Here is a 71379-nt window from a genome sequence, read left to right as displayed (position 1 = left end):
TCTACACTCCATACACCATACTGACAAAGCAAACACAGATTTGTCACAACTTCGTAAATTTATTAAAAATAAAAAACTGAAATAAGTACATTGCATAAGTATTCATACCCTTAACTAAATATTTAGCTGAAGCGCCTTTGCAGCCTCAAGTCTTCTTTTGTTTGATGCGACAAGCTTTGCTCATCATCATTTTGCAATTATCTGCCATTCTTCACCTCACCTGTTCACCTCTCAAGCTCTGTTAGGTTGGATGGGGCAGATGCACATTTTCAGGTTTCTCCAGAAATATTTGAAAGGGTTCAATCCCAGGCTGTGGCTGGGCCACTCAAGGACATACACAGAGTTGTCTATAAGCCACTCTTGCTGTGTGCTTAGGGTCATTGTCCTGTTGGAAGAATCTCAGATCTGTGGACTGTGGACACTTTAAAAAAGTTGCTAAAACCTACTTGTATAAATTTGCTTTTTAAATATATATATTTTTTTATTGTTCTCTTTAATCTTGGATGTAAAGCACTGTAACGGTTGCTCTAGAGAGGTGCTATAGAAATAAATGACTTATTTACGTACTTGTTGTGATAGCTCTGATGTCATAAGAATTTTACAATGGCTCTGCTGTTTGTCTTCGATGCTCCGTCTCCTTAAAGCTGATGACCCCGCAATGGCCAGATAGACTGCTTTAATCCAGAAAAACTCATGTATTTGATAGTTGGCCGCAGAGTAGGCTCTTGCTTTCCTAGAGAATGCAATTGTCTCCTAAGAATGGACTGGTCATATTCGCTGCTGTTAAGCTCCAAAGTTCACGTTGTTGAACAGTGGCTATTGTAGAAAGGTCACTGTGGCACACGCACACTCTCGCCAGACACTACAGCCTGACAAAAGCTTCTTTGATTGAGTTTTAGTGGCGAGCTAGGTAATCTTAAGAGGCTTCAGAACCTCTTTGAAGAGGTCAGGGTTTATCTTCTTTCGTGGAAGATCAAAAAAGAAAAATATTCTATTTAAGCTATTTTGAGGCTTAAGGAGGCATTGATGAGCTGTATGGTGTTTTTCTTGGAAAATCTAATCGAAATATGACAATTTACTCTGAATTTGGTTGGAATGAGATCATGAATAAATATAAAAGGGTATGTTCTGTTGTTAAGATATGGTTACTAATTGGCTGCCAGGATGTTAGTATTAGGGCATTGACATTACTAGGACTTACTGACCAAAGTGAAAAAATTCCCACCCCAAGTCTCTAATTCTTGTATATATATGTGGAGACTCACTGTTTTTTTCCACCTTTTTATGAAAATTGCAAGCTGGATTGCTTAGAAAAATCCTAGCTCACCTTTTCTAAAGAAACCATGTGATTTGTCATTGTTCATGCCGGTAATGCAAACAGTGCCAAAATGATGTAATATGACAGAATATACAGTACCTTGCGAAAGTATTCATACCCCTTCATTATGATTTTTTACATTTTGTTATGTTGCTGCCTTACGATAAACTTCTTTAAATTATTTTTTCCCCACATCAATCTACACTCCATACACCATACTGACAAAGCAAACACAGATTTGTCACAACTTCGTAAATTTATTAAAAATAAAAAACTGAAATAAGTACATTGCATAAGCATTCATACCCTTAACTAAATATTTAGCTGAAGCGCCTTTGCAGCCTCAAGTCTTCTTTTGTTTGATGCGACAAGCTTTGCTCATCATCATTTTGCAATTATCTGCCATTCTTCACCTCACCTGTTCACCTCTCAAGCTCTGTTAGGTTGGATGGGGCAGATGCACATTTTCAGGTTTCTCCAGAAATATTTGAAAGGGTTCAATCCCAGGCTGTGGCTGGGCCACTCAAGGACATACACAGAGTTGTCTATAAGCCACTCTTGCTGTGTGCTTAGGGTCATTGTCCTGTTGGAAGGTGAACCTTCTGCCCAGTCTGAGGTTCTGAATGCTCTGGACTAGGTTTTTATTAAGGCTATCTCTATATTTTGCTGCACTGAGCGTTTCTTCTACTCTTAACGAGTCCCTGAGTCCCTGCTGCTGAAAAACAGCCCCACAGCATGAGGCTGCTACCAGAACACTTTACTTTTGGGATGGTACTCTGCAGGTGATGAGCAGAGCTGGTATCCTTCAAACATGATGCTTAGAATTGAGGTTCATCAGACCAGAGAATCTTGTTTTACAACACCATAAAGACTGGATCGGTGGAGTGTTGCAGCGATGTTTGTCCTTTTGTAGATTTCTCCTATCTCCACATATGATCAAGTAGAGTGACCATCAGGTTCTTGGTCACCACACTAACCAAAGTCCTTCTCCATCAATTGCTCAGTTTGGCCAGCTCTAGGAAGAGTCCTGGTTGTTTCAAACTTCTTCCATTAAGAGTAACAGAGACTACATGCTTCTGTGACCCTTCAATAGAATGATGTGTGGCTTGATGCAAACCTGTTTCTGAGCTCTATAGGCAGTTCTTTTGACCTCAGGGCTTGGTGTTTGCTCTGATATGCATTATCAGCTGTTAGACCTTTTATTAAGACGTGTGTGCCTTTCAAAAATTAAGTTTTAATATATTTACGGTAGGAAATTTACAAAATATCTTCATGGAACATGATCTTTACTTAATATCCTAATGATTTTGGGCATAAAAGAAAAATCTATAATTTTGACCTATGCAATGTATTTTTGGCTATTGCTACGAATATACCCCGCGACTTAAGACTGGTTTTGTGGCCCAGGGTCACATATATATATATAACTATTATTTTTTTTTTTTTTATTGGTCTAAAGCTTAAATAAACTGTTCCAATTAAATACATGGACTTTTCAGACTATTGTTTCATATGTCCGGCTTTACAGGGTTAAACTGGCTGCTGATACATATCTCACCAGATAAGTTGATGTTGAACACATTTTGTGTCTCTCCAGCACTGTAGCTTTGATTCTTCATGGAACATGATCTTTACTTAATATCCTAATGATTTTGGGCATAAAAGAAAAATCTATAATTTTGACCTATGCAATGTATTTTTGGCTATTGCTACGAATATACCCCGCGACTTAAGACTGGTTTTGTGGCCCAGGGTCACATATATATATATAACTATTATTTTATTTTTTTTATTGGTCTAAAGCTTAAATAAACTGTTCCAATTAAATACATGGACTTTTCAGACTATTGTTTCATATGTCAGGCTTTACAGGGTTAAACTGGCTGCTGATACATATCTCACCAGATAAGTTGATGTTGAACACATTTTGTGTCTCTCCAGCACTGTAGCTTTGACTCTGTAGCAGCGGCTCCTCGCTTTCTGCAGCTTCACAGTTAAGATCTGACACTCTACTGCCACCTAGAGGCTCTTTCTGAAGCACTCCAAGCTGCACAGAGGATAAACATCATCAAAGTCAGTCATAAATGCAGAGGCTCTGCACAGCATCAGACCATATGGCCAAGACATGTGCAATCTAAACTGATGACTCATGAAACAAACAATGTACCTGCTGGGAAAGGGCCTTTGCCTGACTAGGGGTAAGATGTAAGCCAACATATGATTCCTGTAACAAAAAAAGTGTTTATTATTATGATTATAATCATTAAGTCTGGCTTACATACTCGAATGCAAACAGAGCTCACCTTGTTTAGTTCAAAACCTTTATCCTGTAAACCTGGATTTTCTACAGTTACTTCACTTTCCCTATAATGAGGGACCTTCAGTCCCTTTCCTTGACTCTCATGGATAGCAACCTTAGATAGTGGTTTTGGTTCTTCTGTAGTCTGCATAGAGTGTCTACGTTTCATTTGAGCATGTTGCAAGCCATGTGGGCCTGTTATATGTTTCCAGTTTTTCTCTTGACCTGGAGAGGTGAAAGTTATAGGTTGATGTAGCTGTTGATTTTGGTACTGGCCCTCTTGGCATGGCATCTGCCACTGGTCCGGACACTGGTACTGCTCCTCGGGTATCTGATGAGGCTGGAACTGTGTGTACAGTTGATGCTGTTGTTGCTGCTGTTGGGTAAGCGCTTGCAGCGAGATGTGTGGTTGGTGAGTCTGGCAATGATACAGTAATTGCTGATGATATTTAGAGTGTGGTTGTGAATGATGCTGCAGGGGCCGACTGTGTTTGTGAATATGGTGTTGTTGTGTCTGACTGTGTGTTTGTTGATGTTGTGACTGGTGTTCATCTTGACTCCATTGTTCTATCTCAGGGATTGACTGATGCTGTGCCTCTGGCTGGAAATACTGCCGCATTGACTGATGGGACAGTGGAGGAGCGGATCTGAGATGCTGAGTGCAGGGATACGCTGGTGGCTTTGTCTCCTTCAGAACTTTGTTGAGGAGAGCACCCTGTGTGAAATATTCAGTGCACATTAGAACCTGAATAATATTGAAAAAGTAATAAAATAAAATCTTTGGTCTTTCTGAAAGTTCTCAGTTGATTCGGGGTATCTGCATGTTTGATGGAATGAAATGCATGACCTTATGAAGCCAATCAAAAATCTTATTGACAGACTGCAGGGTTTAAAGCAGGGTACTAAATCATATTTAGTCATTTAAATAAGGCTAAATTAAAATAAAATATTAGATAAATAAAATCTGAGAAAATTAGAAATGTTGCCTTGGTAACTAACTGAATTAGTACTAAGTTACTAAGACTGAAATAAAAATAAATGAATGATAAATAGAAATATAAAAAAAAACATAACTAAAACTGAAATAAAATTAAAATAAAAAATAAAAGCTAATTCAAATATATATAATAATTATTTATACATTTTATATTTTTTCTGCCTTGGTTTGTGTCATGACTCATTATATATAGTAAATTATTTTATACTAAAACTTTCGAAGGCCTTTAATTAAATTAGTAAGTGAATTTATGAAATTAAAACTTTTGATGAACCTGCAGAAACCCTGTGATTATCAAAAATTTTCATATCTTGCCTGGGATACAGAAGACATGGTTGGAGACACTGTGGGTGAGAACTGCTTTGGATGCTGCCAGCGGGACTCTCCTCCACTGGGCACAATGAGTGGGCTGAGCTGGGCTCTCTTTCGTGATGTGGCGGCATGGGTGTGGCCAGTTACATGTGGAGAACCAGAGAGAGAAGAAGAGGAGCAAGAGCGAGATCCGCCCATTCCACTGCTGCTGTGGCTGCAACGGCTGGCAGATGATTGGATGGACTGGTTACTCAGTGAAGAGCTACTAAGTGAGGACTGCAGGGACTGGTTGCTGAGTGATGACTGCAGGGAAGAGTTGCTAAGTGACAGGCGCAAAGAAGTGGAGCTGAGAGAGCTGGGCAGGGAGTGGCTACTCAGACAGGTCTGGATGTTGGGATTGCTGAGTGAAGACTGGAGCAAAGGATTACTTAAAGATGCCTGAAGAGATGAGGACAGACCTAAAAAGACAAAATTGTGTGGAAACTTTAATATTTCTAATTTATTTGCACCATAATGTCTTTTAAAACGCTAAAACTTATTTCCAAGTTTAAATTATATTTTGAATTCCAGATTTTCAATGTGGTCTCAGACATTTGTAGTACACTAATAATACAAACTTGGCGAATTTAAATTAAACACTAGTTTTACACAAACTACTCAAATAATTATAATAATTATAAAAAATAATTTACTCAAAATCACAAATATTGGCTGATTTATTGGTCTGGTCCATATATCAGTCATTTACCAATTTGTAAGCATTTTGCATTAATGCAGGAGTTTTCAAACTGGGGTCCAGGGCAGTGTTATTTTAGTATTTTTAATATACTATTATATAATATTTATTAACTTTTTGAATGAACTTTTACCTTTATATTTTACGTTTTAATTCTTTAATTTGCTTTAGTAATTTTGTTATGTGCATTTGTCATTTTTTTTGTTTTTTTTATTTCTATTTAGATTTAATTCCTGTTTCATTTTCATTTCAGTTTTTAAGTTTAAGCTTTTATGTAATAATTATATTTTAATTGAATTTATTTCATTTTAATTTATTTTATATTAAATTTACAAAAAATAAATTGTTTTAGTAAACAATAACACTGATCCAGAGACTGCAAAAGTTCATGTTAAAATTTGCATCCAAATTGTGTAAAAAATATTACACGCATTATTACATGTGTGATGTATTATATTATATTAAAACCTTACATTATAAACTAAAATATTATTTTATTATTTGCAAATAAAAATGTTTCAATCCAACAAGATTTTTAATACAATGTAAATATTTTTCAATTAATATTTACATTTCTTTGGCTTTAGTACAAAGAAATTTTATTTTTTTTACAGTACAAATAAATCTTTATACATGAAAATACACAGCAGCTTTTATATTTTAGGATGGAAAGTCCACTGGAAAGTGATTATCATATTTGGGGGTACTAAGCATCAAAAAGAGAAAGCCTTCTGCATTAATGTAATTCAAACAATGCTGGATCCTGAAACACACCTGGTAAGTTAAAGCCAGCCATAACGTCAGGGTACGTGGATGCATTGCTCAATTGTTCCGCACCACTGTGGGGCTCAGAATCCTGGCCTACATGAAGAGGAGAAGGCAGGTGGAGGCTGGATAGATCTGGAAGAGAGCCACTCGTACTGAGGGCTGACGGGACAGAGAGGGATGATATCTGCTGATCAGGCAATGGGAAGTTGCTGGAGAGACAGCAAACAAAGATTGTTTAAAGAAGAAAAACTGAGATAGCTCAATGACTAGGACTGAAAAGGAACTTACTGAACAACAGGTGTTTCATATCCTGATGATGCTATTGAGGATAACTACGAAAGAAGGCACAGATGAGATAATGAGCCTTGCTTTCTCAAATAAATTGTTTAACAACAATTTATCAGTGTTATATGGATGAGGCAGAATAAATACCTTCTTTAGTTTGGGAGATTGTGTCTCCTCTTGAATATTTTCTTCAATTAGTGGTGCTGGATGTGCAAACCCTTAAAGAATCAGTTTAATTTAAAATAAGCATGTAATTTAAGACAAAATACTAATATTTTCATGTTATGTTAAAATATGAAACAATCTTTACATTAACTGTTTGCCTGCACTTATACTACCGTTCAAAAGTTTGGGGTCAGTAAGATTTTGTAAATGTTTTTCAAAGAAGTCTCTTATGCTCACCGAGGCACTGATTTAATCAAAAATACTGTAAAAACAGTAATATTGGGAAATATTGTTACAATTTTAATTAACTGTTTTCTTTTTTAACATATTTGAAAATGCGATTTATACCTATTTATTAAAATTCAGCATCGAAACTGAAACATTGTTTATTAAAACTCAGAATCAACTCACCACGGTGTCTAGATATATGGTTCAGATTTTGGACAGATTTCGGGTGGCCATGCAACTGGGTGTTTCGCACACTGGTATGGAGGGCTGAGTCAGAGTTGGTTCTGTGAGGATGGACAGAATTAGAAATGGGTGAAAACAGGGTGACTCTAAATCTTCCAGAATAAGAATGTTCCTCCCCAATTAGGGAGATCAATTGGCTCGATAAATAAAATGATTGAATATGCACAAGAGCTGATCTCGGATCAGCAGTCTGAATACTCATGAGTTCTGTGTTTACCTATTAAGAGCTGTCAGAGGAAGACAGACCATCTGGCTCTTCTCAGTGGCAGAACAACTGGACCAGTTTCTGCTTGGACACAAGCAACACTTAATTAAAGTACTGGCACAAACAAAAGCTCAGGGAGTTCATCATTACATCTGACAGTGACTTCATTATGAAAATGACATGATTGTTTAGCACCTAAATGTAATGTGGTGATTGCGGTAGATTTGAGAACACTTTATTTATAATCGTACCTTCTCCAGGTAGAACCTCGAGGAGGAGAGAGGTGGGTAGAGAGATAGGGAGCACTATCAAACTGTAAAATGAAGTTAAGGCTTAAGTTAAGCATTTTGGCTTCAACCAACAAATTTTCATGAATTCTACAACTGTTCATAATTACGGTGTAAGCATTTTAAAAGTCATTTATTCGATTATTGATTATTAGATTTGAAAGGTTTAGGGTTAGTAAGAATATGTTTTTTTCTTTTTTTGGAAAGACATCTTTAATGCTCACCATAGTTGGATAAAATTTTTTGGAAAACATAGTAAGAACAGTAATATTGTGAAATATTATTACAATTACTACAAATAACTGTTTTCTATTTTAATATCTTTAAAATGTCATTTATTCCTGAGATGGAAAGCTGAATTTTCAACAGCCATTACTCCAGTCTTCAGTGTCTGGGGTTCAAGAAACATTTCTTATTATTATCAACATTGATCAGTATCAAACGTTGTGCTGCTTAATACTTTTGTGGAAACTGAGACTTTTTTTTTTAGGATTCTTTGATGAATAGAAAGTTCAAAAGAACAGGATTTATTTGAAGGTTAATTAAAGGTCTTTACAGATCAATTAAATGTGTCCTTGCTGAATAAAAGTATTAATTTCTTTATAAAAAAAAAATCATACTAACCACGAACAATTGATCAGTAGCGTACTTACTACTGTAATGCTTCCAAAAAAAGATTATAATCAAGTTAAATGCAAAGCATACCAAGAAAAAAACTTTTCCTGCCCTGCAAATCATCAAATCATACTTTTTTTTAATGGCAAAACTTTTCATTATTAAACATAACTGTTCTTTATATACAATCATTGTTTGTGCACACATTTATTAACCAACGCCAGTTACAAGTACAAAACAAGACTAAAGCACCACGATTATAAAGATTAGAGTTGTGGAGTTGCAATATTCCTTTCATACTACTATGAACATGAATCTGTAAGACTATCAGCCATTTTTAAAGTGAGGATACATGTCTCCTGTGCAGTCTGCCAAGGGGACTGGGCTGGACGTCTCTGTACTCTTCATCTGCCTCTAGGAGCTGCTGGGTGAGATAACTTGGGTGCTGTAAATATAAGAAAAGCAAATCAAATTAAATTAATTCAAATAAAAAGACCTGACATTTAAAAAAAAAACATATTTTTAGTTTTCTCCTATATTTAAAAGGATAGGATAATAATACTGAAAATACAATCAAAATCCCACACCTGGGTCTCTGTGGAGCATCTTGAAATCTGATTGACATTTGGCAGCGATCCTCCATAGTACGGGACCAAGCCTCTGGTTTGCTGGATTCTCTCAGCCTGAACCTGAGGAGGGAATGCAACCTCAATAATAGTAACAATAAAAGCCATCCAACACTGAGTTAAACGCAAATCTTGTCCCACTCTCTCCCAGACTGCTTTACCCTCAGGGGAACAAATGCCTGTTTCAATATTATTTAAAACAGACATTGTACCTGAGATTTACAGACCCCTCCGTCTGCAAAACTGATGAGAAACAGACCCTAGATGAGTGACTGGCAAAGCTATTTATGCGCATTGACATAATCCACGTTGACCTGCTGAATCACAAGTCCATATACAGATGGTAAAATACTTCCTAAATCCATTCAATCCAATTTAATCCCAACACATCTGTCATGTACTTCTGATTTTGAAGGGTCTAAAAAATGTATATGGAAGTTCATACTGTCTTATTTTCATGTGAACATCTTTTTAAACAGCTGTTGTAAACAGTTACATGGCCAGAACTGTTTAATTCAGATGTCTGTGTCCAAGCTCCATAAAACATAATAATTCAGTTACAACTACCATATTTAGTACATAAAATATGTCAAGGGTCTGTTGTTATGTATTATGAAGATTTCTGTCTCATACAAGTCATGATCACATGTAAACAGAGCCCTATTTTTAATAAGTAACTAATTGATTCACATTATACAATTGCAGAGTAAAAGTACAAAAATATATGCATTTAAATATGGATTATTATTTATTTTCCCCCACAACTGCCTGATGTAATTGTTATTTTATTGTTTGCAACTTTGTTGAATCGTATGGACCAAGTGAGTAGTTGGTCATCCAGTTAAAATTCAGTCCAGTAATAAAATACACAATTTTATTGCTATTAATATTTTTAAAAAGGTAAGCACGTGTGAATACATATGCTCATTTAACTGGGGAAAACAATGTTAATGGGGACAAAGAGAGTGCTTACAGTTGTTGTTGGTGTTTTTTTTTTTTTTTTACAGTTTTTGTTGTTTTGTTTTTTTACTTTCTAATTGTTTTTTTGTTTCTGAAAACGCACTCCCAAGAAAAGCAAATAACTGTACCTAAAGCTGTCCAGTTAGGAATGAATAAAACAGACATTAATAACGCACATAACATTTGAAAGTTTAAGCACTCCCTTCCGCTGCAAACACTTTATAACAGAATAATCCAGATATATGACAACTGTCGTAAATGAGCCTGACATGTCCTGTATTGAGTTAGACTCACCCTGATGGAAGTAACGTCCGTCATAACCTCTCGGAAAGCGGCTGTGTCTTCAGCCTGTCGCTGATTGTGCAGGGCGATTTTCTCGCTGAATTTACGCGGATTGCAGCTTCCAGGCGCTGGTCCTGCTCCGGGCCCCTGCCCGTGCCCTATTTCCGCGAGGCCTGCGCCTGAAAAATGCATTATTCCGTCAAATAAGTGAAAGTACGCAGGCTGACACGGCCAGAGTTCGATAAGTGACCCAAGAGAGCAAGACTTTTGACAACGGTGAGCAGTGCATTGTGGGTAATGCAGTCCTGAAGACTGTAGTAAACACCGTTGCCAAGCTCATTTGTTATCTGTAAAGCGCACACGCCCAACTACTGTCGAGAAGGACAAAAACAACTCTGGTATTTTGGGAAACGTAGTTTATGTCAATTTAACGATTACTATGCGGACAGTTTGCATTTTTGTCGCCTGATTTTGTCACATAAAAAAAAAAGCAAATTAAAATGACTTTTGAAAACTAGAAATACTTTCATACAATTGTAATAATTTTAACAGTTTATAAAAGAAAGGATAAATCAAGCTTTTTATTAAGTTATGTTGCATTAAAATGTTAAAATATGAACAATATGACATTATATTCCTTATTTTAATTTAATGTTATTTTTATTGAACAATATATATATATATATATATTACAATACAATTAAATATATATATAACATTTTATTATATAATTTAATATTCAGTTATTTTAACTGATGCTCTCTGCATAACAGCAGTTGACTTTTACTAATAAACGAAATATAAAAAATGAGTCACATAAACATATTGTCACTTTTTCTCTGATTTTCTCTGATGAAAAAGTATTTTATTCACGATTTAAAACTGCTTTATGAAATATTGATGAAAACTACAATTCTCGAAGGACTACAAACGATTCGTCATAAAACTACAATTCCCATGTGACCGTCGTCCAGTGACGTCTCTGTCAAAGCCTTTTAGGTTTACTTCCGTTACGTTTAAGCGGCTGCTAACAGAACATGTCTGAAAAAAACATGGAAGAGAAAGTTGAGCACGCTACAAACAGTAAAAATGTGTCTCTGCCTATGTCGAGGGTGCGATTAATCATGAAAAGTTCTCCCGATGTGTCCTGTATTAACCAGGACGCTCTTTTCTTGACAACTAAAGCAACGGTAATTTGATGTGCTATTAATCATGGTCAGTTGCCAGGTTATCTGCTTTAGTTGAAAAGGTGTTTTGGTTTTAGTCACTAGAAATATCTGTGATATCAGTTCGCTTTTAGTTTAAAAACACATTCCCAAAAGTAATAGCAAAACGAATGTTCATAGTTCTATTTATTTAAAAAAAATGCACTGGAGTACAAGAGAACGGCTCCGACAGTATATTTCATTGTATATCATTGCCTTATGTTTATATTAATGTGACATTTTCACAATTTCCTCACAGGAGCTTTTCGTCCAGCACTTGGCTCTGTCCTCATATAAAAATGGTTCGGGTAAAGAGACGAACACACTGTCATACAGTGATCTGGCCAATGCAGCAGAGGAGAAGGAAACATTTCAGTTTTTAACTGGTGAGTCCTGGCCATTTGTTAATATTCACACTATGCAAACTAAATCAACTGGTGTGTAAACAGTTTTGTCTCTTCTACTTTTAGATATCCTTCCTAAGAAAATCTTGGCCAGAGATTATCTAAAGTCACTGGAAGAAATGAAAAAAGATGATGACAACCTGTAGTGATGTATAGCAAGTCGGAGGAAATCACTGAACTGGTCCTGACCACTTCCTCACTAAAACAGTGGATAAAATCATAGGACATTGTCTTACACATCAGGACATTTCACCCAAAGAGTTGTACTTTTACACCTTACTTTGTAGTCTGCATGTTTTAGCACCCACTTACACTATGCTGTGTGTCAAAATGTCTGTAGCCACTGCAGATTCACAACTGAACCACTGTGAATACTGGAAACCAGGATATATGGTGCTTTGTCATGCATCATTGTTCTTTTATTACTGCTTGACACCATGATTTGTATGTTTCGGAAAGATCCAAACATCTATACAGTCCATTCCATTCAATGTGAAATCAGACCTTGCTCATATGTCTAAAAATTGAAAATGTTTTTCTCAGGGTTTAAAATGTATTTTAGAGGTATATTTCATGGCCATGCTTTAACATTTTAATCACTGAGGATAAAAAATGCATTTGATTCATACTTGACTTTGGACTGCAGCTGAAGATTTATATAGTGTACTCCTGTATAGTTTTTAAATGCTTGAACAGTTTGGTTTTTGTATTTGAATAAATACATTTGCTGATTATGTGTTCACTATAATCTTATTTTTAATATGGCAATCAGTCAGAATCTATAGCCCCTTTCACACATACAGTCTTTACTGGTAAATTACTGTTAAAAGATCATGTGTGAACAGGACCTTTTGAAAAACACCAGTAATTTCATTCTGGCAATTTACCGGTATGAGAAGTTGTAATATTATCAGTAAATTATCGGTGGTAAAGTGCTCTGTGTGAATGCAGAACGAGATTACTACTCTGGGCCAATCATAACATTCTGACGCAGATGAAGCATTTACTCCACGCTGTTTACTGATGTCAAAGAAATGTCTTAAGTCGTCTAATACGATGTGTCTGGGGCAAAAGCAGCTACAGGAATGTGAACGTCTGACACAAAAATGAAAACCAACAAAAACACTCCCATGTTTACAAAAAGACCAGGAGGTGCAGCCGTTTAGAGGTCGTTTCCAGTTCATATTTATTCACAATATTTACCGGTATTTTGAAACTAATGTGTGAATGGTGCTTTACCGGTAAAAAGACGGAATATTGTTGCCTGTGCAAACAAAATTTTTTCGTATATACGGTAAAGTCGTTTCTGTAATTTTACGGCAATTTACTGTGCAAAAGGGGCTTATGACATGCAAAACATTTGAAAGTGAACTATTGCTGTAGTTTTATTATCACACACACATCCAATGTAATATAATTGTACCTTACATTTTTAGGGAACAGTCTATAGTCTGGAGGTATAAAAATATATTTTATTGCCAGTACCTAATATTTATCCCATTTACTTGGAAAAACAAGAGGAAAATATGTACCAAAAGAGAAATACAGGGTGCTGTTGGCATGCAGTATATGGGGATACAAGTCTTATTTGTTTGATAAAATGTAATAATAAACATGCATTATATTATTTTCCACATGTGTAGGTTGTGTTGCTCAAATTAAATTACTGGGGTAGTAGTTTGGCCAGTCGAAGTTGCATAGTGTTCAAAGACCTTTCCAGATTGGCAAGATGTTTCTCTAGAAGTGCTGCTACTTGTTCCTTTTTAGCAATGAAGTCTTTCGTGTTTTCAATGGGCTCCTTCAGACTGAGAGAGAGAGAGAAAAATGTGGCATGTGTTTAAAAAATAATTCATATTCTGAATTTTGATTCCGAAGAAAGTAACCCGTGTTGACATTTTGTAATCATGTGCTGCCTTTCCACTATCTCTGCAACAGTCAGATTCTTGGAAGTAAAGTACTTTTTCTCAACAGAGAAATTGATTTTTAATGATAACTTGTAAACCTTTAAAGACAGACATTCTGTGAGCTGCGAGGTTGTTAACTGATGATGGTTTATGATTTTGTTGAAGCCGGCAGCCTGCATTATTTCAACTTATTTTTTAAACAATCATGTTTAACAGTTGAACTCTTGGTGGAAATTCTACATTACCCATGATTCTGTAAAAAAATCTTCACAACTCCAAAAATCATGTTAGGCAAATTCAGCCAAAATAACTCTTTAGTGCCTTACTCCCAATAAGTCAATTGAATTGAAGTTCTTTAAAGAAATGAATTGCATAGTCTTGTTTCTTTTTCTGATTTCCAAACACTTTTTTTCTTTAAATCAAAGATTGTAGTGTTAATAACTCATAGCTGGTTGGCTTATAACTCTTTAACAAAGTTTTTTTTTTTTTAAATGCTTGGGGAAAATGAATGGGAAAAATACTTTTGAAAACAAGACCACTGAAAAAGTGAGTAGGCATATGAAACTTTCAATTTAGTCATGAATCAGCTGTTACTCTCCTCTTATTCACCATGGTAAAATGAATAATGAATATATAAATATATCCACACAAAACAAAAGACCACCAATACGTTTAAATTATTCATAACTGCCCATTTTACAGAAATAGTGTTTAAAGATTAACGTTCTAATGTAAACATATTTGTAATTCTCACCTTGCACTCATAATTTTAAGTAGACAATACATCACATCCTGTCAGGCGGTCATATACAGTCTAGTCACAAAAGTTCAAATATTTCAATGCACTCGAAGCTCAAATGGGTCTGAAAATTCCGTATAAATGTTGAGAAGTGCACGCAGCTCCCATACTATTCGGCATCAGAAGTGAAAGACAGTCGTTTGTTGGAGATAGTGAAAAGGCGACTTTATAGTAAAATTAAGTAGAAAATACATAATACATATAATAAATACATATAAAATATATACAAATATATCTTCCATGATAGCATTCAAAATTACTCAATTACCTTGAGAAGGTATAATGCTCTTCCCCCTCCTTCCTCTTCTCATCCAAATCTGTGAACACCTTCTGCATTGTATCGGTGGTCTGGGCCACAGCGAGATGGTCAGCCCGGACGCCCTGCACATTCTCCCTGGCCTGTTGATCATAGGACGCACCCCCCTCCTCGAGACCACTAGATGTGGATACAGCCTGTAGTGCTGCCCTGTTCTGCAGCACGAGAAGGCGTGATTTCTCAAACTCCTCTGGACCCGCTATATCATCCCAGCACACAGGGGAGGATGGAGGAAGCCAGAAGCGCTGAGTGCAGTTGGCCGGCTTGCCGGGCGTCTCTCTGACAAATGGACTATCAGCTGGAAAGCTGTTTAGGAGTTCGTGTAATCCAGAACCCCAGTCCCGGTCCGAATCCTCCAGCTCAAGCGCCGTCACTATGCTGCGTGCTGGGTACCAGACAAACAGCAGGAAAAGGCACCAGGACAAACAAGTGCTTCTCATTGTGTCCTGGAGCATCAGCATACTGGTGATATTGGACAAACAGTAAACAGTATTGAAAGAATGAGATTTTAGTTAACTGTCCTTGCACCATGTGAGCTTAGTGTATTAAACCCATATTCCTGACTTTGTAAACATATGATGCATATAAAAGGTTCTCAATACAATGCTTAATAAAGACAGGATGACTTTGAAAAACATAATAAACTACAATTTTGGGTCACACTATATCCTTGAGGTTATTTTATATATTTTTCTAGCATGCTGCACTATGAGGAGTCTGCACATTTATGGGGGAAAAAAACAGCATTTTCACCTATTAAAAAGTATGAAATTTGTTAGTTTACGAAACAGTCTTAAATTATTTGTATGTATAGAGTAAGCAGTTCTCAACCAAGTGGCCTCAGCAAACTGTCCCAAAAAGTCTTACAATTATTAATTTAGTTATTTGAACAATCTTAATTCAAAGAAAAACAAAAAATACAACATAAATTCCTATTAGATTACATAGGACAGCCTGCAAATGCAGTCTATTTCATATGTTGAGAACCACTGCTATAGAGAATATTAATGGTGTCATATTTTTTATTTATTGCTTTTATTTGATACATTATATATTTATGATTATGGCAAACAGCAGGTGGTGTAAAATCTATTAGAATAATATTGTAGTACAAGGAGTTTAACTGTGTTCTTGATGTTTTAGTATTCTGACATCTGCTAAATGTACTGTATAAATTTTCCACCAAGAAAAAGACCCAAAAATGACCCCATGAATAGTTATTTATAATGTTTTTGATTATAGTAATTAATTGCAAAATAATGATTGCTTTCAAAAACATTTCTTCAACATTCCTCCAGTTGGTCAGACAAAGAGGCAGGTCGAACCATTTCTATTATGTTGAGCTGGTGGGGATGCTCAAACAAAGTCATTTTGATAGTGCCACAGAATGTACACTTTTCTAGGGAATCGGACAAAACTGCTGTAACGCCGGGACAGTAGAAAGTAACATCGAAACAAACGTGTTTACATGCGTCGTTTTATTAGTTTACTGTTTCAAGACCGACCTAAAGTTAGTGTTAGTGAAGGAAACAAACAAACAAAAATAAACCCACCTCACACGGAGGAAATTCTAAAACAAACTAGTTTTCAATTTATGAATTTAAAAAAGCAACTGTTGACTAAATACTTCGTAGAATTCTGTCGCCGTCTGCGTTGAAACGTTTTATGAGGAAAATTCCTTTAAAACCGCGTTTTTGCTTTTGATCTTACAAATAACAAATGAAGCAAAATCATTTGACACATTAGAATGTTACAACTATTCAAAGTTTCAGATAAACTTACCTTACAGAGTCAGACTACTGTAGATCAGCAGACAGAAAAGGAGCTCGCGTGCTTCTCATAAATGAGCTATTGGAAAATCTGACTCGCTCTTCACAGCTTGACTCAGTCAGAGCCGCTTACCACTCACTTGTCTAGTTACGCTAAGAAAAGCCTTTTATTTTCACAAACACAATAATACACTAAATAAACAATGGACGTTGTTCATGAAAAGTGTCAGAGTGGAGTAAAACAAAAACGTCGGAGATGTGCTTTTCCAGTTCCAGAGTTTTGATCAGCTGGAAGAGTGTCCGGGTCTCAATACCCAGTGAGCTGCCTATCTAGACAGCATTTTAGACATCATTTGGATAACATACTCTCTGTAACACTGTGCAGACATGCACTAGGTTTTGAGACGCGACCGTCGTAAACCTTCTTAAAGGGGGGGTGCAATGCTGTTTCATGCATTCAGAGTTGTTTACACTGTTAAAGAGTTGGATTCTCATGCTAAGCATGGACAAAGTTTCAAAAAACAATTTGGACGTATGACTGAGTATTTCTGTGCCAAAAATCGTACTTCCGGGTTCGTACAAGTTTCAGAGTTTTTTCGATCCTGGCTCTTCGTGACGCAGACGAGGGTGGAACTCCTTATATGGGCATGTCTCCTGGAAGAGCGCGCCCGCGTACGCATCGACCAGAGTGAGAGCTAGATCGCGCCCATCAAGGCGCTTCATCCGGCGGCAGCGCTGCTCGGGAAGAATGTCTCCAATCCAAAGAAGTGTGTTTTTGGTTGTAAGGGAAAGATAACTTTGCTCAGCTTCCTAAAGAACCCAGCGTTATGTGAACAGTGGATACAGTCAGTGTCGTGCGCTTTGCTTGGCCATTGGTTGTGATAAACAGGAAAGTGTGTCCAGCTGAATTCAATTTGAGTTTTGTTTAATGAATTTAAAAAGAAGCTTAGTTCACAGCGGAAGCGGTCGTGTGAAGACGGATGAGTGTAAAGACCATCGACTCTACCGTGCGACTCCACCGGGCAGGGACACCGGCAAAGGACATAAGTATCGCTTTTTATCTCTCCTCTTTCCTACTACTTGTTTAACTTCTGTTTCAGTTTTTTTTAACCATTTCTTACTATGTGTCAGTAAGTTGTTATTATTTTAGCATGTGTGTTTGGCTCAGTGTTATGTTTTTTAGGATTACTGATAAACTAATGTAGTTTGATTTGTATTAGTTATCTATTTTTGTTTTAGTTACAGTTGTAGTAATGTTGTCATTTTATTCGTTTTTTATTATGTCTATATAGTTTTTTTTTAAATTAAGTTTTAGTTTTATTTAATTTTTTATTTAAAATCTGTTTTGTTGGCATTCGGCGCTCAAGTGCTCGTCACTCTTTAGCTCCACCCACGGCGCGCCTCCAGGAGCTCGGCTTTTTCCGGAGAGAATCGTAAAGCTGTATCTTTCTTTTATAAATATGATCAAACTAAAGACTTTTTGGAGATATGAAGGATGCAGTACTACTCCATAGGTACTCAAGATTAACATGAAACTGTGTGTGTTATGCCCCCTTTAAGGAGGGTTTCCCTGTCTGTAAACGTGACATTTTTCCCCTTTCGATGCTCTTGGAGGAAGGACAGACAGAGCTGGAGTCACGGCATTTATAAACGTCTGAGGCAGTCAATTTATTTTTTAAGAGTTGTACAAGGATTGTCCTTAAAAAAAAAAAAAAAAATACCTAACCCTTACTTATTTGAGCTAAACTGTACATTATAAAGCTTAGTTTGGCACTGTAGTGCGAGAAGAGAGTAAACACCAATTTTGGCCTCAGGCAACATTGTTTTGGGGTTTGCAAGAATCCACACAATCTGCGATTACTTACCAGATGGTTGTTTGGCGATCTAGAAAAACATACGTGTTGAGGGATTTTAGGCCAATATGATCTCAGCAAACAGGAATGGAAAAAAAGCTGGCAAAAGCAGCAGGCAGAACCAGACAATAGCAGAGGCCATAAAAACAATACATGACAGTTAGAGGAAATTGTTTATTAAATGATGCAATACAGAGTCAAGCGAAATGAGCTATATTAAATGATACATTTTCACATTATGTCTTAGCAGGGTTTACAGCATATCTTGGTTTGTAATTTAATAAGTTTAAAAAAAAAAAAAGCTCACACTTTACATTATCAAGAAACAACAACAAGGAGCTTAGCAGTGAATGCAAACATGAATCAGAAATTAAAGACTTCATGACAGGAATGACAGCTAACTTAATTTGGCATGATATAAAGGAGCAAACACAAGGTTAAATGAAAGATAAATTGCTGATGTGAGAGGGAGGTTTGACACCACAACTCGGTACAAGAAAGCCTTTGAATTGAAACTTTGGTCGCTTGGCTTTTCCATCACTAGCATGGACATGGTTTTAAAAGAAATAATACAAATAATAATAAAAACATTTTAAAAATCAACTATAGTGTCCTGGAATTTCAACTGTTTGTAATTTACTTCGGGGGGAAAATGGAAAAAGAAAAGAAAAAGATGATTGTCAATTTACACAGTACAAGTTTGAGTTGGAGGCCAAAAAGAAAAAAGCCATCTGTCAGTTCCAGGATACTCCTACATTCTCAGGAGGTAGTTTTATGGCACAAATGTATGGCCTGATTTGTAGTGACTTAAATAGTGCATCTTTTAAGGCCAGGTAGTCTTTATTATGTTCCATCCATAAATGCAGTTCTAAGGCTACATTAAGACACAGGTGAGGGGATTGAGGACGAGAGGCAATAGCAGATACAGCCCTTAATGGCAATACCTGAGTCAACTGTAACTTTTGACTGCAAGACGTCACTACATATCTAATGGTCGTGATCAACAGAGCAATGCTAAAGCTAGAGGCTCAGTAATATTGTATCATGTCAGTGAATATGACTGCAAATCTATCAAATTGCATTTGATGTGCATCACTAGTAATCTTTTAAATAGCGGCTCTGGTCAATCACATAATTCTGAAGGTCCTTGTACAGCTTGTGGGCATCAAACCTCCCCTATAGGGGAAAATGTTTGAAATGAGGTTCACAAAAGAACAATAAATGAAGTTTATGCAGCATTTATCAGGCTTATGAGGTACTTCACATCTATACACTATTTTCGAAAAGACCAACAAGTCATATTGTTCCTTAGAATTCCTATTGTAGCAGAAAATACCTCGTCTTAAATAGTCTTAGTCTGTGCGCCCAGTTACAACAGGGCATCCTTTTAAAACTGCTTAGAAAGTGCAAAATACAAATACTGATCATTCTATGCAGCATTCACTCAAGGTTGCATGATAAATGTACAAATTATTCAATGTGGTGCTGAGTAACAAATTAAAAGGATAGTCCCTTGATCAGGGGTGGGAGAGATTTTAAAAAGGCACACATACACGACAAATACACGCTGGACGTTTTTAAGCTCACAGATGAAAAACAAGAATCTGAATGATTTCCATACAACCTTTTTGTACCTTAATATTTCTCTCTCAAGAAACTCAAATGCCAGTGTATTCGGATGTTTATACATCCTCAATCAGAGTCTGAGAGACATCAGATCCAAATTGAATTCCCTTCATAAAATGTAGCAAGGTAAATACACGTCAATTGCAATGAATAGCACTCCGAAGTCATACATGACAACGTTCAAATACAAATAGCTTATCGCAGACTTGTCATGGAACTTTCATCAAACAGATCAGGATCTAATGAGTGAGAAAACATCTTTATTGCAATACTGGATATAAATCAAGTAGAAGAATCAAGTAGAGTGCTAGCACTCCAAAGACAGTAAAGCTCAATGATGATTAAATTGCCATTTGAAACGGGTTGACAAGCTGCTTCATAAGAAAATGTTGTCAGTTTCCCCGAACATTCATTAAACACAGAGCAGTGGTCATTGGACATTTTTATGTCCAGTATGTTATCCATAATATGGCACAATGCTAGTGATGGACATGAGGATGACACTGCCACAGAACAGATGAACTCAACTCAGTCCAGGTCCAGAAAAGGACTACACCAACTCCAAAACCATGTTTTGGCAATTATCTTGGCCTGAACTCTGATTTGTTCTCCATAGCTACAACCAGAGGATCTGAGACCAGCTCCATTTCCACTCACAAGCTACAGTGGAAAATTATTTTAATGAACCTCTAAAAGCTGATGAGTATTTATCACTACATTTTAAAAAGGGAAACTTTCAAATCATATTTATTTTGGTCCCCTGCAATTTTGTTACATGCTGAAACATCCCTCACGTTGATCCACCATACACATTTTTTAAATCGCTTAAAAAAACAAAACAAAAACAAAAAAACAAAAGAGAGAGTGAAAGACAACTAAACACGTAATACACCGTATAGGCTTGTGTTGTTTGGTCACAATTATTGTTTTTTTGTCATGACCACATATACATATATGTATAAGGGATATTTTAATGTTAGCACCTGACACTATTGAGGTAGTTTTTCAAAGTTGGTTTAAAAAGCCAGGTTATGACGAAGCTCGCAATTATTCCAATAAATCAGTCTCAAGACCCCATTTTCATCTTACATGCATGCTCATATTTGAATAAATAACATGCTAGCATGTAATGAACTAACGGAACTGTGCTCTTTTTTAACAATACTTTGCAATATTTTTATCCCTCACAACAAGCTTCAATTTTGGTCATTTCAGACTAGTTTTAAAACTAGTTTAGGACTTAGAAGGGGGGGGGGGAATCCTAAAAGTGTTTTGAAACACTTGTATGCCATCATACCCCAATAAAACAACTAGCTGAATGGCAACTGACCTGATGAAACTGAGTAGAGGTTTAGTTTGTGCACACAATGAACTGAGGCTCAGCAAGTACCACTGTCATGATTATGGGACCACCACAGAGTGTTTGCTGGTAAAGCAAAAGGGCTTCAATGAAAGTCAATTTGGCTTATTGGGTTGATATATGAACATGGGTGTAGCTCAAAAACCCTTTGTATGAAACTCGAGTTGAAAATTCCGGCAAAAATACAAGCAGTACATGGCAAAAAAACACGAAACACCAAAACATTGCCTTATGTACACTTTTTACAGTACAGCACCACAAACGTCAGCGATACAAAGATCTTTGTGCCAGTGTGTATTCTGAATAAGCTGCCCATATCTGATAATTTAGTACATCACAACCATGAATGGTGAGATACAGTTTGAAATATGCATGGATATAAGCCCAATGATTCAATGCTGCTTTAAACGTGCATGCATAAAACAAAGTGGAGCAAACAGATGAAAATAATGTGGATGTTCTTAACCAGTATGCAGGTGTATGAAGTACATTCAAACTGTTCGTTTTTATCCTCATGGTTTTAGCAGGTCATAAGGTAGCATCTTTGAAACTTGCCACCTTAGGAATTAAAAAGCATTAAGTACAGTAACAAAACTACCATGGTATGTAGGCTTACATTTCGGTTTCAGAACACTATAGTGCAAAAGTTCTAATGCAAATACATTAGTAATATATCTAGTTAAAAGACCACCTCTGATCACCAAGCTAGGGGCAAAATTCTTTTGATGAGACTGGCATTTTTGTCTGGCTTGAATAAAAAAAAAAAGTTTCTGAAAATAAAATCTCAAAGTAATCGGGGCACCAGCAAAGAATCTAACCTAAATTGACTAGTTTTATTCAAACTATAAGGTGTAAAGCGAAGAGGACACTGTAACCCCACACAGAGCTGGAAAGATACTTCGCCAAGCAATATACAAGCAGCAAAAGACAATGGTCTAGAAATGATGACGCAAGAGACAAAGTTAATGGCATAACATTGATAAATAATTCAAGGGAAATTGAGGCACCATTTCAATTTTCAGTTAACACTATATGTGCCTCTTAAGAATTGAAACAGAGATGCTGCAGCATAGATTATAACGTGACAATCTCAACAAAACCAGCACTGTACTTAATCCTTGGCCTCCATTACATTTGCATTCACGGATATTTGAATAGACTTATTTTAATCAAACATTTGCATCAGATTCCTTATGCCCTTATTAAAAACAACAGCTGATATTGTGGAAAGAGAGAATGGGAAAACACACAAGTGGGACTTCCGTTCACTCAAGTCTCTAATTCAATTTGGTATGCATGACATTTCACAGACAAAATCTGACAATCTGACCCCTATATACAAACAGAGAGACGGCTCTGAATGGAAATGAGTTTTTGCATAGTGTAAGAACTCAAGACCTTCTTACATCTGTCAATTTCTAATATATTAGTGCCAATATGATGGTATATGAAGAAAAAAACAATGCCAAGACTATACTAATATTGATAGTTCTTCTCTATAATCTCTCTATAACAATCTGTCCACCAGTATGCAAATTAGTAACACCTCTTCTGATATAGTGCAAAAACATCTCATATTTCATACTTGAGAAATTGCATATGTTGTAGACCTTTGCCTAAGGTGCTGATTTCAAACAGGTTAAAATACTAAAAACTCAGTAACTTCTAAAAATCATCTAACTAAAGCAGGTCATGAGGATGAAAATATGGTTAAAAAGTAAAAAAATTAAGATTGTTCCAGAGAATATCCAAGTAGCAGTTTGAGCAATGATTTCACCTCATGTTGCTGATGTTAAATCATAAATACTATTATTCTAACCTAATGTTAAGAAAAAGAGGAAAACTACGTAACACATTCAAACAAGTATATGGCTAAAGCGACAATGTGCTGCAATTTAAAAAGGAGAGAAAATAATAAAACTGGAATTCACTATACATTTATGAACATTTTTATAGCTTGCGGTGCACATTTAAAGCATAAAGCCACTTATTCACGGAAAGCATTTAATAATCTTTTGGATTCATGTCGGACTTATGAAACATCAAATGTTTGACATCTGAAACTTGCAGAACTCAATTGTAGCTTTCAATACATAGCTTAAAACTACCATAATAAAACAACAGCAATGCTAAATCATCCAGGCTAAATGGCAGCAGGTATGGCCTCTTAACAAATATCAATTATAGATGCCATTTTGGAGCAAGTGTTCAAGATTTTCTGTGACATCAACCACTTTCACTTTCAGAGGGACGAAAAGATGACGTTTCCTATTAGTGCAATTATGAGGAAATGACCAGTGCGGTAATGTTACCATAATACAAGTAACAGGTAACAAGAGGTAGGACATCTAGTCATTTCCACACAACTGCACCCAGATAACATACTCATGATCCAGATGAGCACTTGCTCTTCAAAGTGCATCTACTGTCACGAGTTACACGATCAGCGCCAAATAACAACATAACTCTAGTCAAGTATTTGAAGATAAATTAAAATGCCCCTTATACACAGTCTGTTGGGTTTAGAAAATGAGGGTCAGGGTTTCAGGGTCCAAAGTCATAGATTTCACCAGATCAAAAACCAAACATTCTCATTAAGCTCTCTGACCAGTCTGTGATTCTTGTTTAAAAGCTGAAGTTAAACAAGATATTAAAAGAAATGGTAGTCTCAAGAATAAACTCTAGCACCTACAATTATAATGTCCTATTGTTCTTCAGTTATGGTAGGATATTAACTACAAGTACATAATCTTGTTCAGCTAACAGGAATAATTGAGAGCCATATAAAGAACATCCAATTGTTGATAATAAAAATAGAGTATTTTGTAAGCTAATACTGCTACAGTGGGTACAGGGTTTGCACTATTTACACTACTAAAAGTACCCAGCATGAAAATGACTACATTACAAATGTTCTATATTTATAATTCATATACACAAACATACCACTAAAATCTCTTGGTTAAGAATGCATAGTTAGAAAAAGATGGTTAAAAATTCCCGTTTTTTCCAAATTTCAAGTTAAAATTGAAGAATTATTTGGGGAAGCGATCTTACAGTTAATTAACTAACAAGACTCAATCAATCGCTACACATCCTGATATGCTTTAGAAGGGATAAGACTGTTTACATGAAAACAGTTTACCAACACATATACAATGTATTGCCCTTCAATTTGAAATAAGTTTGGATTCAAACTAAATAAAATTTTCTATTTTGTTAAGCAATAAAAAGCTAACAACCACTCACCTAATGGCCCAACCCTGTGACTCTACAAAAGGTCTCTAAAAGAAAAACTGGATTTCACAAGATTTTAGGTTTAAATATCTAAACAAAAATGGATCTTGAGTGTTCAAAAAGGGATTTGTAATATTCTCATGGAAATCTCTATGTCATAAACAAGATTCCTGGTAAAAAAAACAAACAAACAAAAAAAAAACTAATGTGCATTTGAATTTTCACTCTGATTTTGTTTCAATGCAATTGTATGTGTATTATTCTTTACAAAAAAAGTCGTGCTTGCCTGTATGCCAGCATGGTACAGTCAAACTTCACTGTTGGAAACAGCGCACAGAACCAAGCAAATCACAGAGCTTCAGATTCCCCAATATTCAGCACAAAACTGGCTTTGTGTTTCAATGTGGGGAAGATTTTTGACAACATCAAAATGAAAATTTCAGAACAGGTGCTTAAAGTGAAAAGTGATGGTATTTTTTTCTTCAAGGGAGTTTTTGAAATTTAACTCATAAACCCAACCCACTGAAACCTTAGGTTACAATCACAGCGAACAAAAAAAAGAGAAATGCTCATGGAATTTAGAATTTAAAGTACGCACAAGATCATCTCATCATCTAAATGCTTAGAGCCCCAAGATATTAGTACTTTTCAAGACAATTATCCATATTACAGAGCTGTTTCCGCACCGAGAACTCTGGCACAGGTAAATGGAGGGAGTCACTGATGAGAACCAGTCTCATATGAGCGGCAGAAAACTGATTGTCAGAACAATTCCTATATTCTCACTTCCAAATGCATTCTTGATTCTGCACATACTGTGTTCAAATTTCATGATATAAGCACATGATAGTGTGTGGTCGGTCATGTAATTGGCGGACTGGTACAGTAGGATGACTGAGCCATGGACTGAACAGTAAATGACACCACGATAAAAAAATTCATATTAGCACAAATAAACAAAACAAAACAAAACAGGATAAGTACTTTTGTCCTGAAGTCCCCATCTGGTCAGTGCACTTGCTTTTGCTGATAAATAATTTAGCTGTGGAAACTGCATCCCTACAACCCCTAAACCTGATCAGTGTTGTCCTAAACTAACCCGAACCCATTGGTTTGATGAATTTGTAAAAACTACTGTTCAACAGTCTCCATCACCAGCCTTGATGACAGTATTGGATCAAGCAAATGTAACCTTTCAGTGTAAAAATTGTTTGAATTTTTGGATTGACTATGTAAACATGTTAACCTCTAATCTGACATGCACATGTACAACAGAGACACATAACCATGCCCACTAAACCAAACCGAAAAAAAAAAATTCACATATTACAGTTCTAAAAATCATGGATATTTAGTATGTTTGGAAATTGACTACATGGGCAATTGGAAACCTAACAGCATGGCGATTCTTGTTTCTTTTCCCCCGTTTGAAGGTTCTCATTTATACAATTGAGGCAAACATACAAAAATACACAGACACACACACACCGTGCTGTTTTCAGGATGTGGGGCTTGTTTCTGGCAATGTTCAGGCGAAGTACATGGTGCGCAGTGTGTCCTGGTGGATCTGCACAGCTTTGGCCAGGGCTTGATGGTCTCTGCCATAACCAGTCTCATATGAGCGGCAGAAAACTGATTGTCAGAACAATTCCTATATTCTCACTTCCAAATGCATTCTTGATTCTGCACATACTGTGTTCAAATTTCATGATATAAGCACATGATAGTGTGTGGTCGGTCATGTAATTGGCGGACTGGTACAGTAGGATGACTGAGCCATGGACTGAACAGTAAATGACACCACGATAAAAAAATTCATATTAGCACAAATAAACAAAACAAAACAAAACAGGATAAGTACTTTTGTCCTGAAGTCCCCATCTGGTCAGTGCACTTGCTTTTGCTGATAAATAATTTAGCTGTGGAAACTGCATCCCTACAACCCCTAAACCTGATCAGTGTTGTCCTAAACTAACCCGAACCCATTGGTTTGATGAATTTGTAAAAACTACTGTTCAACAGTCTCCATCACCAGCCTTGATGACAGTATTGGATCAAGCAAATGTAACCTTTCAGTGTAAAAATTGTTTGAATTTTTGGATTGACTATGTAAAGATGTTAACCTCTAATCTGACATGCACATGTACAACAGAGACACATAACCATGCCCACTAAACCAAACCGAAAAAAAAAATTTCACATATTACAGTTCTAAAAATCATGGATATTTAGTATGTTTGGAAATTGACTACATGGGCAATTGGAAACCTAACAGCATGGCGATTCTTGTTTCTTTTCCCCCGTTTGAAGGTTCTCATTTATACAATTGAGGCAAACATACAAAAATACACAGACACACACACACCGTGCTGTTTTCAGGATGTGGGGCTTGTTTCTGGCAATGTTCAGGCGAAGTACATGGTGCGCAGTGTGTCCTGGTGGATCTGCACAGCTTTGGCCAGGGCTTGATGGTCTCTGCCATTACTCTGACCTGATGTGTGACTGCCCTCAGCACTGCCAGCAAAAAATTACAACACACACATAAATCAGATCTATTGGGATAATAACAATGAATAAGGTCTCGCATTATAAAAAAAAAAAAAGTCACATCCAGCTGTGTAAGGAAATAAATGTGAATAAACTGAGTTGTAAGCATTGAGGACTTATTTTAGCATACTGTATAGAGCAGAGACAGGATGTTGCAGCCCAAAGAAAATGTATACTAAACAGGGCTATATAGCCTTCTCTACATGTTATAATGTTTCTTGTTCAATATAATAACAGCTTGGACAATCTAGGTTCACAAAATATAAAACAAAAACAAAAATAGGATAATTTTTACTCTGTAATAAAATCATGTAATTTACTCCGTCCAAGTTAGTAAGACCCTGTTACCTGTCATGTTCTTTGTCAACCAAGTGGTATCGAGCACGGAATGCCACCAGGTGGGCATAATAGGCTGGTGCAGGAATGGAGACCGAGCGAGTGCAGCGCACGTAGGTGTGGCACAGCTGGTAGGTGAGGACCTGCAGCTCATCAGAGGTGAAATGGTTGTCGTCCCACAGCACGTGGTAGTGGGACGGCCTGCTGGTACCCTGTGGAGATTCAGCAATTATGAAGAACCGAAATGACACTCTAGACAAGCATAATTATCATCAACACTAAAGCCAATTGACCTCCATTCTTTTAGGTACCTGATAACTAGGAATAAAGCATTCATATGCACTCACTTTATATAATAAGTCTATGAATTCTTTATAGATCTTTCATTGGTATTCTATTTGAAATATTCAATGGTACCTGAATTCCGGCATGACTGCAAAGATAAAAGTCAAACTCGGATGGATGAGTAATTTTGGTGTCAACTGTGGTGCCAGCAGGGATGTTGCCACTCTTTCCAACCTTGAAGAATATAAACAGCAAATTTGAAAGGCAAATTTAAAAGACATTTAAAAAAACCGACAGAAAAGGACATAATTTAACAAACATTATTTCCTCAAGGACATGTGCTTGTAACTAAATTCTAGAAAAATTATTCTTTACCAATGAAAAGAGCGAAGGCTTTTCTGATTCACAAGATGTTTGCAATAACCACATTTCTCACTGGTATACTTCCCATGCAGGAAGTTCTCTTAAAACATACTAAGCACGGTTTACAATCATACAAACTTTGTGTACTCCTTGCTTTTTATTTTCCTTTGAGGGACTCCTGTATCCACCTTATTTTTCCCGTAAGAGTGTGCGCGGCCATTTGTAAATTTTATGTCTGGCTTCCGGTCTCACCCGCTTCCAGCTATTTTTAGCTGTACAAAACAGCTTGTTTTGCTGTTTGATATTGCAAACTAGTGTACCTTATTATTTTAATGTATTATCTTAATTATGAACACACTGGTTTGTAGTGCATACAATTTTACCATTTACTGCACGTTATTCTTCTCGTTATTTCCCTAAAGCGGCTAATGAATCGGAAGTCTCGCACATTCACAGAAAACGACTTACTTCCGCATTGAAAAACAAGGTGGATAGAGATAAAATCCTGTGCATTAACCAACCCGCTCATTCCGGTCCATGCAGAAGAGCCTGGTGTGGTGTCTCTTCTGCACTACTACGAAGGTGATGCCTGGTTGATAATCTTTCTCCAGCTTGATGCAGGCCTCACGAATAGCCAGCAGTTCATGCTGTAGAACCTGCATAGACAAAACAGGAGACTGAAAATTAAATTAAATGAGTTAGCACCAGTCAGCAAGCGTTGGCAAAAAAAAAAAAAGTGCATGCCTGCAAACTACCTGGTTGAACTGGCCCTCTGAAATGCCGTCTCTGTAGTAGATGATGCGCGTTGGTTTAAAGCGTGTGGATTTGTAGAACTGGATCAGCAGCTCTCTCACCATGGTGGCCAGATCCTGAATGATGTCCTGACGGTGCTGCTGCACCCGCACCGTAGCACAGTATCGGCTTGGGTGGGCATCCATACTGCCAACAACCTAAATATTATATATAAAAAAACAATTAGCTTTTTTATCATCAAGTCAAGTCAAGTGAGCTTTATTATCACTCTGCCATATGTGGAGACATACAGATGGATGAAATGTCATCATGCCTCACAGGTCCACGGTGCTACTCAGGTAAACATATGAACAAACATGGGCATGTACACAAAACATAAAAAGGTATCTAAACATATATCCTATACAGATCTACATATATCTATATATGATATAACCTATATAAGCAAAACATATCTATAGCTTTACAACCTATATAAAATAAATATTATTATCTAGAGGGCCCCCTAGCTCTGAGATGTTAAAAGCCTTATTAAAGACTTTTGAGATTATATGATATGGCTTAAAATTGTGTACAAGTAGTAGACTGGTCACACTTGTGGTATTAATGCTACTTGGCACTATGCAATTAACATAATCAGCCTTAAAATATCAGAGGCTTGTCAGGCTTACAGCAGCAATTGAAGGTTTCTTGCCATCTCCAGCTGGTGGATGAGTCACATCTGCACCCAGAAAGATGACTGGTTGCTGAAACACTAAGGGCCTAAAGACAAAAACAATAGCTGTACTTTCCGGTCAAATTTCATGGGAAAGCAGCCCAGGCATTAACAAACCTGAATCAGAAAAGTGCCTTAAGCTTTCTGCACGTCAAAGGCTTTCAAAAAAGGTGCCCTTACCTGCCCTGTGGAAGAAGAATGTTGTTGACTCCACCCAGTTTGACATTAATCTTGAGGCAAAGGTTGGAAAGGGTCTGAGGTGTGGTCTTCTGTACATTCTTCACCTGGACACACTGCGTGGCCATGCCAAGAACAGTGTCTCCAACACGCTTCACCTCAGCTATGAGAATTGACAGCGTTTAGAATGTTACAACTTTACAAACTAGCGATACCACTTTTTCCAGTACTCGCCCGATACATTTTTTAAATATTGGGTACAGAAACAAAAAGAGTATGTTTAATGTTAGTTGGTTAACTTAATTTATCAAATAGATAGTCAAACAAAAATTTATTCAGACACCTACAACATCTCTCACATTATCACAGTTTATTTACTATAGTTTAGAAAATGGTAATAAAATATGATAAGAACTCAGAGTTAAACTGTGCCAGAACAAATTCAGCTTGATTATGTCAGATAACTTTGATAGAAAGGTATGTAATGGATTACAATAAACCAAAAATTATTCATACAGCTGTCAATATTTATATAACTATCAATACTTTGTCGGGTGACCCTTAGCCTTAATGACATCATATAGTCTCCTGGGCATGCTGTCATCAGGGTTCATGCAAACGCTCTTTCTCTCTCTCTCCCTCCCTACCAACCATTAAGTAATTTGTGCATTGTTTTATTTTTGGCCGCAGCATTGGGGGAATTGGTGATCCTCTGCCCATCTTGACTTCTGAGAGACACTGCCACTCTGAGAGGCTCTTTTTATACCCAATCATGTTGCCAATTGACCTAATAAGTTGCAAATTGGTCCTCCAGCTGTTCCTTATATGTACATTTAACTTTTCCGGCCTCTTATTGCTACCTGTCCCAACTTTTTTGGAATGTGTAGCTCTCATGAAATCCAAAATGAGCCAATATTTGGCATGACATTTCAAAATGTCTCACTTTCAACATTTGATATGCTATCTATATTCTATTGTGAATAAAATATATGTTTATGAGATTTGTAAATTATTCCATTCCTTTTTTACTCACAATTTGTACAGTGTCCCAACTTTTTTGGAATTGGGTTTGTACTTTTTGACATATCCGACCGAACTACAAACTTGCCAGTGATGTCTGTGAGAAAGGGATATTCAATGGACAAGCTTGCGCATCTGCGCCGCCGCGCGCTCAATCCACTCAGCGTGATTTGCTTATGAGCTGGCACAAATCAGCTATAAAGGCATTAATACTGAATGTTTTATTTATTGCATACATATACTTCGTAGACATCTTTAATCTCTAATAACTCCATTCTGCTGTCTGTTGTCGGTGTTTCTTTGTCTGAATATGGCACTTATCACATGCTGTGTGGTATCGGTGTTTGGTATCGGGGCATTTTAACGAGTACGAGTACAGGAGCTCAGTATCGGGCCTGATACCGGTGCATCCCTATTACAAACACACTGCAAACAAAAACACTAAAGAAACCAAGAGAAGGTAAATTACCATAAACAGGGGTCTTCCCAGGTAGGATGACAACCACCAGCTGTAAGCCTTGGTAAGTGTACTTGAGGTGTTTGAACATGGGCTCCACACTGTCTGCTCCCTGGGCATATTTGCAAAAGCACGGCTGGCCCTGAATGGGCATGCCAGCATCACGTGATATCTTACGAAGCTGGTCAGTAAACGCCCTGGAGAAAACAAACAAAGGATTCAACCAAGCAAGGGTCTGAATTTTTTTTTTTAATTCCACCAAATACAAATACTTCTCCAGATCCAGGTCAAAGCTGACTTACTTCAGAAGAAGTTCTGTACACTGCCTCTGCGGGGCAAAGCAGGCAATAGCCCACACTTTGATCTCAATCCCTGTGTGGAACTGCTTGTTCCTCATGTCCCACACACCCTGGACTGGGGTTGCTATTGCTTTGTTCTGAAAAAAGCCAGAGAGACAGGACCAAATTAGGAAGACACATCCAGATTGGAATTCAATGACAAGGTTGGCAAGATAAACGTCAAGTTGATCAGGACAGGTTCCTACCCTTCCACCATATAGAATTGAAGGTGCCTGAAGGACCCGACCATTGACCTCAGTCATCTCGTCTCTTACCATAACTCCAAACTCACGCACATAAGGATCGGTGTTGAAGTTGGCACTTCTCATCTGTCACAACCAAATGAAATCCATCATGAGGTGTGGATGAGATTTAGAAGACTGAAAAAGGATAAGAGAGCTGCACATACCAGTTTGCTGATCTCATCCTGACGGTCAGGCGCAGACCTGGCTGTGGCACGTATCATAGTGGAGGTCTGATTGTCTGTCAGTTTCTTGATGCATCTCTGTCCGGCTACTATGTTACAGACCTGCATTTAAAAAAAAAAAAAAAAAAGGAAACCGACATTCAGAGAAAGAAATGAGAGAAAGATGGGTGGAAAAAAGTAAGCCTAGGATGTGGTCTTGACCAACCTCCAGCGGAAGGTAGGTGTGTTTCTGCTCCTGACCAACTTGTAAACATGGGAGATGTGGATATCGCAGCACCAGTTTGTACTTATCCTTGAAGTACTGGGCAACAGTGCATTCAATGGTCTGACCATTCTCTTGCTGCAAAGGAAACCTGGAGACAAGCAAAATACATTTTTAAAGCATTGACCTTTAACGCTGCGTCATCCAAATGAGGAATATAAAATGCATTGGCATTCATACAGAAAGAGCTCCAGCCATTTAAAACATCTTACGTTTGATGGCTGGCTGGTCTCCTAGTCACATTACAAACCCTGTATTTTCTCTTCATCTGTCCACAGTGAGTGATTTCAACCTTCAGACCTGATAGGTAAAAAAAGAAATCAGTGTTCAAAAATTAAGTCCATAAAAATAATTAGGGATGGCATTAATTACTGTAATGAATCACCTTTGATTTCCTTGGTAAACTTCACTCTCTGGGAATCTGTTAAGGGCTTCTGTTGCTCTTCGATGCTTTTAAAATCCAAAACCTCACACATGAACTCAATCACAGGTTGAGCTTTATAGAATGCAGTGGCAGACACTAAATATAAATATTACAAAACAAAGATTTGTATAAGAAAGTTTCAAGAAACATTTATTAATGCAAATGATGTCAGTGCACACTGACCATCAATGTTGAGCATCATCTTCCAGAGGGATGGTCGCACAGACTGATGGAAGCCAAACCAAACTTCTCTTCCTCCACCGAGGGGGTTGGAGCAGCCCTCAGAGGGAGTGAAGAAAGAACGTCCGACTGGAGTGTACCTGCAGACACAACAATAACGTGTTAAAACAGCACAGTGTGCAGAAGGATGAAGTATGAGGCCCCCTAACAGTGATATGGAAAACAGTGTCAACAAAACACAGCCATTAACCTCATAGAGGGCAAATGTCTCATGACAACGTCCAGAGCCTGAATAGTCTCAAAGGGGATGTTTGGTAGCCGTCCAGTCAGTGCTTCATGTAGAGCTTGCAGACTCACACAGGACACCCATTTTATAGCTACTTTAAAGCTCCTGTCTTTTCCCTCCCCTGGAATTGTGACCTCCAGCTCTACCTAAAAGAACAGTTTGAGACATCAGTATGATGTGACACTCCATAAAATGTAAAAAGACTTCAATAAAGCATTTTGAGTAGGTACAGAGTAAAACATATTTCAGTGACTGCTCTATCAAATGTGAACATCACAAAGCCAACACAGATTTATTATTACTTTACTAGTGCATACTTTGTCTCTTCCAATGGGTAAAGGCATGGCAGTGTAGAGATTCTTCCTTCCATCATACACAGGCTTTCGATCTCCAAAGATCTGCGTCTTAAAGTGCTGGACCATGTGCTCAACGATTTCACTACAAAAAAAAAGTAAGTATATATTTCTTCCCAATCAAACAGTTGAAATTTCAAGTTTCAGTCAAAAGATGTTACCGGTTAACTCTCCGTGGGCATTTCTCAGGCTTGATGTCTATGTCGTAATGGTACACCTCCAACTTGGGTATTTCCATTTCAAAGAAGTTAGCCTGAAGTTTGATTGTCCTACCCATTGTGCCAAAGTCTGGCCGTTGAGGTGGTTTGAAGACATACTCTTGTGCTGGAGGAGACAGGGGAGCTATGGGACACACACAAACAATTTTACATTTTTTTTTTTTTTATACATAAATTAGAAACATTACCTTTTTTGGACCATGTCCATTATTTTAAGCTAGAAATGTCCATTTTTAGTTCAGTGGACCTCTGAGCAACTTAAACCTATTAATTAGGCACACACAAACATTTAGGTAAGACTATTAGAGCTCTGCTGTGCCACAAACTCAAACACCCCACCTTACATAACATCTTCATTTTCCTATATAGAAACTAACTGGTCAGCTTTAGTTTGAAAAGTTACTTACTTGCTATCAACTTCATTTTTGCTTAACTATCGAAAAGCAATATCTCACATTGTTGTACTGAATATTAATAATTTATAGTAATTTTCTGCCAGGACATCATCCATTAATTTTTACAAACATTTCTGTTAACCCTAAAACACAACGCACTTAAGTGCAAAATTTTAAATACAGCTTAAACACCTGTAAACAAAAAAATACATACGGAAATTTCCTTAAAGTCCCCCTGTAGTGAAAATCTGATTTTTTTATGTTGGTTATTTGTCTGTGTTGTTTTTAAAATGCTTTTAGACAAACCATGTGCCAATCCATTTATCAACACCACTGCGGAGTATTTTCTCCTTAAAACGGTAGTTTCCCAAAGGCAGTCACAGAAACGCGGTTTGAAACAGCCTTTGTTTTGCTACGTCACAAAATTCAATAACCAATCGCGTCAAGGGATCCTATCCTTAGCATATCATTAACTGTGCTGCAAAGCAGAGGGTCTAGTGAGAAGGCAGCAAGGTTAATCCGGTAACAGTTATATTTTTTTCTGTAGGTGTTTTGCCAATTGTTAATATTTCCCCCTATTTTCACGATGTCATGTGCCGTTAGCGCTTATTTATTTGTATTTAGATACAATTTTTTTGTATTTAGGGGCTAATTTGCGTATTCATAGTGCCTGGTATAGTAAATGAGGAGTGAATAATTTAAGGGGGTCTGAATACTTTCCGTACCCACTGTAATACAACAAACTCATCACTTTATGAAACCTAAGTGGTAACACTTTACAAAAAGTTCCCATTCTTTAAAATTTGCTAACATAAATTAACAACTATAAGTATTTTTTTACAGCATCCCTTAATATTTGTTAATAAAACAACAGTACAATAACTAATGTTAACAAATTCAACTTCAATTTTAAAACTATATTAGGAGGACGTTAAAATGAACATCGACTAAGAATAATAAATGCTGTAGAAGCAGTGTTCATTTTAAGTTCATGTTTACTAATGCAGAAAACTAATGTTAACAAAAGGTCCCTTCATGTAAGTTTATGACTTGAACAAGTTCTGTAGTTTTACGGTTTTTCTTAAAATGTTTGAACTGCGTTTTTAAAAGTTTCAATACTTTTCTGAAATGTAATGAGGATACATAACACACTAAAATGACCTCTCATAAACTCGAACACTAACAACAACAATGTTGCATTCATAATTTGGGTAGACAGTCAACTTTAGCTGAACATCGCGACTGTGCTTAGTTGATTACAAATGTCTAGCATACAATAAAACTGGGACACACAGGGTTGTTGATTTGGGGAAAAAACAGGTCAAGTTAATGCAATAGTGTTAAATGTGTGAAAAACATTCAATGTACAAGAAGGCTGTGGGTATCTGAAGTATTTTACTGACAGATTCCATGAACTGTCTCACCCCATTGTATCAACCCTAAAAACACGGCAGCAAGATACTAGGGACATGAACCCATCCCACTGGGCAACAGGCCTTTTACCTCCTTATCACCAACACCACACAAGCAACTCAACAACCTGCCAAACTCTCCCACACACTCAAGTACCAGGATGTCTTTTCTTTGAACTACAGCAACTGCTTTTCTTTATATCACCATTTCAGATGCCTCACACATATCAACAAGACATAATACAACAAACTCATCACTTTATGAAACCTAAGTGGTAACACTTTACAATAAGTTCCCATTCTTTAAAATTTGCTAACATAAATTAACAACTATAAGTATTTTTTTTACAGCATCCCTTAATATTTGTTAATAAAACAACAGTACGATAACTAATGTTAACAAATTCAACTTGATTTTAAAACTATATTAGGAGGACGTTAAAATGAACATCGACTAAGAATAATAAATGCTGTAGAAGCAGTGTTCATTTTAAGTTCATGTTTACTAATGCAGAAAACTAATGTTAACAATAGGTCCCTTCATGTAAGTTTATGACTTGAACAAGTTCTGTAGTTTTACGGTTTTTCTTAAAATGTTTGAACTGCGTTTTTAAAAGTTTCAATACTTTTCTGAAATGTAATGAGGATACATAACACACCTCTCATAAACTCGAACACTAACAACAACAATGTTGCATTCATAATTTGGGTAGACAGTCAACTTTAGCTGAACATCGCGACTGTGCAAATATATAACAGTGTAAATATATAACAGTGTTACAAATCGACAGAAACCATTTGCAAAATTTGGAAGCAGAATAATTAACTTATTAACTAGAACTTTAGTTAGTAACTTTCAGTACCTGGCTAGCTGGAGAAAGTCAAACTGGTGCCAAACTACCAACGTTAGAACGTCTAAAACTCACATAAAACAATTAGACCGAAACCTCTAAACTGCGCCAGTATCTCCAAACCTAAAATAGTTAGAAAGTACGTGCTGTTAACGTTTTTAAGATTGACGCGCATAGGAGTTTAACAAGCGGCTGTAAATTCAAAAGCCAGCAGGTCAATAAGCTTAGCTAGCAAGCTAACAACAACAATGGGCCTACAAAACAAACCATCGACAGAGATGGAAAATAAGACTAAAGTACTATAAGCTAAAAATAAATATTTGAACACTGGTGTCATGGGCAACCGAACAATATTAAACTACATTTTTATCTTTAACAAAAACCCCACACTTATTCAGCTTGCATCTCGTCGCTAGCACGCTCGCTGATCACAATACTCACCACCAGCTGCTCCAACGGGATACATTTTAAACGCTCTCTGCACCACAGTTCAGTCGCAGATCGATACCTTTTGCTTTTCTGATGCCACGTAACACATGCGGTAACGGGAAAGATGAATTTTATTTTAAAACAGCATCGATATAAAGGAGAAAAGTGAGAATAATGAGCGCGCTGAATTAGGGGAGAACGAGAGCTCGGAGTGGCCCCATCCCATCCCCCCTCACCACACGAGCGCCTATTTACCCGACACTCACACTCTCTCACTGCTTCAAAGCGAAAGCACATAGACGCATTTATGTGAGGTATCTCCCGCGTCGCCTTATGTTTTATTTAATGTATTTATTCAAATGTACCAAAAGCAGTATCACAACATTCGTTACATTTAATTGAACAACGTCTAAATAAGACTGGTGGTCATGGTACGTCATTTCCGGCTTTGTTTAGAGAATATTTAAAAAAAAATATTTCAGAATCAGAATGAGCTTTATTGCCAGGTATGTTTACACACACGAGGAATTTGTTTTCGTTACAGAAGCTTCCACAGTGTAACAGAATGACAGTGACAGAACAAAAAATACAGATAATAAAAATTTCAGTCCGGACTACCCTCTGTAGTCTTCTGAGGTCAGATTTGGTAGCTGAGCTGAACCAGACAGTTATTGAAGTGCAGAGGACAGATTCAATGATGCCGGAGTAGAACTGTTTCAGCAGCTCCTGTGCTGTGGCATATATGAATGTGAAAGGTTTTGTAAATTTGCAAAAACAAATTTATTTTGTTATATTTATTATATATGTTTTTTTTTGTTTTGTTATTTCTCGCAGTTGTGTTATTCTGTTGTATCACACAATGTAGCCTATTTTGTGGATTTATTAACTTATCATCTTTTATTAATAAGGCTGGGCAGTGTCAGAAACACATTTTAAATAGGGGAAATTTGTTTCACAAAACAATGACACAAAATTTGTCATTTTTTTCTGACCCCGAGGGTGGGTTATCATTTGATTAAGCATTCAAATATTAGGATATTTTAAATATTCTTATACATAAAATATACTTAAAATATACTTAATTAACTATGGAGACCAAACTATTGACATAACATTTGCTTTACACCAATGAATTTTTAATGTGTAAATTGGATTTATTTACTTTTTTTTTTGGTTGTACCAAACTCCTCCAAACTGTTTTTGTTCATACATGTTTTGGTCAAACATAATTCATTAGATTGTACAGAATCATTAGGCCTTTTGTTTAATCGTATGATCAGACAAGGGGATTAAACCTTAAACCACTAACCACTGATTTCTTACTAGACTGTCAGTTTGTCAGGTTAGACATTTTTCCTCATCATTTAGGCCTATGGCTAGTCAACACCTGCATTAATGCACTGTTACAGTGGCCATTGTCTTGTTTGAAGATGGATAACAGATGTGAAGAAACTCGGACTACCATGAGTTTATTGATTTATCTCCACTTGGTGGCACCATTTCACCACTATTGCTGACTACCTCACTGAATGCTTGCTAGACAATGATTTTCATTAACATTTAAGGAACAATAATAGTACAAACTAGCAAAATTTTGAGTCGTTAAATTATATTGCACAGATTTGTGTCATTATCATGAAATCAGGCACACTCATTGCTATAAGTAGGCCTTTTCATGTATTGCTGCCATAAATAATTCTCAAGCACCCGCTGCTGACACAGATGGACATATAGATCAAATCATATGATTTGATTTAGTGTTTAATGGTAAATTATTGTCATCTGAAAATAAGAGCATATTCTGGTTACAAATATGCAAATTGATATGTAGATTAACAGACGAATATCCTATACAAACACACACAAAACTGTTTAATCCGTAGAACGTAGAGGATATAACTAAACAAAACAATATATGTAGGCTATATGTAATTATATCGGCCTTTAAAGTACTGTGTTCCAAACATATTTAAGGAATCAGACATTTTTGCTACATGCGAGGAAGATTTACATGGAATAGATCAGCAGCCGTCTTTTTTTCGTCCAGTGAAGGATTTATATCAAATAATAATCCATTTCCCTTTCAATTTTTTTGTAAACATACCATAAATACCTCTATTAAGTTTTTTGTTCTTCTGAAACTGGTTGAACGAGTTGGGGAGTAACTGCCGTCTGCTGCGCTCTTTGGCCAATGGCACTAGATCCTCCCTGCAGTGCGTAACAGCGCAATTTAGGATTTAACCAAGTCTTTGCTGCGGGGCTTAAAGCAGTCTTCAAGAGAGACGCTTGCACACACGATGTTAGTGTAGACTCTGTGGACCCCTATAGAGTTAGGCTGCCTTTTTACGTTGTCTTATCCAAACTATGACTGGAGTATTCGACAGAAGGATTCCGAGTATTAAACCTGCAGATTTTCTAAACCCTTTTCAGCTCTCCACGATGCATCATCCATCTCAGGAATCTCCAACCCTGCCGGAGTCGACAGCCACGGATTCTGGCTATTACAGCCCTGCTGGAGGAGTTCATCATGGCTATTGTTCACCGAACGCGGGCACGTATGGAAAACCTCTTAATGCCTATCAGTACCAATACCACGGAGTCAATGGATCTTCTGGAAATTACCCTGCAAAATCCTACCCTGATTACGGCTCATACTCTGCAGCATATCACCAATATGCCGGAACATATAATAGGGTGCAGTCACAACCGAGCCCGCAAGGTTAGTTATTGTATATTTTTTTCATTTATTGTTATTTTTATAATAATTATTGTTTATTATTATTATACATAATAAACATTATCATGGTTGAGCATTATTGTTGAACATATTATATAACCAGGGTATTACAGTTGTTTTTTATTATAAGGTCTGAATTTTGTAACTAATTTGGACGACATTTTAAACTGCTGTAGCATTGCATCTAATTCGAAATGGGTAACGATTTACTATGTTTTAATGCCTATCAGTACCAATACCACGGAGTCAATGGATCTTCTGGAAATTACCCTGCAAAATCCTACCCTGATTACGGCTCATACTCTGCAGCATATCACCAATATGCCGGAACATATAATAGGGTGCAGTCACAACCGAGCCCGCAAGGTTAGTTATTGTATATTTTTTTCATTTATTGTTATTTTTATAATAATTATTGTTTATTATTATTATACATAATAAACATTATCATGGTTGAGCATTATTGTTGAACATATTATATAACCAGGGTATTACAGTTGTTTTTTATTATAAGGTCTGAATTTTGTAACTAATTTGGACGAAATTTTAAACTGCTGTAGCATTGCATCTAATTCGAAATGGGTAACGATTTACTATGTTTTATATATATATATACATTTACAAAACTCTACATGCGTAAAACGATAGATTACATAGAAAATAGAAGCATTTAAAATGCGTAAATATTTAAGAAATTATTCTCTGACAATCAAGTGTCTCAATAACTTTATGCGAGTAGCAATTTGAAAGCACTATACGACACTTGACATAGGCTAAATCACTGCAAAAATGACCAACAATCAAGGGAGTGCTTTTCCATCCCCATGTATTCATCAAATATTTGTTCACCCGTTAGAAAAAGAAACAGCCGAGCCCGAAGTGAGGATGGTCAACGGTAAACCCAAGAAAGTCCGGAAGCCCCGCACCATCTACTCCAGTTTCCAGCTCGCTGCTCTACAGAGGAGGTTTCAGAACACCCAATACCTCGCGCTTCCAGAGAGAGCCGAGCTCGCGGCATCGATGGGACTCACACAGACACAGGTTCGACAATGTTTTATTGAATATTTTATTGTAATGTCTTTTATGTAATAGGCCTACTCAAATAATAATAGTCCTATATATTTGAAATTAAAATATTGATATGAGCTTGCGGCAACGTTGGGAGTCACAAACGCTTGTTTAACATTTAGGCTAAAGTATTTTTCAAAGGCTGTTAAAATAATAGGCCTAAGCGATGTTAACGACATAATATATATATTTTTTTTATTAAGGAGTATAAATATGGCAGAAACAGCCATTGCGCTTTATTCAGGAATTTGCACTCAGGATCTCATAAAACCTTTTGTTTCTTCACAGGTGAAAATTTGGTTCCAGAACAAGAGATCCAAACTAAAGAAGATCATGAAAAACGGCGAACTGCCTCCAGAACACAGTCCGAGCTCCAGCGACCCGATGGCGTGTAATTCACCGCAGTCTCCCGCGGTCTGGGACTCACAGGGTCCTCAGAGACATCACCATCAGCCGCAAAATATTAACACACCGACATCCACGTTTCTGGAAAGCGCCAGCTCGTCCTGGTATTCCTCCACCGGGGCAATGAATTCTCACCTTCAGGCACCCGGCACGTTACAGCACTCGTTGGCACTCGGATCAGGAACGTTGTACTGAAATTTGTTTATTATTTTGTTGTAGGCCTATATTGGACTGGTGTTAACATTTTTTTTTTTTGAGGAATATGCAATGTATCGATATGGCAGTCCTAGAAGAACGTGTATAATGTGTAAATTGTGTGCATGTAATTTATTGCATTTGGAAGAATTATTAAATGTTTTAAATGGACAATGAACCCAAACATTCTGAATGGTGCCTTGAATTTTGACCTCAACGCGTACATCCGACGATGTGCCAAAACATTAAGGACAACCCCAAATAAATGTGTTTTTCTTTAATTATCAAACATTTTGTCTTCTTTAAGTTAATTTATAACTCAAAACAGATCAATGCACCGAGCACTTTGTTTGGCTTTAGAACCTTTGTGATATGCTGTTTGCTCGACTTTTCTGTGATTGGTAAAGGGACTTCAACTTTGCGGGCCTATAAAAGAAGAAATGTTAAATGGAATTTGAGGAAATTATATTTTATTAACATTTTGGGGTCGTGTGTTGTGGGCTGAGTCACTATTTTATGGCAAAGAAAAAGATAACATTTCTACAGTCTAATTAAAAAAAAACAATAGAATTTGCCTCGGATTTGGTCTTCAGTTAATAATTAAATGTCATATTTTAAAGGAGTGTATTTGGTGGTTAGGCCTACTATTATTATTAGCTAATTCCAAATAAATAAATCGTTTTTAGATTTTTTTTACGTTAGTAGGACTGAATATTTGATCTTCGTCTTGATTAAAACCACCCCTGACGAACGAAAAATTTAGTCTGGCAAACAGTGTGCTCTGCCTTGAACATGTCTTGTGTTCCTTACGATTAGTAGGCTTTGAATTGTAGCGAGGTGGCGAAGGGACGGCACGGAGATCTGAGGCAGTCCGCATGCCTGTGGGGGCAAACCGGCTCCAGCGACCACAACCCAGCCCTGACAGATCCTCCTCCTGGAAAAATGCTGAACATCTCATTAAAACCGGTGCTTACATCTCTACAGCTGACTGCCACGATCAATCGTGAAAAAGGCCACCGGGGCATGGCTTAATTTGAGATTTTCTTTGTTGACTATGGAGATAATATTGTAAAACCAAATTAATAATAATAAAATTTAAAAACACGGCCCAGCGAAATACTTCGTGGCTATTTATTATAGGCTATTTCTTCAAGTGATCGGCAATCGTTTCAGTATTCAAAATACACATCCGTAAAAATTTTTTACCGATTTTTCTCCATGACACCAGAATAGAATTGCTATTGTTTTGAACACTAAAATTATGCTTAACATATGCTACCTAAAACAAAAAGTAAATCTATTAGCCTACATAGGATACGCTATAGGCATATTTTTATGGTTTTATTTGAAAGCCTATATAAACACCAAGTCATCGTGACGAATATACCCAATAAAAAGCCATGACATAATTATGAGAATATCGGAGTATGTACTAATAGGCTTATGCATTGTTTATATCCCTCACCCCCCTCCCAAGCAGACGTTGCGTTCACGCTCAAAACACACACGCCATCAACTCTAACACTTTGCCTCTCTTTCACGTACACAAACACACTATATCCCATGCCATTATATCGAGACTGAACATTTTCCACTCTACGAATTCACTGCAAAGCGTGTATAAATAAGCTTTACTGGACACCCTCAACTGTAACACTCAACAATAATTATACTTCCACCAGGATTAGCTCCATTATCATAATCTGGACATTTACAATTATCTATAATTTGCAAAGATGCGCCTGGATCTTGATTGCAGAAGGTTTTTTCCCCCTAGCTCACAATCACTAAACAGTGACAGTAATAACGGCTAATTTTTGCAGGCAATATATAAGAGGTGTCGGGGTGTGCAAACACTTTCACACCTGGATTTGCTTACTCAAACACAAGCGGTACACAGGAGCGTCCGCTTTCACAACGGTATCTTTATTGAAACATTGAAACCAGAGATTTTGATATATGCCAAACAATAAATGTATCGAAGGTAAGTGTTGCTCTTTTACCATGTTGTTTTGTTGTTGGCTGATCTGAGTGTCGCTGATGGGTGGGCATTGTTATAGCCTGCAGTTTGACTTGTTGGGAAAGCCGTGCTATTTTACATGAAAACGTGTGACCCACGAACGCTGGGATGTAGTAAACCGGTCATGATTTATATTGGTAATGATTTATATATCTCTTTTTTTCACTTGCGCACACATATTCTTGTATAATAGTGCTTTCTCACAATTCTTAGGTTAATTCTAAGTATTGTTAGCCTCGTGCATTTCGGTATCCACGACTGTCTGTCTGTCCGTGTCTGTCAGGGGCCCTCTATATGTAGGGGACCTTAACTCTCACGAACACATTTCGTTTTTATTATTATGCGTAATCAGTTGCGATTCAACCAAATAAAATTCAGCTGTAGTATTTTAGGTTGTAAAAAAATCTCAGGGTAGGCTATATTTTGAAGACATTACTGTGTGCATCTGAAACCAGTGACAAACGTGTTTTTGACAGTTCCTATTTCAACATATATGTTATGTTCCTATAGGCAGAGCAAACATTTAAATGAACCATCCCAATCCGTTGATGAGGGAACCTTTTTAGAAAATCAAGCCCCATTCTCTGCGGCTGGGGCATCCACGATTTGACAGCTGCAGGGGCTTCTCGTCTCCCTATTCAACATTGTAATTTTAGATAATATCCCAATCGTTCACTCTCCTCGGCAATTTGTACATGAATAACCGAATAATTTCATCTTTTGTTTCGTCTTTGCCACTTCAAATCCAAATAAAGATGCCTTTTAGTATTAAAAGTGGTAGAAAATTACAGGTAATTATCTTTGACGATAAAAACGCTGTAATCAGCGGGCTACATCAAAAATTACCCTAATTATGTCTGCATTTATGAGAATGGAAAAAAACCCTCTCTTGGATAAAACCCATAAATTGTCCCAAATATCTCCTTCATATTGAACGAGACTGCAGCTGGATGCTTTGTTCAGGATCGATCCTGTGGCGAAAGGCATTCAGCGTCTCGCAGATCAAGGCAGAGAGAAAGGGGAAAAACATTTTGTCAATACCTTAATAATTGAGCTAGAGAATGACAAGATGGACAAGATGCAGCTCTATTCTGTAGGAAAAACACTTTCCACCAACTCGGGTAAGCTATTTTGTTATTGCTTCAGATAGCTTTCCAGCATGAGAAAAAATTCATAATGTGGTGGTAATTATTTACATTTTACTGTGCAAGTTGTTTCTAGGTGCTAATTTTACGTTTTATAAAGAAATTATTTATTCAATGCAGATTATTCCAATAATCAAATTCATAGCTGATTCTAAACAGCGTGTTTCATATGGTCTCCAAGAGAAAAAAGGCACAACACGTTAATTGAAGTCATGTTTACTCCATTTATGACAAAACATAAAAAGGTTTTAACAACTAAAATCGGACAATATATTTACAATCAAATTGCTTGCTTTTGCATGATCAGAAACATCTACGCAAGAGGTTTGAGTTCGTTTTCAAATGCGACTCAAGCGCGTGATATGACAACGTTTCGCTTTCTGTTCCAATGTCATGTTGGCGATGAGTGTGTTTGATTACAGTCAAACGTAAGAACAGATTTTTAATCGATCCGTTTATGATGCTACTGACAGTTAGTTCCAATGTCGACCTTCACCACATCAAATGTCTTCATCCTTCAAAAGAAATCGTCGCCTTAATAGGCTAGAATAGGTCTCTATTAAGGATGTTAAACCGATGACAATGTGCGTACTAGCGCACGTGAACTGGGCGAAGACGGGATGTCAACATCAAGGCCTCTGGCCTAAAAAGGGCTAGTTGCCTATCTCTGCATGGCGTCCTGATGAGGCGACGAGTACCAGTGTGAGTAACCGGGCATGTAGCTGTTAGCAGACATGTTTACTCCTTTAGAGGAGGCTGAGACGTCCCAGATAGGAGGAATGGCTGGAGAGCGCGGGGACAGGGCGATGGAGCCGGGCAAAGGGTCACTCTCATGAGGGTTACCGCCTTGTTTCAACAACTTCTTGAACTTGGACCTTTTGTTTTGAAACCATATCTTTACCTGAAAACAAATAAAAAACGTAGGTTGCTAAATTGTTTAGTGAAGGTGGTGTCTAATTTAGTGTAACGTGAGAAAAAAAAGTAGGCTTATTATCTACTTCCAAAACACCATCATTCCAACATTATTAATGACAACAATCAGATATAACACATAACCTAAATGAAAAGCACAGTTCACTGATAATATAAATGAGTCCACATCTCACCTGTGTCTGTGTGACCCCGAGAGAGGCAGCCAGTTCCGCGCGCTCTGGTAACGCCAGGTATTGAGTCTGCTGGAAACGGTAATTTAGTGCCTGGAGCTGCAAACTGGAATAAATCGTCCTCGGTTTTCTGATCTTTTTGCCTTTTCCGTTGAAACGTATTTCTCCATTTTCAATCACTGTTGTTTTCTGCTGTTCTGAAAAGGGTAAATATTGTGGAATGATTCCCGCACATAAATAGAAGTCTGTATAGAATTTTAAAGGCGATTTTTTTTGATAAACACAAATAGTCTGTAATGTTCTTTCAAGCACTCTATAGCATAATTACATTGTCTGTCATATTTAGGAAATTATGAAACGTATTTCTCCATTTTCAATCACTGTTGTTTTCTGCTGTTCTGAAAAGGGTAAATATTGTGGAATGATTCCCGCACATAAATAGAAGTCTGTATAGAATTTTAAAGGCGATTTTTTTTTGATAAACACAAATAGTCTGTAATGTTCTTTCACGCACTCTATAGCATAATTACATTGTCTGTCATATTTAGGAAATTGCATGTAGTGACATGTCGAGACGGAGACAATTAGACGCTAATTATAATTTGCAATGGTGGGTAGAATCACTGGCGGAACGCAATAAATCATTTTGAGGAGAACACCGTTCTCGCTGACATAGGACGGGCAAAACTAGGCGACAACAAAAGAAAACGGGTAAGGACCTTTAAAAAAAGAACTTACAATGCTTGTCCCATGTTACATTTTATCGAAGTAGCTTTCCTCGGTTAGGTTTGCAATGAAAACGGAGCTGTATGTTTACGCATGTAAATACGCTTACCTGTGGCGTCTAATCTGGTCTGTGTTCCGCTGGCGTTACTTTGGTAGGACGTCAGGTATGAACTGTGGTGGGGATGGCTTACATAGGAGTAAGGTAGCGACCTGTTATAGGAGTTAGAGCCGGAGTACGGAGAGCTGTCGTGCTGCTGCTGATGATGATGAGACCCGGAATGGAGACAGTGGAGCGGATAATGGCTGGCGGCCATCGACGGGGAGCTCTGTTGTGAGTGCGATTGCTGTCCAAACTCCATGAAAGCAGATTTTGACGAGTCTTGAGCCTCCAGACCGTCAGCCGTCGTAGTCATGGTCATCATCAAATTTTCTGCTTTGAGAGCACTTACCCCCTATCTCTGAAGTCCAAATGAGTCCTTTCGTTGTGTTCGTTTCTTTCTCTCCTTGGCTAGGAGATATTGCGTTATTACCTCCACACTTTATCCTTTTTTGTCCTGTAATTCTCACGCGGTATGGTGGAAGGTGGGCTTGAGTAAAGGCAGAGATTTTAAGGTGGATTCTGTTAAATTGGAGTCCTTGCTTCCAGACTTGATGCAGCCACTACAAGTAAAATGGTTTGTCTCCAAAGGGCAGCGCCTTCCGATTGGTCATTCAACCTAACGTCATCAGTTCTCTGCTTTAGCTGAGACTTCACAGTGAGTTAACCTACCTTAACAGCTCCCACCGTAGCCATAACCATGTGGAGAATAATAATGCTGGGATTTCCCCCTGATATTCACAAAATTCCCACTCAGATGTCGCGCGCTACCATCGAAGTAATTAATCGCAACCGCGGCAGAGGTGCCAAATAACGCTTAGCCTACGCCAACACTGCATGAATCGAACCCATTCAGTTAGAACAGGATATAGGACAGCGACTTTATTGCCTTGTGTCCAACTACAAAGTCACTTTTATATGAACGTTAATCTCTGAATGCATTTACAAAACAGCAGAATCCACAAAAGTAAAATAATAACATAACACAAATAAAACCACACGGTGATTTACAGTATAGAAAAAAATATATATTAGGTGAAAATGTGCGATGTCAAAATAGAAAAAGCATAGTTTTAAGCGTCTTCAGAGAGGATTCACGTGAACTAGTAAACACGCCAGATATGGTCTAGTTTAATTAAGCCCCAGTCACTGAAAGGCCCGGGTTAGTGACAGCCTTTCCTTGTAGTAATCACGAGCCAGTCACAGTTGAAAATATATGCAAATTACGAGTGCAGTTTGTGGTTTGGCAAATGGCGATCTCATTATAAACCACGATGTAAATATACCCTATAACTGCAAGGCTTTATTTAATCTCATCTCACTCAATTTTTATTTTAAAGACAACGAGTTTCCTCATGATATGGCATACATTTACTTTAAATGGTAATGAAAAAGCAATTATGGTCGCAATCAGTTATATCCAAATCCTCTTTGATTATCCGTTACACTGTATTCAGACTGGGGCTATAAAATTAAGAACAATTCGTCTGTAATGATTATGGACCTTGTTTATTTTGGGAGGTGGATTAAAAGTGGATATAGCATAAATTATCCGCTAATTATACACCAGTGTCGCCTCAATTATCCTCTTATCAAAAATTGTAGCCCTAAATGCAGCATTTAGTTTCAATTTTCTCCCTTTCTGTAACAAGAACTGCGTACCTTGCTATTATTACCAGGGATGTTATTTACTTTGCCGGATTTAAGACTGCACAAGCGGCGTAGATAACCATTTTCCATGGTGGACTGAACTTGGGAGAGACAGAAAGGCAGCTGGTCGCTCTGAAAGCTTCTGGATTTCTTCTTGTAGTCAAGATATCAAATATTTAGCGTTCAAAGGAATTGTGCCAGGTAAGAGGAAACGTGGAACATTAGATCATTCGTTTGAACAATTTAATATTTACTCAGTGTGTGAATGTTTTTGTTTCTTCTGAATATTCTAAATATCTGACATAATTTGCTTAAATGCAATTGTCAAATGAGTTAACAGTTGTGATCAGGAATTTGATTGATTATTGCTGCTGCATGACCAGTGTGAAAATGTTTGTCAAGCAAGTGAGAGCGAAACCAGAGACATATAGCCTTGGCATGGTACAAACAAATCTTCCAATTATGCTTTCTTGCTGGCATTTTAAGTGCTTAATCGATCGAGACTTCATGGTTTGGTTCCTTTAAAATGGCTTCCTTCACCTGCGTTGACAGTTACCTTTGACAATTGAGGACACAAATCGAACAGCCCAGTGAATGTTTCAACGTATATTGTACAAAGGCTGCGAATGTCAATTAAAACTCTTAAACTCTTAAAAATGTATTTACATGCTGCTGAATTATCGTAAAGGGTGTTGTGTAGAGAATTGTATTCCAATAGCCTAAGGAGGAAAAATGAAAAAAAAAAAACCCCGCAGAAATAGAAAAATTAAAATGTGAGTGAAAATAGGAGTGCCTTTGAGTTTGAGAACACCTTAACCATTTTGTTACAAGTTAAAATTTAAGTAAAAGATAAACTACAAATATTTAGCTGGACACAAAAACGGCACAATAAATTTGAATTATAATTAAAAACCAAACTCTTTAGTATAGCCAAAATAATAAATAAATACATTTAATTGTTTTATTTAAACGTTTTTAAATAAATGTGACTTTTTAAAGTGATTGTTAACTGCGTTGCATTATTATTATTATGAGAATATAATAATAGCAAAGCATGCACGTAAACCCATAAGCATCATATTACAAATCTGTTCAAAAGAAAGAGAAAGAGAGGGGATCTGTGTGGACACGCCGGCGCTCGAGTGCATCCATGCAGCCTTATCTGAGCCTTAACACATAGTTTGAAATGGAATCGTCTTCATTCCAAAAGCGCACAGGATCTTGTTGTTATTCGTCCGAAAACAGACATATTGACCGGCTCGGATGGAAAGACACCGTCGTCTTGATTGCAGACTTGCCAGTCCAGCAGAGGCGGCTGAACGTGTCTGCCCTCTCCCGAACTCAAGCCCACCGGCTGTACACAGACTCGCAGGCGTCGACGGATTTCAATGGCTGCTGAGCAGAGGAAGTGGCGAGGCATAAGGCAGATGGATAGCACGCGCAGCTAGCTGTCGGTATTCTGCGTGAGATCACTACAATAGAAATCAAGAGAGTTGAACAAATACCACCAGACCCCTCCCTACCATTAGGGCTCATATTAAATCATGAGTTTTATTGCAGGACTGTTTCTCTAAATATTTAACTGAGTCGGTAAACTAACGGTGTTAGAAAAATAAAAACAAACAAGACCGAAACATAAAAATATGAAATATGTAATCGGTTACCTGTTAAATATAGACATAAATTCGATTAAACTTTTAGATTGATAAAGGGCAAACATTTAAATTATTTTAAAATTAAAAGAAGATTATTAATGTCGAAACTGAATATAAATTAGCCTAAAGCAAGACTAGCCTATATATTTAAATATAGGAAAGGCTTATTGTGTTTTTGAGCTGTTAATTCTCGCGTCATATCCTCATTCTTGCTAAAAGCTCCTCCTGATTGATTGCTGGGTTGATTAACGTAACTTACACTAACAGTGGTCACAGTTTGGTAACCATGGCCTAAAGATCATAGCATAACGGTCCATTTTTGATGGCCATATATTAACACGAGCGAGGCCTAATGTCACATATAGCATTAGCTTTGAGCCTCTGCATCGGATATTTCATCCCAATGCACAACAAAGAAGGTTGTTTCTCTCTAGATAGAAGATAAGAAAATAGGACTGTGTAGTACACAGACATGAAAGGATACTTCAATGTTCAATGCAAAATTACAGCCAACACAGAAAGCGCACGTTGCCTCTTATGAGCATTAATTTTCAGTTCATCTAAATGAAGGAGGCTCTGCTGAAATATCTTTTATCTTTTGAGAATGTTGCACAATTGAGAACAGTGGGATTTTTCGGGGTTCTTTTTCGACTTAATAGAAGACATTATTAGCTCTGACAGCACACGGCTCAGGTCTGGGGGAGAGGATTTTCTAGAGAGATGACAGACAGGAAGGCCAGCAATCACAGGCTTTTTATCCGAATGTACTGTTCGATGCCGTTTATCCCTGATGATAGAAAATTGCTCTGTTGCCAGGACGCGGCTGCTGAAATAGAGGGCAAGAGCAACATTTCCATTTTCCAGTTTGAAAGCCATTGAAATGAATTAGTAAAATGAAAAAAAAAAATCCCGCGGTAAACAAAGAGGGGCAAACAAAGATACGCTTTTTTCCTTGCGCCGAGCCCCCTTTCATTTTGTAAATTTTGGTTAGCTGCTTTTCTGAGGCTTTGAATCCAACACTTGCAAATGTGATGGGCTCCTGATGTGCACGGGAGATAATTACGCATTTTCAATACATTCTTAATGTAAAGCAAAGTGTAATTTGTTCCTGTTTGCTTATCAGTGCAATATTTGTTCACATATTACTGTTTACAATAGCACTATTTTAAGTGTTAAGAAATATTTAAGGTCAAATGAAATATTTGCACATTCATTATACTCGCACAATAATAAAATAAATTCATACGAAATTAGATGTTTTTATCATTTTGACAAGTGGCTTGTCGTTCACCTCGCATTGATTATATTTCTTAACTTGTAATCCATAAAGTCACTGGGAGGAGTTTGTCGGAATATTACTTGTTATGACAGTTTGAAAACACACTCAACGAATAGTGGGTTTAGGTGTCATGACAGACACATGCTTTATTGTTATTTGGGCGCGCAGTGGCCGACCACAACATTTGGTAAACAAGCGCGAGGAAAACGGACCTTGGTCAAGATGCACGAATAACACTCCTTGTCCACACATTTCACAGGTGAAAAAAAAGCCAAGTTTACAAGACCATATAATCAGTTGTCATTGCTCGCCAAAACGGGAAAACTCGTAAATATCAACAGCAGGAGATCAGCATGACAGTTATCATTTTCAGTTTTCATGTGTGGCAGAAGTAACCTGTAAAAACGGTTAAACGGAAAAAAATAAACGAAATATTATGTGTGTGTGTGTGTAATTACATATATATATATATATGAAAGAATAACACTAAATCCTTATAAATTCTTATTTGGTATTTTTCTGATTCTGATTATCATGATACTGATACTCTTGTTGCTGATATCGAAATGCAGTTTAACTCTCGTTAACAACTGATGCTATTGCTTTACAAAAGAATCCCGAAATATATAAAGTCACTGGGAGGAGTTTGTCGGAATATTACTTGTTATGACAGTTTGAAAACACACTCAACGAATAGTGGGTTTAGGTGTCATGACAGACACATGCTTTATTGTTATTTGGGCGCGCAGTGGCCGACCACAACATTTGGTAAACAAGCGCGAGGAAAACGGACCTTGGTCAAGATGCACGAATAACACTCCTTGTCCACACATTTCACAGGTGAAAAAAAAGCCAAGTTTACAAGACCATATAATCAGTTGTCATTGCTCGCCAAAACTCGTAAATATCAACAGCAGGAGATCAGCATGACAGTTATCATTTTCAGTTTTCATGTGTGGCAGAAGTAACCTGTAAAAACGGTTAAACGGAAAAAAATAAACGAAATATTATGTGTGTGTGTGTGTAATTACATACATATATATATATATATATGAAAGAATAACACTAAATCCTTATCAATTCTTATTTGGTATTTTTCTGATTATGATTATCATGATACTGATACTCTTGTTGCTGATATCGAAATGCAGTTTAACTCTCGTTAACAACTGATGCTATTGCTTTACAAAAGAATCCCGAAATATACGGGTCACAACCATAACTGGAAACATTTTAAACAACGCTAAGTATAGTTAGAATTCAAATGAAGTGCGTAAGAAAATGTATCAGAACATCATACATTCATTTCTTTATTCACATTCACAGCACCTTTTAATCCACTGATTTCTCTTTGATCTTTAAAAGCGGGTGAAATCAATGGCTATATTAATATTTACGTGATACAGAGATCATGTGGCCTTTGGAAGGATAGTATTTTGCATATGAATCTTTGCATGGGCAGGTGGTTTGCCTCGACGGTGTCTGCTCAATGTCGTGTACTAATGTACCTGAAACATTTTCTCCAGTTATACAGTATGTATATATTTGCCTTGAATTCGTGCCGCATTGTCTGAACACAGCTTTTGGAGCGCCTATACCCTGCAGTGCATTTGCCGGAGCTATTTATCCACCCATAGCCATTATTTATAATCATTGCTATTAGCTGGCTCTGATAGATTTTGATCTTTGATTGAAGCTGGTCCAGCTAATCTAATTCGAGGAACCATGGTTACGATTTCTTTGTGTTAATCATGTATCCATACAACAAAACATAGCAATTGTATTTGCTTAATTTTGCTGATATTTAGATTTTTTTGGAAACAGCTGAGAATTACAGTGTCAAACAGCAACATAAAGAATATTACTTCAAAGTTAATATTAAGTATTTACTCAAATAATGCTGTAGCTCATACTATTTTGTGCTGGCATTAGGTGGGCTGATGTTGCGTGTGATTTAAGAAGTTTCCATGATCTGAATTTCCTGAGGTCAGGTGAGGAAGTGGCACAAACAATGAAGCACGGACAATAATTGTTTGCCTGAAACTCAAGAACAGTGAGTTTGATGAGGCGTAAAAACAGAAGAGAAAAAAAGTCACACCTGGAGAACCGCCTTGTACCACATTCATTCTCCTGCCATGAAAACCAGTCTGCAGGAGCTGTGTGCGTTTCTCAAGCTCCTGATCATGGCTTAATAATCACAAATACAAAGACTAGCTGAAACTACAAACTTCCACCTTCTAGCTGATGAAGAACATTTCAAATTCACTCACAAAAGGTTCTGCGGGAGCTATAAAGACTGCACAGTTACACCAATGAAGCTGTGAAGTCAAAGAATGGCTTGCCGCCAGAAAATAATGCTTAAAAACACAAGCTGGTTAATTTAGTTATTAGTGTTTAAAGGTGGTAGATTACTGAAAAATTTGCAGAGAATTTAATTCCAAGAATGAAATAGCAAGCAAGTCCATTATACATTGAGTCAAAATGGAGGACTAATGTATATTTTATCAGACACTCTAGGCGTGTGCAAGTAAAAATGAGTGTATGGTACAAAAACATTAGTCTCAGGATTTTTGGCAATGTTTTTGCATAGTAATGATGGATTAATGGCTATAAGGTTAATGGAAGACAACATCTTTTCCATTTATTTCAGGTTAAATGCTGCACATTATCATAGGCTAAATTAAATAAAGAAATCTTATCTAATAACTGAAAATATTTTTTTCTAAGCATTAACCAAACTGTTAATCTATAGGCCTTTTGTGCAGTAACATTAAATACACAAGTGTAAAAGGATACAGGAAAATAAAGAAAAAAGCAAACAAAACATAATAGTGTGTACATTTAATCTGTGAATTTATTCATAAGATCATCTGAGCAAATTTTGTTAAAGCTCATAAAAGCACATTAATGCTGTGCAAAAAAAATTGCATTTATTTTCATAAACTTTAACAGCTTCAATTTCAATTTGAAGCGTTTTAGGCCTTTCTCTTTCTACCAAAACACACGCCGGCAATCACAGTGATAACTGCTCTTGGAAATGCATTAAACCAAGGAGCTCATTCAATCAACGTAAGGAGAGGGTGTTCAAAAGAATGCTGAATATACAGTCAAATAATTCTACAGGATGATCGTACAAAACATCCGAGAGGCAACAGTGAAGAAGCTTTCCACACATTCCAAGGGAGCTGGCATAGAAATAATAGAGATGCAGGTATGTTTTTATGAGGGGTAGATTTGTGTGTGACTGAGGGGGGAACTGGGGGTGGGCTGAGCGAGGAAAATCATCTCCATATAGAGCAGTAAAGATGAAGGACAGTGGGAACGTTGTTCGAGTTTGGATGTGGATCAAAATGGATCTGATCACACCAGACTCGGGACATGTGGCGGTTTAAATGGCATGGCAGGGGTGGTGAGCCGTCAATCATAAGCTCTCATGCTTGCCTCAACAGCTTTCCTTCTTTTCCGAAAGCCAGCAGACCAACGCAGGAAGAAGGCGAGTGTTTGTGGAGTCTCTTGAATATTCAAGCAAAACCTGCATCGTTTGATGTTTCACAGCTGTGGCCTTCAATAAACATTTCTTTCAGAGTAAAAATTTAGCTTTAAACTATGATATATTTAAAACATCTGTGAGGATTTGATTGTACACAAGCCATTCTTTTGTTTTGTTTCAGCAGCACAAAAAAATGCATCTTTTCAGGTGGATGTACAAATGCTCTTCCTAAATAACAATGGAGACATGGATGAAACAATGTTATTGTTTTGTTTGACACCGTGTGCTTTAGACTGAATATGAAGGACTTCATCCACACATCCTGTCGTCTCTTTCTGTCTAGTGCCTCCTCTCGTCTCTCTCAGTCACACATGTTCGGTTTCTACAGCTGCAGTGAGTGAGATATGACCAGAGAATTGGCCTCTAGGAGAGCAGCAAGCCATCCTGGTGCTATTAGGCTCGTGGCTAATAATAGGTGTTTCAGTCCAGGGGAAGATCAATCAGGGGGAATCATGGGGAATGTTCTGAGGAGCACTTTTACACATCTGTCCAGATGGATGAAATTACACTTGTCTGTTTTTAGTTGCATTACTCCCAAATTGGCTGTCTACCTTTTTCTCTCTTTCTCTCACTCTCCCCTCATTCATGTGTCAGTGGTCTACTAAAAGGATTCGGCACTAAATTCCCTGTCATTTTGGTCTTTCCTCGCTCGCTCTGCCCTCTCTCCTCAGTCACCTTATTTATGTTCTTGCATTCAATAAGTTGTATGTAAAATGATGTAGAATCTACACACACACATACACAGACACACACAAAACTGAAAAGTTAGCACTTATACAAAGTAATTTGTGGTAGAATTCTATCACATTTATGCCATTAATAATAAAAGGTCAATGAAAGCTGAGAGATAATGCGAATTACTGCAGCTGCTGAAAATCATATTCATAAAAAATTATGGCAGTCTGAAGGTTTTTCAAACTAAAATAGAAATTACATCATATACAAAGTGGGTTCCTTAAGTATTAGTCCAAATAAAAAATCTGGGCTATAAAAATAAATAATACAATTATTTATATTTATAATATATAGCTTATACAAATAAGCAGATTAGGATGTTTAAAAAGATATGAGCAGGGTTATTACAGTTAACTAAAACTAAAACTATAAATAACCCATATTTTCTGTTGAGTCTAATAAAATACACATTAACTGCAAAAAAATACAATTTAAAAAAGCTTTTTTATTTTATATAGCTGCCAAAGCAACATCTCAATAAATAAATACAAACAAATTAAAAAAACACATACACAGAACAAAATACTAAAACTAAAAATACTAAAAAACGAACTAAAATTAAAATCAGAAAATGCAAAAATAGAAAGTAATTCAAAATATGAAGAAAAACTATAATAGTATCTAAATGAAACTAAAATTGCTAGACCACTAATAACACCATTATACAAAAGGTAAAACTTCCTTTATGCTGAAAATATAATTTGTAATTAAAAATGTTGTATTAAAGGAAGAAATGATCCGTTCTTAGACTTTTGGACCCCCACTGTGTTTGTCATCAGCTCTGCTATCTCTATAATTTAAAATATATAATTACATGCATTTGTATTGTGCAGCTGCAATCACAAATCCCCAAGTTTCCCATCCAAAACAATGATATTTGCGTACAATACTTGCAGTAAGTCATTAGAAAAGAAAAACCACCGTTGTTAATGCTTATGTGAACAAAGATCCTCTAAAAACAATGTTTTTGGACCCATATCCTAAGAAACAGAGATTGCAAGCAAAAGGACACATGAGAATGTGTGAAAGTGTGGCATTGAAATCCTGACCTGCAGTAACCCTTGAATAGGTGAGTGCACTAGCTGAGGAGGTAACCACATGCTGGATGGGCTGCTTGCGATGCAGCACTGGCAGTTATCTAGCACAATGTGTCAGGCAGAGAGACTGAGAGGGGTCATTTGCAGACTACGAAACAGCTGTATGCATCTGCGCTTCCCAATCCCAAGACGGCTGACAGCTCGAAATATTTGATACTTGAAAGTGGCTGGCTGGCAAGTTGTATTACACCCTCCTGAGTTCTTACACAGTCTGATGTCACTTCTATCAAAACTCAAAGACTGATTTGCTTGCGGAGTGAATTTGTATAACCATCTACACCGTAGCCACAATGGGCTCATGCACACAATACGGGCACTCTGAGAAATTACCTCTCTAGAAAGACACAGCGGGATACTTTTTATCAGTGAAAATGAATACTGTACATCATTGTTGATTCTAAGCCTGCAGAGAACCTGATTCGAGATGTTCTCTTATTTTTGATTGCCTAACATTGAGAGATATTGCAAGCACAGGGCAAGCTGTCTGAGAAGAAATACGCAAGCTCGATGACCAGAGGAAGAAAATCAAGGCTCCCCAATGTGTTACCCCTGGCAACGAGGGAAAATTAGCATTGACATATGAGCGAGGCCACAGAAAGGCCTCTGGGTATTTTACGGCTTGAAAAGTGACAATCAAAGTAGATGTAAAGACATACTCCCTGTTCTATTTATATTGAAATCAGCTTCTTTTACATTTCCCGAAGGAAGAGCGCCAAACTTATAATGTATGTATTTTGTTCATTTTACCATGCTGCACATCACGCCTGCGATGCCCAGGCTCTCGTGTTTGCCCCCCGCTGCGGTAAACAGAATGCGACTATCATAGCGGATGCATTTCAGGCCACTCACAACACGCCAGTGAGGCTGACATGGCCTCCCTCATTTTCCGCCACAAAATTCAGCTCTCATGATTGCCAACACACATAATGATAGCGTCTCCCAGAGTCACTGAGGTGTCCCACTGACGTGCCAATATTCTCTCTGTCATACTGCAGGAAATTCAGCGGCTGCTACCCTGGAGAACCTGCCTTCTACATACATCAGAAGTTGTTTTGTTAATCGAAATAAAGGGCGGATTGCCTGATCTAAGGCGCAGAGGGGCTCGCTGTTTCCTCTCATTACAAGACGGCCTTACCAGCGAGGAGGAATATGCATGAATACATTAAAAGGTAATGAGGAAGCTGCCAGGAGAGGGTCATCCGGGGCAGCGCTTGGCGTTGGAGAGCTTTCAGAGCATTGCTTGATGGACTTGTCATCTCGGCATGAGAAGCAAAAAGAGGTGGAGATCAACGGCGTTACTAATGGCAGCTGTTGCCAGTAACATGCTTCATGCTGGTAATGTAGGTGCAGAAGCATCTCACCTTGTATTTTTATAACATGAATGTGCTAATGTGTTGTATTTTAAATGCTAAATTAAATATTTCAGTTCTTAAACTACTAATTCTGTCATTTCTCAAGTATGAATGAAAATGTACGCTGATTTTGTGAATACACAAATTCAAAAAATAAGAAAGACCCAAGGGTAGATCATCATTCGCAATCATATTTTGGAATATTCACATCTAAGATTTGATCAAGGCAATGTGGAATCACATAATGGAATGTCATGGCAACAACACCTGGCAACAGTTTATCCAAGTCCTCATGCCACTCCCCCCAAACCGAAAGCGCTGGAACATTATTTCTGTGAGACAGAAAGCCCTATGAACAAATAATGGGTGAGCGCCAGTTTAAATAAAGTATGGTTTATGACTTGTGGTCAGGACCGTCTCTCTTTTTTAAAAAGTGTGCTGTATAAAAACCACTGCCAACATTTTTTTTTTCCATACAGTTATAATACAAAGTCGTTTTTTCCCCCTCCTCGCAGTGAGAGATTCAGTCAATAAAGGACCGGCAGTAGACCAGTAGTCTGCAGCCACAGGAGAATGGAACAAACCACACACGCCAAAACAAACTGGTGCTCCTTTGCGATTTTTCAGTTCGGCATTTTAATAAAACATTTACAGTCCTTCTGCGCGGGGTAAATGTTTTGCGAGCATGCCCTGTTTCGCTTTTGATATGAATCAACAAAAGACTAGAGGGATTAATTTCCTTCACCTACAAAATGAAGAGCTATAAGCGTCCCATTGCCCAGGTCCAGGTGTTTTGGTCTAATTCACAAACAATCCGTCTGTTGGATATCAAACCAATTACCCAAATGAATTGTACAATACCGAGAAACAGACACAGCAATTTTCTAATTCCATTTATATTTGCCACTGCAATTATAGATCATCCGAAACTGTCATTAAGTAACACTAGGCTTGTATTAAGACAGACTGTAGTAACTGTCTTGCAACTACAAAAAGAAGGCGTCCATTAACATGGTCCGCTTTGCCTTTAAACGACGATGACAACAATGAGAAAAAGCAACACTGGATATTTTTTTGTCAACAAAACAGCTATCAAACACTTGCATTGGAGCCCGTGATTATTGGTTTGGTTGAAATTAGGACTTGGTCAAACAAGGCTCCATGTCTATGGAAACAGCTACAGTCACCTTTTTGTACATATTAAGCAATTGCAGCTTTGAGAAAGTGAGAACTGTGCTAATTCATTTTAAAGTGAGACACACTAATAAGTAAGGTTTCATAAATAATATTTTAGACCCTACTGGGAATTGGGTTTTATGGATATCTTTTTAGGTTGGTGACCAACACAGCAAAGCACTTAAGAAGAATTCATTTTTCCAGCACTCAAATGTCTCCACTGAGCTATGCAGTCATCCCCAAAGTCCTCACGCTGAATTAAAACAGCTTTAGGTGGGAGAATTAAAGTGGCGAGTTAAAAACGAGCTGAGGTACATTATACACTGGCTCATAAAGTTGAGAAAAGTCATTCACTTTAATACACACCAATCAAGCTGTTACCGTGATGACATCTCTCTGCACAGACAGACAACCTGGAGCGCAGCTATGCACATTAACTCAGCAGACAGACGGTGCAGTTTACTTTAGTACTACTAAAACTGCAAAAAAGACATGAATACAGAACTATTCATGTTTAAGATTAATTAAGGTTATCCTTCAAAAGCTTGCATGTGAGCTTGTTTGAAAAGAAAGAACACAGCTCAACAGGATCTACTCTGTGCACAGTGCACAGTGCACATGCCCGGAAACACCGAACGCAAGGTATTCTTCCCATATACGGAAGTGCCTACAAAATAACAATTTACAGGGCTCAACAAAATGTTTTTATTTGCTTGTTTTTTGCTTACTGTTCTGTTAACATTAACAACTGGTCCCCACTGTGTAGTTTGGAAACAGAAAACTAATGTACAAACAGAAAACAAATGTACATTTTAACTGAATTTATCATATAATGGATGAATAATTAATATTTGAAAATCTTCATTTATAATTTATGTACATATATTTAATATCTATTTTTACAATGTCAACAATTCTGTGTTTTTCTGTCAATATGGGGTGCTGTGTGTACATTAATGAGGAAAAAAACTTAACTTGAATGATTTTAGCAAATGGCTGCAATATTGTTAAGAGTGAAAATTTTAAGGGGGTCTGAATACTTTCCGTACCCACTGTATATATAAATTGTATGTATGTATATTACATGTATGCATGTATATATATTGTATGTGTGTATGTATATATATTGTATATATACATTTTTTTGTCTTTACAAGGAAATTTAACAATAATAGCTGGAAATTATACAGTTATCATAATTATAAAGGAAACGCCAAGAACCCAATAAATCTATAAACACTTTTACTGAAAAATGATGGCATACATGACAAAACATTACAGATTTGTTTGTAATTGTTTATCCATTCTTAATGCTACCAAGACTCACAATACATTCTATAAAACTATAAAAAAAAAATTTACTAGAAGACAAGCAGAAATTGCAAACATGTCACAGAAAACCAAATGGTTAGGTTTGCAAGGCATAAAAATTATTTTAAAAAGACAAAATCATATAGCGCTAGCCCAATATGCCAAATGACTGTCTCGAAACTCACCATGAATTGGGGCACAACATGATGCATTAAATCAAGACTTTGCCTTGAAGCTGTTCAGTGACAAATTGTTTAAAGACTTCTCTGTGCTAGTGTGTTTATAGTGGGTCTTAAGTGGTATTATGAAAATAACAGTAGTGGCAGGTAAGTCTGACATCAGTACTGCAAAATGCACCGCCATCAGTATCTGATCCCAGGTGAACATACATTAATATCGCGTCTTTGACCTTGGTTTAAGCTAGCTGTGTGAAAAAGGACAAACCCCCTAAAGAGGGGCTGACTGTGGATGTCAGGTAGAGGGCTGTCAGTGTTAAAGTTTGTCTTCAGACATTGAAAGGAGGCTGTAACAGAGCCAGGAGCTCCTGCCAGGACTGTGTGGTAGAAAGCTGTTAATGAGCATTGTAAAGGTCTTAAACATAATGATCTGGACTTCTCTCCCAGTGCTAATGTCTATCACATGCCCAAACCTGGCCGGCCCTTCGGCCTGGCTGCAGCGTGTGTCCAGGATGAGACTAACAAGTAGGATGACCTGGAGGATGGAAACAGTGGACAGAAGGAGACGGGGAGTGCTGAGCATGTGCAAGTTGTAGCTTGGTATTAAGGTCAATGATGTGATGCTCATTTTTGTCTAGATCCATTCATTTATACAAACAAGCCTTAAAAATGGACTTGAATACACCTCTTCTATTATGAGACTGTTTAATTTCTTTTTGACTTTTAAATATATATAATGAAGAAAAAGCCCTCATTAAAAGAACTAGTTTCATGAAAAAAGTATTTTTTGGCATAATCTATTAATTCTTAACAAAACTGCTTCACTGCTTATTACTTTGTCCGCCAAATCAAAGTCATATGGTGCAACCATCAAACAAATAAAATAATTTAAACTTTTTATGACAAGGGAAACTTGTTTTAGATTCTAAAAGGTTTTGGTGCAACTCCCCAAAACTTAAATGACATTATTTTTAACAAATCAATATTTGTAAAATAATAAGAACAACAATAAAAAAATATATAATAATACTGTTTACCTTGAAAATGTATTAAAAACTTTGAAAAAAAATTATTCAGAAACGCACACTCATATGTATTCAAGGTATAAGAAAAATTACATTCATTTTTACTTAAAAAAAAAAAAAAGGTGTATGTTTAAAAAAAACATCATTAAAACAAAGGGTATATTTCTAAGAACATGGCACAAGCGTCTTAAACTAGATCTTTAAAGGATTTTTCCTTTATTATAGACATCTTATTTGTCACTGACTCAATCAATTTTGTGTAAACTTATATACTTTAAAAAACAAAAATATGCAGGTTATAAGAAAAAATATGGGGTGGTGGTGAGCTCCTTTTGTCACTCTAATGCATAAATGGGAGCATTAGAGCACCTCGAGGTTGGGATTTATTGGCTCTCAGCTGAAAATCAAACAACCTGACACTTGCATAAGCATCTAAAATAGCCTAATATATTATCACACATTAGTGAATGCTCCAAGTACAGCGCGTTTCCTGTTAGAGACTGGCTGAATGGCAAACACCACTCTGTCCTCTTGATTATATCAAATAAATACTTACAACACATGATGGAGGAGGAAAACTCTTTTGTGTGAACACTTTTGGCCATGAATCAGAGCGCTGACATTTTAAGGCACCACTGTTGGTACTGCCACTGACTTGCTTTCACACAGTTTGTTGCAGAGGCTCAACACGTGTTCGTGACAAGCAGCACTAGAAGAGCACTAATAAATATCTCACGCGTTATTCCTGCTTTGAGGTAGACTAATTCACCGTGTGCTGCACGCTCTCCCTGATGACATATGTCCCGAAGAGAGCCAAAAATAACACGACTGCGGGAACACAAGAAGGGAGGGGGAGAGTGTGTGTTAGAAAAGTATAGGGTTGGGGTGTATTTAAGCGCACTGCATCTGCATTAAGGGCTGAGTTGATTCTCCCACAGAGGTGTTTTAGAAAAGCCCTGGCCTGAGGCACGAGAGAGAGGGTCTGCTCCGCTACAGCACGGTGAAGGACACTAGACAGAGTCACCTGTGGCGGGAAACTAATCTCACATGTGCAGCCCTGACAGGGCATCTGTCAACAGGACCAGAGCAGCATTGAGCTGATCCATTAACGTTAACAATTGGCCCCTGCCGTGTAGTGAGGAAACAGGCAATAAGTTAGCATGGAGGATCTGGTTTTAAGGTGGCCTTCACAGGGCAACGTAATCAAGCCTTTAGGCCCAAAACATTCTCTGTGCAAGAAGGCAGAGCTTCCAACTATGCAACACGTGCATGATTGCGTTCCGAAATGTGGCAGGACGCAGATCATAATACAAAGGACACTATTGCAGAAGTTAATCTAAATTGTCTACCATCCATCCATCTCTACAGAGCCTCTAAAATGACATTGTGATGGACACAAATATGAGATGCTTTTGTGTTGGCTCTCAAATAGTTTGAATTCCCTGAAAAAATGTGCATTGGCTCACAAAATGTTTGAGTTCTTTGTGAGTGAACGCTAAGTTTCTCGGGGGAAATTAAAATATTTTGCAAGCCAACACAAACGTTTTGTTAGGAAGCACAAAGGTTTCGTGAGGGGAACCAACAGTTTTGCAAGTAAACAATGAGCGCGTTTACATGCACGTTCTTAAGCCGATTATGCTTAATAATCCGAAAACGCACTTGGTCGCCTTAACCCGTTTTCTTTTATCGCCCGCTTTCTGCCGGCTTATTGAAGTGCGCATGTGTGATACGTGACAGGAACGCATCGTTAGTGCAGATTTAAGCGCATCTAGACCGAGCAAACGTCTTGCAGTAAAGAAAGAAGGAAATATATCACAAAAGCAGACTTTTTCATGACTCAGAAAATGATAAAAATGTGTTCATCTCCTGCAGCAGAAGTAGAAGTGGTTCAGTCACAATGCTGCGTTTAGAATGCGTTTAGAGTTTCCCGACCAGGCCCGGTTCTTGACGGCTATAGAGGGGTGGGCTGGCAGATATCCTGGGTGGGCATTTTTAGTCATCATATCATCACATAGTCTAGAAGATATTTATACCGTAGATATTGCTATATTAACTATATGTACACTGAAAAAAGCTTTCATGGGCAGCCTAAAATAGCATGCACTTTCACAGCAATTTTTTTTTCCTTTATTGAATAGTAAAAAGCTGACCCTGTTCCCGACATGTTGCAAGCTTAATTTAGCATCACAACTAACAGATGTATAGAATACTCGGAGTCAGATACGCAAATGATTATATTTTGACGTCACTACAGGGAAATAACCTGATTTATTAATGAAGTCATGTAAATGCAGCTTACTTGCGTTGTCAGTTTACTGATGTGCATGTAAATGGGGAAAACTGGTTATTTTAATAAGCTGATATTTGGGAGTTATCAGCTTACTGGTGTGCATGTAAACGTGCTCCGAAGACTTCGCAAAGGGAACCAATAGTTTTGCACAAAGTTTTTGTAAAGTTTCTCTGCGTAAAGGAAAACATTTGCGAGAGAACTCAAAAGCATTGAAATATAGTTTTTCCATCACCTTGCTCATAATTTCTGTATATTAAACTTGGATGGATATGAATTCTGCTAAAGAATCGCCAATTTGCCACCACTGGTTGACCTGGTAACATGGTGCTGCACTACTAGCAAAAGTTATTGAAAGTCTGACCATAAACTGCACTGCAGCTAAAATTAAGATTGTAAGCATTTTTATAAAGAATCAGTGGTTAAAATGAACATTTTGGGGAGGAATCAATTTATAAATTGCTACAATGCACAAAGCATCATGCATCAGTGAGAATCAATGCATGCTCAGCTCTACTGCAAATTTGAAATGTGTTTTTCCATGCATCACTTTTGTGTATGTCTCTATACTGTATGTGGGCAGAAACAAGTCATACAGAATAGAAAAATGATTTACTCCTCCATCGTCGCTCGACCACAACATCTGACAGTAGGCGGAATCACATGAGCATCACTGTCTTCTCAGCCATCAGTATTTGCTGCATCTTGTCACTGCTTATTTGCATAAACTTGAACTCTGCTCTCATTTGTATAAAGTTGAACTTTGTTATGGTGTCGGGCACACCCATATCACATCGACAGAGTCCCACTCACCTCAAATCACCAACTTTTATTGAAACGGAATGATTTCCCTTCACTTTGTCCCTGCAAATTGTGGTCAAAGTGGACATAACTTCAGAAAACACACTTGCCTCTGGAATCATGTTGAAACTCTCTTGATTCAGGTATGATGTCGGAAGTCCCTTTTCTATGTTGAATAAAACCCTGAATTTTCCTTTTTAAAATCTTATCAACACAAAATGCAGTTGCTATTGCATTTTTCTTGAAAATGCACTGTAACGGTGTTACCACAATAACACCTGAACCCAACGCACCTCAATCTATCTTTTCAGTATTTGATTTTTTTTTTAAAAGGGAGAAAAAAACGAATGATTGGTGCTGACTGAATATGAATATGCCTGCCGTGTATGAGCAGTGAGAGTGCTGGAGCTGAAGGCATGATGGAAGACAATGGATGAAAGGAGCTGTCAGAGTGAACAGGAGAAGAAAAGAGAGAAGTGCCATGGGAGTGAAGCACAGGGATGGGATGACAAAGCAGAGAGGTGACAGAGGAAGAGGAGGAAGAGAACGGGGGAGAGGGCGAGGAGGACACAAGGTGAATATGAGAGCCATCAGAGAGCAGACGCCAGCTCGCTCTTGACCGTTCTCTTAGTTTGAGAAGCCCAAGATCTGAAAATGACATCAGATAGGGGAAGTTTGACTCTTTCATGCTTTCATGTGTCTCTCTTTCATGATGCCTGCACTACTCTTTACTTACATGAATGGACAATACATTCAAAACACCAGATACTGCCTATCTATCGATCTATCCTGAGAAAATAAAACACACACAAATGAAAAACTGAAAAATAAAAACACAAAAGTGCATATTGAACCATGGATGTCGAACCGAATGGGTTCAGGATGGATGGATGGATGGATGGATGGATGTCATACCGAATGGTTCAGGATGGATGGATGGATGGATGTCGTACCGAATGGTTCAGGATGGATGGATGGATGGATGGATGTCGTACCGAATGGTTCAAGATGGATGGATGGATGTCGTACCGAATGGTTCAGGATGGATGGATGGATGGATGTTGTACCGAATGGCTCAGGATGGATGGATGGATGTCGTACCGAATGGTTCAGGATGTATGGATAAATGGATGTCGTACCAAATGGTTCAGGATGGATGGATAAATGGATGTCGTACCGAATGGTTCAGGATGGATGGATGGATGGATGGATGTCGTACCGAATGGTTCAAGATGGATGGATGGATGTCGTACCGAATGGTTCAGGATGGATGGATGGATGGATGTTGTACCGAATGGCTCAGGATGGATGGATGGATGTCGTACCGAATGGTTCAGGATGTATGGATAAATGGATGTCGTACCAAATGGTTCAGGATGGATGGATAAATGGATGTCGTACCGAATGGTTCAGGATGGATGGATGGATGGATGGATGGATGGATATGCGTTAAAAACAAATGGACGTTTACTGACGAAACTAGACTAAAAGCCAAATACCGAACAGCAGCAAACATCATGATCACTCTGTTGTTTAAATCTAGATTAAAGACACATCTCTTTGGCCAAGCATTCAAATAATGCATCTCATAATCTTGTACTGCAGTTATATCTGATCAAATGCACATTATTATTCTTTAGCTTGGGTTAAACAAATACATTTTGCTTGGTTGGAACAGCAGCTACGCTAATTATGTCTCTATTTGTTTCTCTGTTTTTGCCACTGGATCCAGAACACCTGAGAATAGATGATGCCAACCCCTCAGAGAACCTCAGATGATGCCAACCCTGAAACAACATACAGAACTACCACATTTTGCTATAAGTTTGATTGCATCATATAATAGTTGCTGTTGATAGTGTTCATCATCTGTTTTATTACGTCTTTAATTGATTTCTGCCATATGTACATTAACTGACAGTCACCACTGATAAGCTACCACTAAATATTGTAGAAACTTAATTTGCTGTAAAGTTGCTTTGCAATGATTTGTATCGTGAAAAGCGCTGTACAAATAAACTTGACTTGACTTGACTTGACTATAATGTTACCCAGCTCGAACAAGCAGCGAATATGCAAAGCAGAGAAATGTCAACAAATCCTGCAGACAGCTGTTTGGGGTTTCTCTACTATTGCTCGGATTTTGGATTGTTCCATGTCTCCCACACCACTATTTCTATAATCCTAAACAGATTTGCTCCAACCACCAGAAAAGCCAGTCTGGGCGTCTTTGCAGCGTTCTCCACAGAGAACATTAATAGGCTGCATGTGCTGATAAATCATGGAAAGGATTAGAAGCAACGTATGTGGTCCTCTGCCGTAACTACTGGTGGCATTTAGGGACACATTTTAACAAGAACAGAAATTGATCCATGCTGTTCTCACATCCACACTTGTGGACTGAGTTTTGTCAGTTGACCAAGAGCAATGGCATAACCAGAGGGCTCTTTTGTTTTTTACTGAAAACACAAAATTGTACAATTCAACCAAAATATTAAAAAGGCTAATTAGCTGGTGGGTCTGAAAAAAAAAATCTCAAAAACATCTACAGAACTGGAGACCTTGACAATTTACACCCCTTTCCTGCCATATTATAATGCTGCATGCTATAACCTGCAATATATCTGTCATTTCTATACATGTCTGCATTTATGAATGAATGTGTGTCTGTCTGTGGCTGTACTCGTTCATTTATGTGGGGGGTCGGGGTTCAGACATGGACTCTCCACATGTGCACGAGTTGCTCTTTCTTTCACTCTCAGGGCTGCCCGTAGTGCAACCAGAGGAAAGACTTATCACAATTATCCAAGACTCCAGAGGGGCAGTCTTGTCTAGGACAGCAGGGTGAAAATTAGACACGTGCACACATTCCTAGACAAAATAGAGCCAGGGTCAGGGGTGTCCGGATCTCAGCGCCGCACATGAGGAGATCATGCAGTCAGTGATTTTTGCTATCTCTCTTTTTCTGAAGGAGGGGCAAACAGGAAGTGAAGACGGGGGATTGGCGGGTTGTAAACAATGAGGGTGCTTAACACAGATGCCAATTGAATGTGCCCGAGGCTAGAGAAACATCAGCACGTCAACACTCCAGACAGAAGAGGCCGCATCTATAAAAAAAAGCACACCGGCCTTTTACAAGTGCTAATAAAGATAATTAATAGAAAAACTTGTAAACACATAAAGACTTATTGAGAAACGTATGTCATTTGTTTTTGTTTTTTTTCTAATTGTTCGTTTCTCATATGGGTCAATGACATGCTGCTCTTTTTTTTTTTCAATTCAAAAATACAATGAAAAATGCAACTCATACACCTCTTTTAAGATGATACAACTGTCCTGATGTCATAATGAAGGAAAAGCCTTATTAAAAGAATGGAATTCTTGAAAAGAAAACCTTAAGTAATTTGGCATAATCCTCTATTATCATTTCTTAGAGAGACTTTAGCAAAACTGCCAAGTCTCTTATGAAGTCTCTTATACTCCCCAAAGCTACATTTATTTAATGAAAAATATTGTAAAACAGTAATATGGTAAAATATTATTATATTATATTACAATTGAAAAGAACTGTTTTCGATTGTAATATAATTTACAATGTATCTTATTCCTGTGATGGCAAAGCAACATTTTTAGCAGCCATTACTCCAGTCTTCAGTGTCACATGATCCTTCAGAAATCAATCTAATATGTTGGTTTTATGTTCGAGAACCCTTTCTGACTATTAACAAACGGTTGTGCTGCTTAATATTTTAGGGAAATGCAGTTTCTTTGACAAACAAAAAGTTCAAGAAAACAGCATTTATTTGAAATACAAAATTTTGCAACAACGTGAGTTTTTACTATCATTTTTGAGCAATTTAATCCATCCTCTCTAAATGAAAGAATTTATTTCTTTAAAAAATATACTTACCCCACACTTATGAATGGTATTACAAATAAAACACAATTATGTCATAGTGAGGACCCTGTAGTGTAGATCCTCATAAACATGCATCAAGTCTGTTACAATATCAGATAATTTGATCTTTTTATGACAAGGTGTCATTCTAGTGCAGGCTTTAGAATGTCATGTGACCAAAAACGTAATTATATTTATGAATGAATAATTTATGATATTAGTTTCAAAAATGCACCTTAAAAGTGACATCTGATGCCCATTTCACACAAGTTGTCATGTTTCTTTAGGGTATTTCTGAAATGTCTGTAACATTTTTTGGTTAAAATTCCTCAGCGGTTGTGAAAAAACACCCTTTTTACCTGGTCAAAACCAGTTCTGTTCACAGCGACCTGTTTTGGTGCATGTCTCTTTAAATGCTAATGAACTACTGCTCATCCCACCCATATCTTCCTTGGGGTGGGTCCACTAACATTCATACAGACAAACTGTACCATCTTTGCCCTGTGACTCAACTGTTATTTTTAAATAAATGTTTATATGGTTCACCCTCTTTACCATACGCTAGGTTTCACGTCTTACGTCAATTTAGAGTGCTGATAACAGCAAAATCATCTTTCAGACCTAAGCTATGAAACGAATAACGTTAGCACAACCGTACGCCAACCGTATTGTGGACTGTCACTTTCACAAATTCCTATAAAAAACTAATGTTAGCACACATGTATTGTAAGCTTCTACTTCACGTAGTGTAGGCCTATAATGTTTGACACTCCTAGTACAATCAACTACCTCAGAAGTTGGCATTTGCTAACAATAACCAAAAGAAACAAACAAAAATTATATATTTAAAAAAATTACTTGCATCTTCCAGACAAATTATAGGTACAGCTCCATCCTTTAAATGTAATTTTGATGCAAGTCCAGCTTCGTATCGGCCGAGGTTTGAAAAGCAGTACGGCAAAAAATGTTTCGCACACACAAGCAAGTTTTTGCCCACTATTTCTGGGACATTCTCTTCATACATAAAATTAAAGGGGTCATATGATGCGATTTCAATTTGTCCTTTCTCTTTGGAGTGTTACAAGCTCTTGGTGCATAAAGAAGATCTGTAAAGTTGCAAAGACTAAAGTCTCAAATAGATATTCTTTATAAAAGTTAAGAGTCAGCCACACCTACCTAAAACGGCTCGTTCTAACACGCCCCCACGTACCTACGTCACTATCTGGGAAGAATTGCATAACGCCGCCCAAATGTTCACGCAAAGAAAGAAGGCGTAACTTTTATTCTCGCTGTAGTATTGTTGCCGCCGCCGCCATGTCATGAAGGCTCTGTGTGCTTCGTTGTGAAAGCGAAACTACTTTGTTTGGTCTTCCAAAAGAGGACGATATCTGCTTCGTCATGCCTGGAGCTGATCTGTGCTGGTCGCTGAGGAAATACTTCAACTTCGCCCTGTCGATCGCCGGATCGGCTTTCACCGTGGACGAAGCGGAGTCCAGCCCGGGGTTGTCACATGTGGTTGCCGCAGGCATCACAATATGGTAAGGGACGTAACATTTCCGTCCCTTATTCAGCCAATCATAACGCACTGGATAGCTGGCCAATCAGAGCACACCTTCAGTAAGGCATAGAGGAGAAACAATAATGTACAGTATGTGGAAAATAATGTGTTTTTTGAACCTTAAACCGCATAAACACATTTCATTACACCAAATACACCAAATAATGTTATTTTTAGTAACATCATATGACCCCTTTAAGCCATTTCGCTTTTGTTTTATCTGAAGCTGGGATTCTGTGTAAGGGCGCCTGTGTGCCTGTACATCCGAACACAGAGCAGGTTGCATGCCAGGATAGCTTCATTGTTCAAACACAGAAATAAACGAAAGGCACCTTCATTTGCCGCTTTGCTATCTGTTTACAAAAAGGGGTGGGAAGAGGGCGGACTCCATATTTTGCTCAGAGGCGGTCATATTCAAATAACTAGCTAGTTACATCAAAACCGGCACCAAATTGAAACAGGCCGCTAGATGACACATTTTTAAACTCAGTTTATAACAAACAGGATGCATGTTTCCTTTTCAGCTTTTCTGAGCTGGTAGACACAGCAGAAACCTAACTAAATGCAAAAAAATCTACAAAAGTGAAAATGTCATCCGATGTCACCTTTAAAAATATGATAAAAAAAAAAATAATGATTATACATTCAAATGTATTCAAGATGCTTGATGGTTACACCATTTTAGTCAAGTCATGACTAAATGGACAATTTTCTTGAAAATAGTATAAACACAAATGAATCTAAAGTATACATTTCTTTGTGGTAGACTAGATTTGTTTAAAATAATTTCTATATCTTGGACATTCTTATATGTCACTGACCTGTTTACCTATTGACAAAATAAAACGATATGCTTGTTACATTAAACAAAGGCATTAAGCAGTGTTTCATGACTAAAGGGACACTGTTTTGTGTTGTATCAAATGATGCACCACAATGTTATGGCTGGCATGGCGGCATAGGGCAGGAGAACAGAGGTTCTTGTCAATGTGTTGTGAACAAGCTATTAAACGCAAGCATTAAACAGCCCTTTTTAGTGCTGTCAAACATTAGGACGTTGGTGTTAGCCCCATAGCGTATTTAAAACGACATATTTCATTACGCATTATGACTGGGTTTCATTCTAAAGTACACACTAAAACAGTTGGTTTTTATTTAATTACACAGATCTCCAGCCTCTTTATGCTGCTTTTCACTAGTGTATGGTTTGACTCCCTGGCTCTTCTGAAAAATGCCCATTATTCTCGATGGTGGGTTGGCCATAATGGACAAGCACAGGCATTTAACTGCAGGGTCAAAACTAAGT

General features: G+C 37.4%; 6 protein-coding genes across 10 annotated transcripts in view; 2 read left to right on the top strand and 4 right to left on the bottom strand.

The window, feature by feature from the left end:
- Positions 1 to 10614, bottom strand: part of LOC107591598 (CREB-regulated transcription coactivator 2-like) — a 13372-nt gene extending 2758 nt beyond the window's left edge. Inside the window, exons 1-13 of the mRNA XM_016280796.1 lie at positions 10339 to 10614; positions 9046 to 9147; positions 8811 to 8903; positions 7808 to 7869; positions 7569 to 7637; positions 7292 to 7392; positions 6863 to 6933; positions 6719 to 6762; positions 6437 to 6639; positions 4930 to 5384; positions 3622 to 4332; positions 3486 to 3542; positions 3221 to 3365 (exon numbers count right to left, since the gene is read on the bottom strand). Of these exons, the coding sequence (XP_016136282.1) occupies positions 3221 to 3365; positions 3486 to 3542; positions 3622 to 4332; positions 4930 to 5384; positions 6437 to 6639; positions 6719 to 6762; positions 6863 to 6933; positions 7292 to 7392; positions 7569 to 7637; positions 7808 to 7869; positions 8811 to 8903; positions 9046 to 9147; positions 10339 to 10518 (2293 nt within the window). The 5' untranslated portion in view covers positions 10519 to 10614. The remainder of the gene's footprint in view (positions 1 to 3220; positions 3366 to 3485; positions 3543 to 3621; positions 4333 to 4929; positions 5385 to 6436; positions 6640 to 6718; positions 6763 to 6862; positions 6934 to 7291; positions 7393 to 7568; positions 7638 to 7807; positions 7870 to 8810; positions 8904 to 9045; positions 9148 to 10338) is intronic.
- A 698-nt stretch (positions 10615 to 11312) lies between these two features.
- Positions 11313 to 12640, top strand: LOC107591666 (chromatin accessibility complex protein 1-like). The gene is made up of 3 exons (XM_016280887.1): positions 11313 to 11516; positions 11791 to 11917; positions 12002 to 12640. Exons 1-3 carry the CDS (start codon positions 11364 to 11366, stop codon positions 12079 to 12081), a joined length of 360 nt encoding a protein of 119 aa, XP_016136373.1. The 5' UTR covers positions 11313 to 11363; the 3' UTR covers positions 12082 to 12640.
- Positions 12641 to 13173: 533 nt separating this feature from the next.
- Positions 13174 to 16986, bottom strand: LOC107591664 (uncharacterized). Of its 2 annotated transcripts, none has more exons than XM_016280886.1 (3): positions 16737 to 16986; positions 14907 to 15400; positions 13174 to 13740 (listed from the first exon to the last, which is right to left on the bottom strand). In XM_016280886.1, the coding sequence occupies exons 2-3, from the start codon at positions 15392 to 15394 to the stop codon at positions 13599 to 13601; spliced, it is 630 nt and encodes a 209-aa protein (XP_016136372.1). In that variant the 5' UTR covers positions 15395 to 15400; positions 16737 to 16986; the 3' UTR covers positions 13174 to 13598. The 2 variants fall into 2 exon arrangements, with proteins under 2 accessions (XP_016136372.1, XP_016136371.1); XM_016280885.1 differs by having other exon boundaries at positions 13175 to 13740; positions 14907 to 15416.
- Positions 16987 to 25007: 8021 nt separating this feature from the next.
- On the bottom strand, positions 25008 to 37331 carry LOC107591597 (protein argonaute-2). Of its 4 annotated transcripts, XM_016280794.1 has the most exons (20): positions 37040 to 37331; positions 33884 to 34064; positions 33687 to 33807; positions 33334 to 33515; positions 33087 to 33223; positions 32865 to 32999; positions 32692 to 32779; positions 32423 to 32570; positions 32200 to 32319; positions 31997 to 32119; positions 31755 to 31888; positions 31465 to 31649; positions 29979 to 30138; positions 29755 to 29845; positions 29086 to 29280; positions 28852 to 29007; positions 28100 to 28201; positions 27695 to 27894; positions 27244 to 27313; positions 25008 to 26366 (listed from the first exon to the last, which is right to left on the bottom strand). In XM_016280794.1, the coding sequence occupies exons 1-20, from the start codon at positions 37062 to 37064 to the stop codon at positions 26328 to 26330; spliced, it is 2592 nt and encodes an 863-aa protein (XP_016136280.1). In that variant the 5' UTR covers positions 37065 to 37331; the 3' UTR covers positions 25008 to 26327. The 4 variants fall into 4 exon arrangements, with proteins under 4 accessions (XP_016136280.1, XP_016136277.1, XP_016136279.1 ...); XM_016280793.1 differs by lacking the exon at positions 25008 to 26366 and having other exon boundaries at positions 27019 to 27313; positions 37040 to 37330; XM_016280795.1 differs by lacking the exon at positions 25008 to 26366 and having other exon boundaries at positions 27019 to 27313; positions 28852 to 28986; positions 37040 to 37329.
- A 1991-nt stretch (positions 37332 to 39322) lies between these two features.
- Positions 39323 to 41843, top strand: LOC107591663 (homeobox protein Dlx5a-like). The gene is made up of 3 exons (XM_016280884.1): positions 39323 to 39746; positions 40621 to 40805; positions 41121 to 41843. Exons 1-3 carry the CDS (start codon positions 39392 to 39394, stop codon positions 41430 to 41432), a joined length of 852 nt encoding a protein of 283 aa, XP_016136370.1. The 5' UTR covers positions 39323 to 39391; the 3' UTR covers positions 41433 to 41843.
- Positions 41844 to 44899: 3056 nt separating this feature from the next.
- LOC107591662 (homeobox protein Dlx6a-like) lies at positions 44900 to 46848 on the bottom strand. The gene is made up of 3 exons (XM_016280883.1): positions 46536 to 46848; positions 45704 to 45897; positions 44900 to 45498 (listed from the first exon to the last, which is right to left on the bottom strand). Exons 1-3 carry the CDS (start codon positions 46846 to 46848, stop codon positions 45259 to 45261), a joined length of 747 nt encoding a protein of 248 aa, XP_016136369.1. The 3' UTR covers positions 44900 to 45258.
- Positions 46849 to 71379: the final 24531 nt, after the last annotated feature.

The sequence above is a fragment of the Sinocyclocheilus grahami genome, unplaced genomic scaffold (assembly GCF_001515645.1).
Source record: "Sinocyclocheilus grahami isolate Dianchi unplaced genomic scaffold, SAMN03320097.WGS_v1.1 scaffold144.1, whole genome shotgun sequence".
In the NCBI taxonomy this organism is placed as follows: domain Eukaryota; kingdom Metazoa; phylum Chordata; class Actinopteri; order Cypriniformes; family Cyprinidae; genus Sinocyclocheilus; species Sinocyclocheilus grahami.
The sequence above is the reverse complement of the archived record's forward strand: the minus strand, read 5'-3'. Positions and strand labels throughout refer to the sequence as shown.

Coding starts and splice junctions, on each gene's coding strand:
- LOC107591664 (XM_016280885.1), bottom strand. CDS start 15,415: ATGCTGATGCTCCAGGACACAATGAGAAGCACTTGTTTGTCCTGGTGC. Junction 13,741..14,906: donor GAGCATTATACCTTCTCAAG/GTAATTGAGTAA, acceptor TCTCTCTCTCAG/TCTGAAGGAGCCCATTGAAA.
- LOC107591597 (XM_016280791.1), bottom strand. CDS start 37,064: ATGTATCCCGTTGGAGCAGCTGGTG. Junction 32,320..32,422: donor ACACCTACCTTCCGCTGGAG/GTTGGTCAAGAC, acceptor TTTTAAATGCAG/GTCTGTAACATAGTAGCCGG. Junction 30,139..31,464: donor TGGGAAGACCCCTGTTTATG/GTAATTTACCTT, acceptor CAATTCTCATAG/CTGAGGTGAAGCGTGTTGGA.
- LOC107591666 (XM_016280887.1), top strand. CDS start 11,364: ATGTCTGAAAAAAACATGGAAGAGAAAGTTGAGCACGCTACAAACAGT. Junction 11,517..11,790: donor TCTTGACAACTAAAGCAACG/GTAATTTGATGT, acceptor ATTTCCTCACAG/GAGCTTTTCGTCCAGCACTT. Junction 11,918..12,001: donor AACATTTCAGTTTTTAACTG/GTGAGTCCTGGC, acceptor TTCTACTTTTAG/ATATCCTTCCTAAGAAAATC.
- LOC107591662 (XM_016280883.1), bottom strand. CDS start 46,848: ATGATGACCATGACTACGACGGCTGACGGTCTGGAGGCTCAAGACTCG. Junction 45,898..46,535: donor GACCAGATTAGACGCCACAG/GTAAGCGTATTT, acceptor TACCCTTTTCAG/AACAGCAGAAAACAACAGTG. Junction 45,499..45,703: donor TCGGGGTCACACAGACACAG/GTGAGATGTGGA, acceptor ATTTGTTTTCAG/GTAAAGATATGGTTTCAAAA.
- LOC107591663 (XM_016280884.1), top strand. CDS start 39,392: ATGACTGGAGTATTCGACAGAAGGATTCCGAGTATTAAACCTGCAGAT. Junction 39,747..40,620: donor GTCACAACCGAGCCCGCAAG/GTTAGTTATTGT, acceptor TTCACCCGTTAG/AAAAAGAAACAGCCGAGCCC. Junction 40,806..41,120: donor TGGGACTCACACAGACACAG/GTTCGACAATGT, acceptor GTTTCTTCACAG/GTGAAAATTTGGTTCCAGAA.